This window comes from Papio anubis, chromosome 6 (assembly GCF_008728515.1).
Source record: "Papio anubis isolate 15944 chromosome 6, Panubis1.0, whole genome shotgun sequence".
Lineage (NCBI taxonomy): Eukaryota > Metazoa > Chordata > Mammalia > Primates > Cercopithecidae > Papio > Papio anubis.
The window spans coordinates 49,217,060-49,289,148 of NC_044981.1; the positions used below are offsets into that span (position 1 = coordinate 49,217,060).

The 72,089-nt window shown below is 36.6% G+C and overlaps 1 pseudogene; it reads right to left on the bottom strand.

The window, feature by feature from the left end:
* Window positions 1-20,168: 20,168 nt before the first annotated feature.
* Window positions 20,169-21,150, bottom strand: LOC116275417 (annotated as a pseudogene).
* Window positions 21,151-72,089: the final 50,939 nt, after the last annotated feature.

The window sequence follows — 72,089 nt, forward strand, 5'->3', positions numbered from 1 at the left end:
CCACATAGAAAATGTTACTTAGTGGTTGTGTGACCTTGGGTGAATTATTTAATTATGCTCATTTTTAAACTAGTGGTAATAATAGTACCCCCTTGGTAGGGTAAAATACTAGTACATGAAAGTGCTTAAAAAGGGCATGGCACATAGTAAGCGTTAGTTGTTTAATTTTTTAGTAAGTGCTAGCTGTTTCTGGCCTCTCTTCCCATCCCCTAGCCCCTCCACCCTCAGGGTATACTATCTGTATCTATATATCTATCTATATCTATATCCATAGCCAACTAGTCTAGTAAACTATGTTAAATTGATAGGGGTACAAATGGAAAAAAAGTTTTTTTTTTTCCCCTTCTAACTGTTGTTTTCAAACATGCTTTGATAAATCTTCTTTCTTTACACCTTGTCTATAACTTGAACAGACCCATTTCTTTCCCAGTCACTCATAGGCATTAAAGCATCTAATTTTCACGTATTTAAAAGTTCATTCCAATCTAAAACTTAAGTTCTATTCAATTTCCCTCTCTACTCCCCTCCCTTTTTTTCCTTCTTTTGTTCCTCCCTTCCCTTCTTCTCCCCTCCTCTTCCCTTCCCTCCTCCCTTCCTGTCCCCTTTTCTCTCCTCCTTTCCCCTCCCCTCCCCTTCTTGTACAGGTATTTTTTGAGTGCTTAGTCTGTGCTAAGCTCGCAGGGGGTTTTTAGAGGAGGATAAGGGTGGGGCTTCAGTGCCGGGAACACTGAAATAATGATAAGTACTTGCTGTCTATCAGGATACATAGGAAGTGTATGTAGATCAATACTGAGGCATCAGGGATGTCTTTCTGGATGAAGTAATGTCTAATATAAAACCCGAATCATAAACAGGCATTAGCTAAGTGGGTGAGGAGGGACAATAAGGGTACAGAGAGAATTTCTGGCAATGGGAATAGTAGATGAAACAATAAAAATTAGAACATGCTGATTTCTGGGAACTACGAGTATTTCACTATGGCTAGAAGAAAAGTGCAGGCAGTTAAATAAGGGAAATGAAAAAAATGCGGCATTATACATACTTTTTTTTTTTTTTTTAAAAGGAGGCTTAAAGTGTTTTATGTCACTTTCCTGTGGCCGAGTAGGCAGTATAGCTAGAACCAGGTTCTCCTTTGTCTCCTTCTCGCTTTACTGAGCTCACACCATGCCATACCCCAGGACCATCCTGCCTCCTCTTTATTAACACTAATGAGACAGAGAGAGGCAAATGAAGAGTGATTCCACTCATCCCTTCACTTAGAGAATCCATAGGAAAAGAGCATTTTCCTAAGTCATAGCTTTCAGAGGGAATGTTCTGCAGACAAAGCCATTCAGAGGGGAATATTCTGACTTGTGTGGACACAACCCACTTTTTTTTTTTTTAAATGTGATTTAATTCTTTTGATCATTAGATTCTTTTGTTTCTTTAAACTTTTAGGAGCTTCACTTTTTAGGCCTCCATTATTGTGAAACTGGCCTATCTGGGGCAGGGGGGCAAAATTCTTTTTCCTCACTACTTCCTTACTGGTAGCCTGTCAGGCATTTTTCAGGAGCCATTCTCATCCCTGACCTGGACTGTGTTTTATGGAGATTTTGCTGCATTTTAGCATTTTAATTTCCATTTCTGCAGTATAATACTATTGATTCATTCAAAAACTTGTTCTCTATATAATATTTTATATGTTGGTTATATACTTTTTAGAAGTTTAAAATATATGGTAACAACCTAGTAATATAAATAATGACATGCTCAATTTGGTCCAAATTGCCTTTATATACTAAATTAAAAAAAAGTTCTATTCACACACACAAATATATAGTTTGTTTGCTTGTTTTGAGACGAGGGCTTCCTCCATCGCCCAGGCTGGAGTGCAGTGGTGCGATCTCGGCTCACTGCAGCCTCTGCCTCCCAGGTTCAAGCAATTCTCCTGCCTCAGCCTCCTGAGTAGTTGGGATTACAGGCATGTGCCACCATGCCCCGCTAATTTTTGTATTTTTACTGGAGATGGGGTTTTACCATATTGGCCAGGCTGGTCTCGAACTCCTAATCTCAAGTGATCCACCCATCTTGGCCTCCCAAAGTGCTGGGATTACAGGTGTGAGCTTAAAAATAAGCCAGTTTCTTGTAATATAGGTGTGGTTTCAGCTGTAGAGTTTGCATATTGCAGAAAAGTTGGCTTTAGCAGTTTTTGGAGAGCTGTCATATTTGCAGAAGTATTTTAAATCAGAATATCCTATTATCTGCCTTGTATTTCCTATTTTACTCATAGGTAAAATCTAGAGACAACATCAGGGAAACTAGAGAAAAGATCAGGAAAAATGGAGTTTTATATAATTTATTTAGTTATTATAATTAAAAAAATCACCACAACTCTTCCATTAATGATCATAAATACATTGGTACACAAGCTCTGCACTCAGAATTATACTATCTGTATCTATATATCTATCTATCTATATCCTGGCCAATAGTCTAGTAAACTATGTTAAGAATTGATAGAGATTTACCAAATGGAAAAAAAGTTTTTTTTCCCCTTCCTAACTGTTGTTTTCAAACATGCTTTGATAAATCTTCTTTCTTTACACCTTGTCTATAACTTGAACAGACCATTTCTTTCCCAGTCCTCTCACATAGGCATTAAAGCATCTAATTTTCCACGTATTTAAAGTTCATTGTTCAATCTAAAACTTAAGTTCTATTCAATTTCCTCCCTCTCCCCTCCCTTTTTCCTTTGCACCCCGACCTCCTTCCCTTCTTCTCCCCTCCTCTTTTGCCCTCCTCCCTTCCTGTCCCCTTGCACCTCCTTTCCCCTCCCTCCTTTAACATGCAGAGTGTACCGTGCTTAGTCTGTGCTAAAAGCTCCTTGGGGGAGTTTTAGAGGATAAAGGTCAGGAGCTTCAGTGCAGGAACACTGGAAATAATAATCTGATACTTGCTGTCTATCAGGATACATAGGAGATGTATGTAGATCAATGCTGAGGCATCAGGATGTCTTTCTGGATGAAATGTGTGTCTAATATAAAACCCAGCGATCATAACAGGCGACCCAGCTGATGGGTGAGGAGGGACAATGGGGTTTGGGGAGTTTTGGCAATGGAGATAGTAGATGAAACAATAAAATTAGAACATGCTTTGATTTCTGGGAACTACGAGTATTTCACTATGGCTGAAGGTGGGCAGGTTAAATAAGGGAAATGAAAAAAATGTGGCATTATACATACTTTTTTTTTTTTTAAAGGCTTAAAGTGTTTTATGTCACTTTCCTGTGGCCAGTAGGCGGTGCTCTTCAGAACCAGGTTCTCCTTTGTCTCCTTCCGCTTTACTGAGCTCACACCATGCCACTTACTAGGACCATCCTGCCTCCTCTTTATTAACACTAATAGCAAAGGACAGAGAGGCCAAATAGAAAGTGATTCCCACTCATCCCTTCCTTAGAATCCATAGGAAAAACATTTTCCTAAGTCTGCTGCTTCAGAGAATGTTCTGCCCAGATAAAAGCCATTCAGAGGGAATATTCTGACTTGTGTGGACACAACCCACTTTTTTTTTAAATGTGATTTAATTCTTTTGATCCATTAGATTCTTTGTTTCTTTAAACTTTTTAAGACTTCCTTTTTGGCCTCCATTAGCCCAGCTTGAAACTGGCCTATCTAGGGCAGGGGGGCAAAATTCTTTCCTCACTACTTCCTTACTGGTAGCCTGTCAGGCATTTTTAGGAGCCATTCTCAAACCTGACCTGGTTTGTGTTTTATGGAATTTTGGCAGCATTTTAATTTCCATTTCTTGCGATATAATACTATTGATTCATTCAAAAACTTGTTATATACAATATTTTATATGTTGGTTATATGCTTTTTAGAGTTTAAAAATGCATTTTAACAACTAGTAATACAAATAATGACATGCTCCAATTTGGTCCAAATTGCCTTTATATACTAAATAAAAAAAAAGTTCTATTCACACACACAAATATATAGTTTGTTTGCTTGTTTTTGAGACAGGCTTCCTCCATACAGCCTGGGCTCAGGAGTGCAGTGGTGTGATCCGGCTCACTGCAGCCTCTGCCTCCTGGGTTCCTTAATTGCCCTCTGCCTCCCAGCCTCCTGAGTAGGACTTTGGGGATTACAGGCATGTGCCACCTGCTTTTAACTAATTTTGTATTTTTACTGGAGATGGGGTTTTTACCATATTGGCCAGGCTGGTCTCGAACTCCTAATCTCAAGTGATCCACCCATCTTGGCCTCCCCAAAGTGCTGGGATTACAGGTGTAGACTTAAAAATAAGCCAGTTTCTTGTAATATAGGGTGTGGTTTCAGCTGTAGAGTTTGCATGTGCAGAAAAGTTGGCTTTAGCAGTTTTGGAGAGCTGTCATATTTGCAAAAGTATTTTAAATCAGAATATCCTATTATCTGCGCGTTTCTTTTGCTCACAGAGTAAAATCTAGAGATCTTTATCAGGAAATAGAGAAAAGATCAGGGGAAAAATGGAGTTTTATATAATTTATTTAGTTATTATAATTAAAAAATCACCACAACTCTTCCATTCAATGATCCGTACGTGCAATTCTGTGATGAGTGAAGTACAGATATCTTTTCAAGATACTTGTTTCATTTCCTTTTGATATATACATCTAGAAGTGGATGACTGGATTATATGATAGTTCTGTTCTGATTTTTCTTCAACAGCATTCTTTTTTATTATTATTATTATACTTTGGTTCTAGGGTACATGTGCATAATGTGCAGGTTGTTACATATGTATACTTATTGCCATGTTGGTGTGCTGCAGCCATCAACTCCGCATCAGCACCCATCAGCTCATCATTTTACATCAGGTATAACTCCCAATGCGAGTCCTCCCACCCCCTCCCCATGATAGGCCCGGTGTGTGATGTTCCTTCTAAGTCAGAGTAGTCTCATTGTTCCAGTTTCCCACCTAGGTGAGAACATGTAGTTGTTTGCAGTTTTTCTGTTCTTGTGATAGTTTGCTAGAATGATGGTTTCCAGCTGCATCCCATGTCCCTACAAAGGACACAAACTCATCCTTTTTGCCAAGCTGCTTCGTATTCCTTAATTTGTATAGCTGTTGCTTTGACTTGTTGTCCAGTCTGTCTGATGGACATTTGGGTTGATTCAAGTCTTTGCTATTGTGAATAGTGCATAATAAACCTCGTGCATGTGTCTTTATAGCAGCATGATTTATAATCCTTTGGAGTATATACCCAGTAATGGGATGGCTAGGTCATATGGTACATCTAGTTCTAGATCCTTGAGGAATCGCCATGCTGTTTTCCATAATGGTTGAACTAGTTTATTCCCACCAACAGTGTAAGTGTTCCTGTTTCTCCATCCTGCTAAAACTTTCTTGTTTCCCCTGACGCTTTAATGATCGCCATTCTAACTGGTGTGAGATGAATTTATCTCATTATTGGTTTTGATTTGCATTTCTCTGATGGCCAGTGATGATGAGCATTTTTTCATGTGTCTGTTGGCTGTGTGAATGTCTTCTTTTGAGAAATGTGCGAACACAATATCCTTTGCTTACTTGCAGTGGGGTTGTTTGTTTTTCTTGTAAGAATTTGTTTGAGTTCTTTGTAGGTTCCTGGATATTAGCCCTTTGTCAGATAGCATTAGATTGCAGAAATTTTCTCCCACATTCAAGTAAGTTTGCCTATTCCTCAGTGGTGGATTTCTTTTAACACTGTGCAGAGAGCTCTTTGGATTTAATTAGATCCCTTTGTCAATTTTGGCTTTTGTTGCCGTTACTTTTGGTGTTTAGACCTTAGAAATCTTTGCCCATGCCTATGTCCTGAATGTTTCCCCAGGTTTCCTCTAGGATTTTTAGCAAATTAGGTCTAACATTTTAAGTCCTGAAATCCATCTTGAATTAATTTTCGGCGTATAAGGAGTAAAGGAAAGAATCAGTTTCAGCTTTCTACTTATGGCTGTGAATTTTCCCAGCACCATTTATTAAATAGGAATCCTCTTTCCCCATTTCTTGTTTCTCTCAGGTTTGTCAAAGATCAGATGGTAGCAGATGTGTGGTATTATTTCTGAGGACTCTGTTCTGTTCATTGGTCTATATCTCTGTTTTGGTACCAGTACCATGCTGTTTTGGTTACTGTAGCCTTGTGAAGTATAGTTTGAAGTCAGGTAGCATGATGCCTCCAGCTTTGTTCTTTTGACTTAGTTGTCTTTGGAGATCGCGGGCTCTTTTGGTTCCATATAGCACAAAGCAGTTTTCCAATTCTGTGGAAACTCCATTGGTAGCTTGATGGGATGGCATTGAATCTATAAATAACCTTGAGCTTAGTATGGCCATTTTCCGATATTGATTCTTCCTATCCATAGAGCATGAGTATGTTCTTCCATTTGTTGTGTCCTCTTTATTTCACTGAGCAGTGGTTTGTAGTTCTCCTTGAAAGAGGTCCTTTACATCCCTTGCCCAAAGGTTGGATTCCTAGGTATTTTATTCTTTGAAGCAATTGTGAATGGAAGTTCATTCTGATTTGGCTCTCTGTTTGTCTGTTACTGGTGTCTAAGAATGCTTTGTGATTTTTGCACATTAATTTTTGTATCCTGAGACTTTGCTGAAGTTGCTTATCAACAGGAGATTTTGGGCTGAGACAATGGGGTTTCCTAAATATACAATCTATGTCTGTCTGCAAAGGGGACAATTGACTCCTTCTTTTTCCTAACTGAATACCCTTGATTTCTTTCTCTTGCCTGATTTACTGTGAACTGCCTGTGTTGAATAAGGTGGTGAGAGAGGAGGCATCCCTGTCTTATTAGCAGTTTTCAAGGGAATTTTTCGGTTTTGCCCATTCGGTATGATATTGGCTGTGGGTTTTGTCATAAATGGCTCTTATTATTTTGAAGTGCGTTCCATCAATACCGAATTTATTGAGCGTTTTTAGCATGAAGGGCTGTTGAATTTTGTCCAAAGCCTTTTCTGCATCCTATTGAGATAATCATGTGGTTCTTGTCTTTGGTTCTGTTTATATGCTGGATTGTGTTTATTGATTTGCGAATGTTGAACCAGCCTTGCATCCCAGGGATGAAGCCCACTTGATCATGGTGGATAAGCTTTTTGATGTGTTGTTCAACAGCATTCTTAATGTATTAATGTTTATAGGATCCCACGCCAGACAGCAAGTAAAGGTATATATTGTGCCAGTCACAATGACTACTTGAATCTCCACATTCACTTGCAAATTGACCAACTCTTTTATCTGTAGAAATCTTTTAGTCCTATGGAGTTTAAATCTATAGAATGAGAATTTCTAGGGCTGAGCATAATTATTCATTAAATATTGGCTTAATTGAATTTACTTGAATTCAGAAGTGGTGTCAGGAACCAATATTTTCATTTTTGGAGAGAAGCAGCAGTAAAATGGTTATGAAACAGAGAACAAAAAGTAGGTTGATGAAAACTATGCCTGAATTGTTTTAATTTTATAAGTCTACGTTAACTATAAATAGTGAAAAATTCTTTAGAGAATGAAGTATGTTCATAGGGTAAATAAAAGAAGATAAATATACTTAAACATTCTAGAAATTTATAAACTGGGACAAGACTCATTCTCTTTGAGCCTTAGAACCTCTTCTGTAGGACTGATAATTTTTTAAAATTCTAGATAATTTTACGGGACCCTTTCTGCCTAAAAATCTTGGATTTTGTGATTTAAATTTTCTCTTCATCAAATAGACAACCAAAGATCATTTATTCGTGTGTGTGTGTGTGTGTGTGTGTGTGTGTGTGTGGTGTCTTCCTGTTAAGATCTTCTTATCCTAAAGTGAAATTGTACAGCCAAAGTATAACCCTCTAAGGAATCTGTGGAAATACTGACAGATTTAGCAGCAGGAATAAATTCTAGGGGTTCATCTTGGAGTTCAGATGAAGACATTGAAAACCCTGGGGCAACTCTGAGAGAGATTATATTATTAAAGGAATTTGGATAGAATATAAAGTATTGCAAAGCAGCATCTCCTGTGCAGAGGAGCTGTTAGGAAGATATAGTGAAGAGTGCTCAGTGTCACAGGGGAGTGCTCTTTGAGATCTCTGCTAGGGACTTTGGAGGAGGGCAGTGTAGAACCATGAATCAGGCAGCACACGTGTGCAATGGTTGTTAATTATGTACCCTCTTGAATAGTTAGGAGAAACTTAATCTAAGTTCTATATTCCAACCAGAATAAATGCTTTTGTTTGAGGCATAGTTGTAGTACACTCCCACGGTACTTAGCACGCAGCACATACTAGGTGCCCAATAGCTACTTGTGGAGTGATGATGTGAATGACTACTGGAAATCAATCAAGGGGGCCATATGTCTTGACCTGCAGCAGTGAGAATTAAGAGGGAAGTGGAAAGACAGTGAGGAGAAGGGCTGAGTTGTTAATGTTAGGCTCTGTGAACAGACGCAGTGGCTATGAACCAAACAAGTATGTTAGTGAAGAGCCAACCTGAGAAGAATTAAAGTGTGTCTTTGTGCCATACAGGTAGCTGATACAGGCAGTAGCTGCCTCCCACCTGATGGGCGAGTCAGAAAGCTAGAAGAAACCGTTAAAGTTTGAGGTCATTTGCTCTACTCTTCTTTTGGAGCTGAAAATTCATTAATATTTGTACCAGAGACTCAAGTAACAAACCTGGATAATTTTTTAAAAGAAGATACATGTTCTTGGATTTCTAGCAAAATAGACCAAACTTGAAAGGCACTGTCTTAATACCAATGATCCAATTAGACATTGATCATTGCAAAAGGGCTTGGATGTTGTAGATCACTAGGAACAGGCTTCCTCGAAATGACCAGAAATGGAATGGTATTGGTCTTCATGTAGCTTGTTGTTTCTGAATGCTTTGCGGTTGCTCCCTAAGACCAAGCGTCATATGCCTTTTCAAATGTGTGGTTATTCAGAAATGATTTTCCTACCAAGTCAAGTAATAGACAAAGTAATCACAGAATATTCTGTTCTTGTTGAACTAAATAGTGTGGTTTTTCAAAGGAACAACAATCAAAAGTGGTGGAAATCACTCATTTGCACATTTGCTTCTAATGAAATTAGAAACATTGAAACAAGTATCTGTGGGACTTTTCAGCCTTCTGGAATTCTAGTCTGTTGTGTTTGAAATAATAGTGCCTGGAACATAATAAGCACTTGAAAAATATTTGTTAAATGATTGAGTCAAAGTGTTTTCTCCAGCTGCATTTTTGAAAGCTTAATAATTCCCCCTCTATATTTAAAAACTGGAAAACCCTTATTTCTGCAGCAAGAGGAAAGGATTTGGGTATCTATGGAGGGCTTGTCTATGCCAGGAACTTTGCTAAGAACTCTATATTATTTCAATTAGTTCCTACAACAACCCTGTGAGGCAGGTATTTTCACCATATTTTACAAAAGAAAATTAAAACTGCATGGCCAAATAGCACAGAGTCCCAGAATGGTGGACTTAGGATTTCCTTTTGAGTTAAAGGATTTGTATCTCCAATGGCCTGGTTCTCTGGGAATCAAACCCAGGCAGTTCCTTATTTTTCTTTATTGCATCTATGTGAATTAAGATGAAAACAATAGGAATATCTCCTCCATTTTCTCTTTCTAGAACTTCCATCATTATTCTCATTTCCAAAAATCAGTCTGGTAAAAGTTGTACAAATATTTATCATAGATTTAGAGAAGCCTATGAAAATTATTTTTGAGAAACAATAGCACTTTTCTCAGAATGCTCTGTAAATATTTGAAAAAGTCATGAGAAAGCATGATTCCAGGACTGAGATCAGGTTCAGGAAATTAGGTGATGCTTCTAGTTTTCATTGGAAATGAAATGTTTTCCACTTTTCATATTATCTTATTGACATTTAAATCATCTTGTTGAGATGTGAGAATATAGACGCTAGAGTCATGTTGCTGGGATTTGCATCGCAACTCCTCCACTTATTGGCTGGTGACCTTCAGAGAGTTACTTAACCTCTGTTTCTTACTCTCCTTCCCTGTAAGATGGGGATAATCGTAGAAACACATGGGACTGTTATGAGTATTAAATAAGTTAAATTTCGTAAAGCACTTAGAATACCATCTGGCACACAGTAAGTTCTATATAATATTGGTTAAATAATTACATAAAATGATCTGTCCCTAAAAATATATTGAAAAATCTCCTTCATACAAACTAATCTCAAAATTTCATTTATTTTCTGTTCTTAGAGTGAAAGTAAGATAGAACCAGACTTCAAATGAAGACCCTGTATGCTTTCAACATAAAATAATTAAAATATTTGATTATCAGTATGTCTTACTGTTTCATTTGCCTGAGAAAAATTGGGGCAGAGAGTTTATTGTTTAGGTTTGTTTATCACCTGTCTACTTGTAGACAAGCATCACAGTGATGAGTACCAATCTTTAATTTTACTGAGTAAGGATTAGGAGGTAGGGATTTGGCAAGAGCAAAAGTACTGGACAACATTGAATCACAAAAGATAAAATAGTCTCTGAAGTTTGAACTATATACAAAATGGTTACATTGACATAATTGACATGATATCTCCACTGAAATATATGTTTTAAAAAACTTGAATTTCTATGTGTTAGGCAGTCACATTTTCTAGATGACTGAATTTCAACTCGGGAAAGAAGTGACTGAAAGGACTGAGTTAATACCTGGGCAAGATACCAAGAAATATATTATTTCCAACCTTCTTCTCGCACACACAGTCTAGCAATAGCATTTATTCAGAATCTCTTCCTGGTGCAGATTTAGATTGTATACATTTTAGAAAATGTGCAGAAGATAGACAAGATGGGGGCAAAGGACCTGGACATTGTCTGGGCTGAATTACCTATGTTACCTCTTTGGAATCCAGGCTCCTGTATTCTGTGGTCATCGTGTCATATCGTTTAAAATAGCCTGAGTTTTTTTTTCAGTGCATTGAGGGCTAGAGACACTCCAAGTTAAGAAGTACACATATTCACTTTTAGGAGATATGCTCTTAGTTTGCTAACCAGTCCAGGGAGACTTCCAGATATACAGATCAAATGGTAATGTCAGGATATTTAGCATTCAGAGGGGAAGAGAAGGAAGCTAATATTGAGATACTTCTGACCTAGATTTCCTGCCTGCCAGTGGTGACTATCACTATCAAATATAGAGACATTGGAGCATTAATCTGTGCTTTCTCTGTGGTCCATTTGGTGCTCCAATGAACACCTGATTCCTTTAAGTATGAATTTTGGCAATTTAAACTACTTTATCTGTCAGACAGCCAAATATATTTAATGTTTTACCAATTCATACTGGGGGTCAGATTATTAACTGAATCAGACACAATTATTAAAAATTGTCTCACAAGGTCAGGAAATCGAGACCATCCTGGCTAACATTGTGAAACCCCGTCGCTACTAAAAATACAAAAAACTAGCCGGGCGTGGTGGCGGGCGCCTATAGTCCCAGCTACTGGGGAGGCTGAGGCAGGAGAATGATGTGAACCTGGGAGGCGGAGCTTGCAGTGAGCCGAGATCATGCCACTGCACTGCAGCCTGGGTGACAGAGTGAGACTCTGTCTAGGGGAAAAAAAAAAAAATTGTCTTTTTCCTATGGAATATTTTGTGTTTTTTATGTAAATTTTGAAAAGATAGGGATTGGGTTCCATATTCCTCTGCTAAGCCACTGCATGCTATTGGAAAAATCTCTAAATCTCTCTTGGCTTCAGAATTTTTATTTCAGAATCGTGGAGAGTATGCCATTTCTTAGCCACTTGCGTATGTTAGAATGATGTAGGAAGTCTTATCTAAAAATGTTCTTTAAAGACTGGGTAGGTTAAAGGTTTGAACATTAAAATAACAAAAAATTTATCTAATTTATTTTAAAATTCACTTTTAGAATATTGGAGTTGACATTGATGTTAGGGATCTTGTAGTCTCTGCCTCTTTCAATTAAAGATGAGGAAACTCATGATTTGCCTTCTATATTTAACAGAAGCAAAGCTAGAACCCAGGGCTCCTGACAGAGCCACATACAGCCTCAGAAAGGGTGCTGCTTAAAATTCTGACTCAGAAAGGGCACTGCTTAAAATATTTGATTTGGGCTTTAAAAATGTCATGGTGGAATCTGGAAGCAAGCCAGTTGCTTTATGCTTTTTATCCTTTTTGGTTTGAATTATTAGCTCTAATTCTGCACAGGTCACCGTGTTATGGAAGGGGGCTATTGGAAGACAGCAAGATTCATGGATTTTAGACTTTATACTGCAATAAAGCAACGTAAGAAGAGGAGGGGCTTTGGGGGCACATGACGACAAATGTAATACATCACAACACAAACTTCTTTCAGCCCCAGAAGCAGTATGTGAGATGACCAAAGTCTGTAAAATTAAGCACAAGGGGAAGAATGTCTGATATGAAGTTTCCTCCAGAGTGATCTAGCTTTCACTAACTCCCAATTTATTTGCAATATTAACCCTCAGTGAATAAGAAAGGAGTAAACCATAATATATTATTATTGGTAAAACAATAATAAGGGCAACCTTCATGTGAACTGGACAATAAAACAATTTGCATGTTTGATAACAAGTTTAAAAGCTCTTCTAAGAAAATAATTTAATTATATATATATATATATTTTTGCATGCTCTACTTTACTCTCCTATAGAATCTCAGTTTATCATAGCATAATCACAGTGCATTGCAAATTGCTAGTTACTTGTCTATCTCCAGCATGGGGCTTTAAGTTCAGTGGCCCCTAATTTCATCTGGTGCCTGCTAAATATTTGCTGAAATAATAAATGAATGAATGACACTTCCTTCTCCCCAGTCTGTAGTTTAAAAATAGCCCGAAAGGTAAGATTAAGATAGAAAATACTGACATGATGATATATAAGATGAAGAATTATCTGTTTCAATTAATTAGTCAAACAACCAGTATTTTTGAGCATCTGATAAACTAATGTTAAGCAATTTTTATGTTACTTTTTCTGGTAGAATGTTTTGGAGGCTCCCACTCCATTAACTCCTTTTGCCAAGATTTACAGGTGCTTATAATACTACGGAGCAGATAGAAGCTGCTCTATAATCCTAACAGGGAATTGACATCTCCTAAGTCTGAGACACTGAATCATGCCCTCAAATGAAATTTCATCAAGGTGAGTTTGGTTAATCTCAGAAACTAAAATGATTACACACTATGAGGGCCTCCTTGTTGGGTGATGACAGAAAAGACTGAAATTATGGGAAAAAAAATGAAGGATGCCCAGCTTGCCAAAACATATAATCATGGGACTCTAGTACATCAGGAAGGTGAAGTGGGGGGAGGGTAGTGAAGAGTAGGGTAGGGTAAGGTCTTTGATCTACACAACTCAGGCTATGATCCCAAAGAAATAAAATTAAACACCCAAAACTTAATTTTCATGACAGTGTGTAACCCTCCATAATAGCTAATCATTCAAAGAATGAAGTCCTTTGAAGTATCCAAACAGGGCAATCCTTACCACCCTCCTACCCCATCCAAGGAATAGGCCAATAAACTGAAATCAATGGTTTGGAGCTTTCTTTCATTCTGAAACATTACAGCATCTTCACAGTAATTTGAATAGGAATTAAACACTAAGACAGTAGAAGAAAAGATAAGCTATATCCTATCAATTCTGTATTATTTTCAGCATTGCACAGGCTCTTTCATATCATGCTGTGATAAAACTTACAAGTTTTCAATTTTATTTTATTTTTACTGCCCTCCCCCTTTGGATTACATAAATATCAAAATGAATACATATTTTCTAGCCCTACTCTGTTTTTTCCACTTTAATACTGCAGCTAATGAGGCAAAAGGCAATCCTACTGATTCAAACACAGCAATTTGGCAACTTTTATTTCCCTAGTTCAGCCGATTTTGTTATTCTCATACATTTTTATAATTGCTATTTTTCAACTATCAAGTTAATATAGGTAGAAGGAAAGCTAGTTTGAATCTGAACCTGGTGCTAGAGGTCACAGGAAGATTATGTAACAGGACTGAGAACCTCTGCAAAGTATTTAATAGCAGAGCATTTCCAGGAGAGTTCAAAAACATAAAAGTGAAACCACAAGCCTAAAACATTTTGCAATTACTGACAAAACTGTGCCTTGTCAGATAATGCTGAGGAATAGCTCAAGCAGAGGAGAGAGTTGCTAAAATGGCAATAAAGAGTGTACATCTTGATTCTGAAACAACTGATTTCTCGTGTTTAATTTCTTGCCGTAATGGTTTTCCTTGAAAATATGTGAATAGGTAGGTAAGACAAAGAAGAAAAAAATTTCAACGCTTTGTGCAAAGGACATGATAGAGATTATGGGTTCTTTTCGAAGCAAACTCCAAAAATCTTAGTTCAGAAGCTTAAATGTGGACCGAGGGACTGTGTCCTGTTTCTCCCTGCTGGGTTCATTTAGGCTGAATCCCAGGCTGTCCTGCGTTTTAGTTGGAGACTCTCACAGTGGGGGTGATTGGACTTTCTCTGCCCTAGGCACAACATATGCTACTTCCCATCCCTTTTATAGGCATTAGTTCTGCAGACAGCACTGGTCAAATGTACATTATTCACAATCACTTTAATGCAAATATGCAAGGCTGAGGGAGAAAATATGTCACAAAGAGGCAGTCATCCATTTCTCTTCTTTTCTGATTTCTTTCTTTATAGGTTCCCTTCTATATGTTTGATTTTATAATTAATACATGATAAAAATAAATAAATATGTAACATCCACTGTGAGAACCATAAAAGAGCTCCCTAAAATTCCCTCAAATGCCTTTTGTTAAATGCTAGTAACTAGAACCCTATAAATTGTTTTGTTTTTATTGTTGTTCCTTTTTTTCTTCATGACTGTGCTTTTTTTAATTAAGTGGAATCCCTGTATATACTCGGACACTGTCACATTTGTAAGAAACAGAAGAGGAATCAAAGCAAAGGGTAGGACTATATTTAATCTGTTAAATGAAAATAAAACACACAATTAGTTTTGTACTGCAAAAATTAGCTTTTGCCGCATTTTCAACCTCTATTTAAAGAACTGTTTGATTTCTCAATAACAAAGCATCTGATCTGTGGCAGAACATTTCTAGGACAGATTTGCAAATGTATATTACACAGGCATGCATTTTAAATTTGAGCAGAGATTATGTGGTATTTGTCTGTCGAAACCATGAAGATATAACTTACTTTGCCAGTAGTGAACCCGAGTCTTACAAAATCATCTGCCAAATATAGAAAGACTCCTGGATTTCTGTTACCCTGTTTCGGAGAAGTTAAACAGTTCTGTTTTGTTTTAAAGTGTATCCAGTGAATTTATTTATATGGAACTATTTGTCACACAAGACAACCTGACATGCTAGGCCTGGCTTTACATTAAGCACATGAAAGTTCTTCTATGTGCAGAATGAAAAACTAAAATGTAAGCATCTGCACATGATATTTAGAGGTACATAAAATTGTGCCAGGGACTCTGAGAAGCCCATATGCATGAACAGCAATATAGAATTAAAAAAAATATGCAGATTAATAGAACATTTGGAAGACACTGTGCTACTTGAAATAATGCAATTAAAATGTTAAGCAAATCCTATGTTAGTCTAAGGTACAAGTGTAGCAAACATTTGTCATAAAGGAAACAACATGCTTTTATTGTGACTCAATTCTGTTAATTTAATGATCTATGTCAATGTGCTTAGATATCATGTAATGCACTCTTCTGTCTTTTCAAAAGCAGTCACTCTTATTCACCTTTATGTTTACTTTGTTATTGTTATGCTTATGATTAACTTAGGAAGTAGGGAAAATAAAAGTCAAATAAAGTGTCAGGTCACCCATTTTTTCTTACCACGTTGTTTTAATGTAGCCTTAACCTCAGACAATTATATTAATAATGTTACTTTTTCCCCTTGTCCCAAAATTATCTTTTAACTAAAATAGCCAATTACCCAATAGATGGAGGAGTTCTCTTCCTCTATTGGTGCCTAGTGATTTACATGCACCCTTATTAATGCTAATGGAAGATACATCCGTAAATCTCTTCACTCCAAAAGGATAATGGCCTTCTATTAGTCTCCCATAAAAGGAGAATAAGCAAACTCTGTCTTTATAAGTGATACAGGTAGTGAATTACTTAAGGGAGATTTACAGCACCTGTAATTAAGTAGTTTAAACTATTTTGTTAGCATTCTGTGTACATCGTTGTAAATTTTAAAAATGTCAGATATGTCTTCGACTCTACATAAACTGTCAAAATTAATCCAGAGGACTAGTATTATTAATTAAATACTTGTGTTTTCAGAGGCAAACACATTTGGTAGGGAAAATATATGTCTTGTTGTTTCTAAGAAAAAGAACACATAAAACCTTTTAAATTTAATTTAATTAATATTTTGTTTCAAAACATTATCATGTGCCTAATTTTGAAAAAAGAAGAAAAAGGGTTATTTTATTTCATTTTTAAAGAGAAGTGACATACACATTTATTAATGTGAATGAGGGGCTGGGGTGGGGAAAATCATAGAGTAATTATTTCACCTACATGATAGGGGTACAGATAGTAATATACCAACAAAGTTATTGTGGATTGGGTGTATCAATTTTCATTAAAATTAAAAAAGAATTTTTAAAAACCTAGATTTTGACATAAGAATGAAATGACTTAATTTAAGTAAATAACATGGCCAGCATTGGTATTGGGATTCTGCATTATTGAATTGTAAAAGAGGAGTAGGTGTGTGTGAAGTGTTATCCTAAAGAGTTACCTAATAGTCCCTTAATTCCTGGGCCCTAGGGAAGGTCATGGTGTTAGAGTAGTTTGCCAGACACCTACACAATGGTAACACTAACCTTTGTCAAACTGAAGTAAATTAAATTTGTTTCGGCATCAACTTCCCATGTATATACTGGATTCTCCTTTATTTGCTGTCCTTTTGCTTCTTCAGACATTTATATCTCACCCTTCCCAAAAGTTTGTTTGAAAAATGATACTTCAAATTCGTCATTTAAATCTTATCGAAACTTTATTAATGTATATACTACCACTAGGTCTATTTGCATTTTAAATCTCTTCTCTAGAAGTTCTCTTAGACTCCATAGTAAAGGACTCAGATACATAGGCAGATTTCTTGAAATTATATTAACATGGTACTGCCAGGATTGGCTTTGGTTTACAGCCTGGTCTGAACTTTGCTTGAGAGCGTAGGGAATAGGAAGGTTGGAGAGAATTTGGGAATCCTAGAAAAAGGTTGAATGGTTTGCTATTTGTGGATTTACAGGTCTACGTTTACATAGATGTGGTTGTATTAGCCTGAATCTAAATGTCCATGATTGCTTCCTTTTCAATTCACATAAACCCTTGTTGTCAATATTCAGAATTAGTGCTAGTTTCTTGATTTGGGGCCTAAAATTAAAATACATGAGATCAGATTAAGAGGTTCTGTTTACTATATACAATCTTTTACTCTTTCTCAAAAATAGGGCTATTCCCATTACCGATTTCTTCTTGAGTACATTTTGGTACTTTGTATTTTTCATTTAATTTGAATTGTTCATAGTTTGGCCTAAAATTATTCATAGTGATCATTTATTGTTATTTTAATGTCTATAGAACATTTAGTGGTATTTTATTTTTGATATTGATAATTTATTTTTCTTCTAGAAATATTATGAATCTGGCTAAAATTTTATAAAATTTATTTATTTTTTTGAAGAAACTGATTTTTGGTATATCAATTTTTTTCCTATTATTATCTTTTCTTTTTTTGTTTTCTCCTCTTATTTTTATCATTTTCTTTTTTCAATTATTTTAGATTAAATTTTCTCTTTTTAAAAAATTTCTAAAGATTGCTTTTGATAATGAATTTAGATATTAACTTGAGAACCCCTTTTTCTAATATAATCATTTTAAAGCTCTCAATTTCTCTCTAAGCTCTTCTTTGGCTGCATATAACAAAATTTTAAATGATGTTTTTATTTTCCTTGTCTTTAAAACATTTTCTAGTTCTTATTGTGTTTTCTTCTTTGATATAATTTCTTCTTGGAAATAATGTGGTTTTTTTTCTCTGATTGCTCTTAAGTTTTCTATTTGTCACTGATGTTCAGCAAATTGAACACAAAAGTCTTGGTGTGGTTTCCTTTTTGTTTATTCTACTTGGGGTTTGTTGAAATTCTTAGATTTATAGGTTTATAGATTTGGAAAATTTGGAAAATTATATGTATTTTTGTCTCTTCTCTGTCTTCTTTTTTGGAACCCTAATTACTTGTATGTTAGAAAACTTGTTGTCATGCGATAGGTCACTCATACTCTGTTCAGGTTGTCCAATTCTTCCAGTGTTTCATTTATTGTTTTTCACTCTTTATTTTTTGTCTTTGAAATTTCTAGTTCCATATTTTCAAGTTCATTGATTTATACTTCTGCAGTGTTTAATCAGCTGATGATTTCTTCCAGTGTATTTTTCCCTTCGGAGATTATATTTTTCAGTTCTGTAAGTGCCATTGGGTTTTTAAAAAACATTTTGCATTACTCTTTATACTTAATACTTAATACTTTTTAGAACATACATATTTTTAAAACATATATTTTAGAATATATATATACACGTATAACTTAATTATATATTTTTTATATATATATATTCACTGTAACATCTTTTCCTGATAATTCTACTATCTCTGTAATCTCTAAGTCTATTTCTCTTAATTGATTATTCTCTAATTTATGTTTCATCTTTTCCTGTTCCTTTGTTTGGTAACTTTTCATTGGATATTGTGTATTGTGCATTTCATATTTTGGTGTACTGTAATTTTTTGTATTCCTTTAAATAAAGTTGGACTTTTTTTCTGGCATGTGGCTATATTACTTGGAAATAGTTCATTCTGTTTGATGTTGGCCTTTACATTTTATTTTTATTTTTTATTTTTTTGAGACAGAGTTTCACTCTTGTCGCCTAGGCTGGAGTGCAGTGGTGCCAGCTCAGCTCACTGCAACCTTTGCTTTCTGGGTTCAAGCTATTCTCCTGCCTCAGCCTCCTGAGTAGCTTGGATTACAGGTGCGTGCCACCACACCTGGCTAATTTTTGCATTTTTAGTAGAGACAGGGTTTCGCCATGTTGACCCAGGTGGTCTAAAATGCCTGACCTCAGGTGAGCCACCTGCCTCGGCCTCCCAAAGTGTTGGAATTACAGGCATTGAGCCACCATGCCCAGCCGGCTTTCACATTTTATTAAGGTGAGTCTAGAAGAGCTTTTACTATAAGGTTAATATAGTTCTACTACTAAGATGATACCACTCTGAGGATTCTAATCAATGATGCATGATTTAGGAAATTTTATCTGGTGGAAAAATCAACATTTTTCAGTCCTACATTGGCTCCAAGGATATGCACAGCATTCTATTTTCTAGTGATTTGATTCCTGGTTTCTCATACATGCATAGATTGGTACACAGCCAAAGACTGGAATAGACCTCTGTAGATTTCCAGATTTGGGCTTCTGGCCTACAGACTTGTAAGAGAAAAAATTTGTGTTGGTATAAACTATCCAATTTGTGATAGTTTGTTACAGCAGTCGTAGGAAACTAATATAAATTTATAATTACAGTTCTTATACTTAGGCCTATCATCTGTTTTGAGTTCATTTTTTATATTGTGTATGAAACGGGTACAATTTTAATCTTTTGTCCATGAATATTAACTGTTCCAGTACCAATTGCTGAGAAGACATTTCTTTCCTCATTAAATTGGGGAAATCAACCTTGTTGAAAATTGATTAGCTATAAATGTTAAGAGTGTGTTTCTGAGCTCTCAATTCTATTACATTGATCAATATAGTTACTGTTAGGCCAATACTACATTGATTTGATTACTGTAGCAGTGTACTAAATTTTGAAATTGGAAAGTGTGAATTTTCCAACTTTGTTTTTCAAGACTATTTTTTTTCACATTTAGTTTTCTTTTTTTTAAAGTTTCCTTCCCTCCCTCAGTTCACTGCAACCTTTGCCTCCTGGGATCAAGCAATTCTCCTGCCTCAGCCTCCCAAGTAGCTGGGATCACAGGTGCATGACACCATGCCCACCTAATTTTTGTATTTTTAGTAGACATGGGGTTTCACCATGTTGGCCAGGCTGGTCTCGAACTCCTGACCTCAAGTGATCCACCTGCTTTGGCCTCCCAAAGTGCTTAGATTACAGGCATGAGCCTCTGTGCCAGGCCCTTTTAAAAAAAGTTTCTTAAAATTATTTTTCCTTTTAGAAACAACTTTACCAGGAAAACAGCTCTCCTCCTGCCACACTGGGCAGGCTGCAGTCATCTTTTTTTCAAACTGCCCTGATTTTCCCTCACACCCCCAAACAGGATCTCCTCAGGATGGCCTCAGAAAGCTGGAGTCTCTCTGTGACTGGTTGTACATCCTGCTGGTGGTGAAGCCCTCTCTGTCACATTGGAGGTTTCTGATTGTGGGACACAGTCTGGTTTTTTGTTTTCTTCCTGTCTTCTAATTTAAAAGACAGGAACAGTGCAGGAGTGTGAGCTGTTGAAACAACCTGGTGAAGTCTTGCAAGGTCCAGCAAATTGCTTACATTCCTTTGCACTAGTGACTTGCTCATGGAAGTCTGTAAGTTGTTTGTGTGTCATGGTGCTGGGATCCCATGGTTGTCTCCTTTGGGAATCCTTTCAAGGAATTATCTAACCATTGACAAAAATATTGGACTTTCAACCTGCATGACCTCCTAGAGCACTTTGGCCACATCTGGTAGGGTACGTTGGGGAGGAGACAAAAGCAGCATGTGTGGAGCAACTGGCTGACAAGTTACTGTCTAAGCTGGTTCATCACCTGCCCAATCAGATCTTGTGTAAATCAAAGTCTTTGCCATGATCATTGGTTACCCCTGTATGGATGGTGGGAAACTCATGACACTACAGTTGACATCTCAGTGGTCCAGGGTAGTAGAGGCAATGGCCCACTGTGAGATAAGGGTGATTACTTGGCTCTTCAGCAAGGTAACAGGGCTATACTAAATAAACCTGGTGGCTATCCAGGCTAAACATGTCATCTACAGTGTCAGGGTGATTCTGGAGACCATTCTGCTGTTCTAGGAGCTGAAAGGAGGGGATGCATATTGCCTGGACATGTCTAGTAGTCCGTGTGTTTTGGCTACTTTGGACCCCTACATTTCCACATGAATTTTATGATTAGACTGTCAATTGATGAAAAAGGTAACACATGATGTCGAACATCATTTTATGGGTTCATCTGCCACGTGTATATCTTTCATAAGTTGTCCGCTTCAGAAATTTGCCCATTTTAAAATTGGCTTGTTTCCATATTGGGATTTAAATTTTTTAAAAAATATGTTTTAGATACAACTCTTTTATCAGATACATGTTTTGCATTTAGGTCCTCTCAGTCTGTAGCCTCTGTTTCCATTTACTTTTTACTTAACTTTTCAGGGCCTTAGTTTTCTCGTTGGAAAAAAAAAAAGGTATAATAATATAATCCACAGGATTATATTGAAGTTTATGTCAATTAACATTCAATTCTTTAAAACCACTTCAGGTATTTTAAACAGTAAGATATTTAATACAGGTTAATTATGTGCTCATGAAATTGTTGGAAGAGCTAAAAAGCAAGCACCAGGCTGGACCGCGAGGCTATCCTCTGAAAACAAAACTATTCAATTGGCTTCCCAAGAGAGTTACTGCCTCTGCCACATATGAGAATGTGGGAGTCAAAAGGCTGCCACTGGAACCATGTGTTAATAGCTCACTAAAATTTAGGATTTGGGAGCTTGTCATAACCTCTGTTACCACCACTCCCACTGCTACATCTATAACTGCCTGAGGATTGGGAAACTGAGCCCAGGTGCTATTTCTCCAATTCCTTATCAATATCTATAAAGCTGCGGGCATTGACTTCTTCATAGCCTTGCTTGTCATCAGAAAATATGCTGAAAGCCATAGGTATGTGATCTCCATTTACTTCTGCTTTCCAGATTTCAGGGGAGTGCTTTTAATTGGTGAAATCTACTTTGTAAACCTAATGTGTTTTGTTAGTTGCAAAGAAATTCTGGGAATATACTTTTAAACTTTCCAGTGTCTGTAATAAAATGAGAAACCATAGAAGAAGGTGGGAAAAAGTACTGAGTGCCAATATATACATACCATATCTAACTCAACAATTAAATGAGGTAGGTTATCCTCATTTAATTGAAAATTGAAAATCAATCAATTTTCATGATTACTAATTTTAGCTCATTTTGTAGGCCATGAATTAAGTCATGAATTTTCCTACTACCATAAATTAAAAATCTAAAATTATTGATGTCAGATGCCGCGACTACACCTTTAAATGTTCCACAATTCCTTCAAGAAGGTGTATAATGTCTCTTTCATAATGTCCCCAATAGAGTAAGATTTGGTTTGGTGCTGTTGTAGAATAGCTATTTCCTCCTCATGTCATTTTTCGCTAACTTGTTCACCTTTGGAATTGTCTAAATTTGGTTCCTATTACTCCATTTTCTTGATTTTGAATTCTGAAATCCTTTTCACTCAGTTCTTTTTTTTTTTTTTTTTTAAATCCTGACCTTAATTCTAGACCTTCACTTTGCTTCTTTCCTCTTTCTTACAGGCCAGAATCTGACTTTTTCCACTGCTTTTCTGGTATTGATTTGTGATCTGATCCTGGTTTGGGTATTCCTATTGCATATCTGTGACCCACCTTTACCACCACAGTATGGCAGTGCCTTAATCCTTTTGTGTTTCTTTATGTAGACAAGTTTCTATTTCTAGATGCAACATATTAGAAATTTTGAGGCCAATTTTTCTTTTCTTTTCTTTTGAATTGTGTCTTGCTCTGTCACCCAGGCTGGAGTGCAGTGGCATGGTCTCAGCTCACTGCAGCCTCCACCTGCCGGGTTCAGGTGATTCTTGGGTCTCAGCCCCTTGAGTAGCTGGGATTCACAGGCACGCCACCATGCCCAGCTAATTTTTGTATTTTTAGTAGGTATGTGGTTTCATCATGTTGGCCAAGCTGGTCTCGAACTCCTGGCCTCAAGTGATCCACCTGCCTCGGCCTCCCAAAGTGTTGGGATTACAGGCATGAGCCACTGTGCCTGGATGAAGCCTATTTTAAGGTATCAAATAGTTTATATTTTGTCTACAAGTCAAAATCTTTTATCTTCCTAGGCAATTCTAAATCAATGTATATTTTATAAGATATTTAATTGATAACCCTTTGACTTACATATTTGAACCATTAGTATGCTTGGAAATGGCCATTTAGGAGTCTATAAACCTCCAGCATGTTATTTTTCTTAGAAGAAGTTTGCCCTAAGTGAATTAATTTATCTTTCCATGTTCAAAGCTTGGTTTCAAACTTGACACTTTGAATATAGAAAAGGTTTTGTTTGATTTTGGGAATTTTGCCACCTCTCATATCTAATTTAAGAAAAAGCATTTTTTTTTTTTTAGCTACCCATACTTACAAGTTTCCAAACAAATGATGGTTGTGGGAAAGCAACAGTCAGTAAGCATTTGAATAACGCATTTTTAAAATTTTTGTCCTCTTTTCCTGATCTTTAGAATGTTTGCTTCTGTATTTTGGATTAATATTTACTTTGTTTTAATTTATTTATTTTAATAGGAACCTTTTTACTGAAACAGAAGCTCCATAGGATTTCTGAATTTGGAAACTGAGAAATACATAACAGTGTTAGCCACTTGCTACAGGTGATTTCATTTTAGCTGTTGAAGGAAGGAAGGAAGGAAGGAAAGGAGGGAGGGAGGGAGGGAGGGAAGGAGGGAGGAAGAGAGGGAGGGAAGGAGGAAGGAAGAAAGTAAGGAAAGAAGGGAGGGAGGGAGGAAGAAATAGAGGAAGGAAGGAAGGAAGGAAAGAAGGGAGGGAGGAAGGAAGGAAGGGAGGAAGGAAGGAAGGAAAGAAAGAAGGGAGGAAGGAAGAGAGGAAGGGAGGAAGGAAGGAAAGAAGGGAGGGAGGAAGGAAGAGAGGAAGGAAGGAAGGGAGGGAGGAAGGAAGAGAGGAAGGAAGGAAGGAAGGACGGGAGGGAAGAAGGAAGAGAGGAAGGAAGGAAGGGAGGGAGGGAGGAAGGAAGGAAGGAACTTCAAAAATCCCATATAAGACATGATGAAACTTGATTATTTTTGGTTATATCTGATGTAAGCAATAAACTTACATTCTTTTAGAAATGGCAGATACTTTTGATAAACCTAGGGCTCCTCCAATTGTGTTCAAGCATTGCAGTACAACTTTTAGTGGGGAAAAATACTGAGTACTTTCTTTTCCATTGCTTTTCCAGTATTGCTTTGGGCTTTGAAGAGGGAAAGTATTTTGTATGCTGTTTTCAGCAAGAAAAGCTTTTGGAGACCTATAAGGGAGAGCATAGTGTGCTTCCCTATAAATTTGTCACCCTATTTTTAAGATTGAACAGAAAGAGTAAAAGATAGGAACAATTAAGCAATAGATTATTTATTCAAGTATAAGACTATTCCTGTTTATCTCTTGTATCTTGTGGTGTTGAATACGTCTTTTACTTCTAAGGCTTCTAAGTTTCTTAAATTTAAGACATAGGGATAATGCTAAGTCTTTAACTGTGGTATATATGTATGCGAAGTACATTTTGTCACTTTCATTCGTTAATTTTTGAAACATATGGAGGACCTATTGTGTATCTTTAGCATCAACAGGAACTAGGAATACACAGTTGGAGCCAGAGGAGACAGAGAAACTAGCCAGAATTGTTCTGTGTGATAGGTGCACTGATAAAGGTGTACCCCAGGAGCTTTGGAGGATGGAGAGAGAAGGTTTTCTAGAGCAGGTAACTACCGTTTCAGAGGACAAGAGGACCTAACCAAGAGGAACAATTGGAGAGAGGTGGGGGAAGGGAAAGGCAATGTCTCTTCAGGTAAAGGGAAGAGTATGGCAGATACTGCTAGAGGAAGTTCCACTTCCTTTTCCTTCTGATACGTGAGAGGAAACTACATTTCCTGCCAGGTTGCAGTTATATGGGGCCATGTGACTGTTCCGGCCAATGGAATGTGAGCAGAGTGATTTATACCATTTCCATGCTGAATCCACATGAAGACCTCCCGGATGATTTTCCATGCATTCTTTTTTACCCTCTTTCTCTTCCTTGTTTGGGATGCAGGCAGTTGATTTAACTAAAAATGCTGAGCTCTCAGATTAGTGGCTCTTAGCTTTAGCTTCTGGGTAATTCTAATATGCAGCCAGTGTTGAAGACCATGCCCTGGAGCAGCCTTCCTCAAAGGGTTCATAGAGAAATAAGCTCTATGGAAAATGATTTAATGACTATTTTCTCAATTCATGCAAGGCTAGTACTTAGCTAGCATCATTACAGATGTGTAGGAGATGGCTAATTCCTCACATGCAGTAAATTTCTATGGAAATTACAGGTTAAAAATCTTTCGTGGAATTCTGATTGAGGACTGTCCTAGAGGATACTGGAGATACTGAGTGGAAGGGGCTTGGATTCTTTTGATGACTGAGTAGAGGAGAGAGAACCACTGCTTACTTGAATTGGATAGTGACTTGAGTGAGAAATAAGCCTTAATGCATTAAGTGACAAAATGTTGAGGTTATTTGTTATGTCAGTTAGCCTATCATTACCAATACAAATGGCATGTGCAAATGTATTATGGCTACAGAAGGCACGGGGAATCAAAGAGGTCATATAATTTTTTCCAGATAGAATAATGATTATGTATTTATTTGAGGTTGGGATGAGTTTAGGGAGAAGAAGGTATGGTTAATGTTGAGGCTGAACAACTATTCAGTGGCCACAGTATTAAGAGCCTTGTATGACTTTTTTGGCAATTTCTCTTACTCTGAAAGTAATGAAATTCCATTTATTTCAAGACTTCTCGCTGGATAGGTAGCTTGACAAGTTCTACACTTTTGAATACTGCTTCAACTAAATCTTCCACAGTCAAAGTGAAGCCAATACTCTGATGGGAACTGAAGCCTGAAAAGGATGACAGCATTCCAGGGTTTACTCTGTAGTGATGAAAGCAGGATAAATGAAACTGGGAGAAGGCACCCCTCACCTTGCTGGAAATCAAATGATGTTTGCTACTTATTCCAACTGACTGCTAGCCTTGGTGATATTTAAAGAAGGCAGCCAGGATGCCACTGCTTAAACAAACATGTTTTTTATATTTTATTCTCTATGCCATTACACAATTAACGCATGAGCTAACTGAACCAAGCAGAACAGCAAAACAATACAATTAGAAATGGTAAGCCTAGGGCAATAACCACTACTCATGCTTTATGTGGATACCTCAGTGCAAAAATCTGAAGTGAAATCCTGAGTAAGCACCATTCTTTGGATGTTCATTCAGTTAGGGGTATTAGTATAAAGACGAGCAATCAGGAAGGACTGCTAAGCTTCACCTTCACCTCAGGGTGCAGTGGTATTTGAATGGAATCTTATGTGCTCCATTCTGGTTGGCTTTTGTTTTTAGTGGGTTTTTGATGTCTGAAAAGTAGGGGATCACTACACAAATCTGCAGGCATGCACACACAACATGGTTTCTCAAGCTTATATTGTTCTCTTGGGTAGAAAGAGAAAAAGGAAACCACATTGGGAAATGCTAGAGTATTTTCTTGTAGGAAGTTTAAAAATTATCCATTCAAAAACCTGACAAATTAGGAACCAAGCCTTCCTGGGTGTTTGTCTGAGTCATATTTTCCAATCTATTATGAAAAACTTGAATAGGGCAGTCATTTTGAAGATGACTTTGACCTTTATCAAGAAGAAGGAGCCAATTACATTCAGCACTATCTAGTCTACAATCAGTCATTGTGCTGTCTGGGCCTGCTTTCTTTAAGAAAGCTTATTTTTCTTCTTTCTTGTTGCTCATGGGCCTTGTCGTTTATGATTCCTCTACTGCAGGAAGTCTCGTTTGTGAAGAGTCATAGACTGTACCAGGTTTCCTTTTTCTGTAATAGGATAGATGAGGAGAAGACTTCACAGCTGCCACATAAGGTTATTCTGTGCTTATAGTACCTTGTGAAGGATCTGTCTCTAAAGAATCTGTGTGCCATGGAGTAGTCCCTGAATGGCTCCATGCCTCTGTTTTCACCTGAAAAGCAAGCATACCACCTGCCTCCCAGAAATGTTTATAAAATCGATGAGCTCACATACTTGTTTATCACCTCTCTCCCTCCTAAAGGGAGGTGTCCCCTTGAGCAGTCATTCTGAAGTGATTAGTAATTTTAAAAAAGACCCTTTTTTTTTTTTTTTTTTTTTTTTTTTTTTTGACATAGTCTCACTCTGTTGCCCAGGCTGGAGTGCAGTGGCATGATCTTGGCTCACTGTAACCTCCATCTACCAGGCTCAAGCAATTCTCCTGTCTCGGCCTCCAGAGTAGCAGGGATTACAGGCATGCACCACCATGCTAGGCTAATTTTTGTATTTTTAGTAGACATGGGGTTTCACCATGTTGGCTAGGCTGGTCTCAAACTCCTGACCTCAGGTGATCTGCCCGCCTTGGCCTCCTCAGGTGCTGGGATTATAGGTGTGAGCCACCACATCTGGCCTAAAAAGGCATTTTAAACTAGTTGCTAGGGAAATTTTCCCATAGGAATATTGATTTTGCATGTAGAATAGTCTCTACCGTATGAATAAAATTTCTTTTGGGGTTCTGTAGAACAGGCAGAAGTGTTCAAAGATTAAACTTTATTTCCAATCAGAAGCTCTTCTAAAGAAAAATAAGCAACAATGAAGTGATTACAAATACGGATTTTGCAGACAAATGGTCTGGGTTCAAAACTCAGTTCTGCCATTTAATAGCCATGTGAGCTTGGACAAGTTTTTTTTTTTTTTTTTTTCCCCAACCATTCTGTATCTTGGTTTTCTCATCTGTTAATTGGAGATAATAATGGAAACTTCATTTTAAGGTTGTCCAAAAGATTCATTTAAATGATAGTACTTGTAAAATGATTGTATGTGTTTCTGGTACAAATTAAATGCTATGTGTTGTTTAATAAAATACCGTTCTGGTTATCTCACCTCTTCTGTTTGGAATATACGTATTTATAAAAAGTGGAATGAAACCTGTATCTCTCTTACTTTTCAAGTCTTTACTGAAATAGATCCTGCGTTAAAGGGGTTATAGGAATTTTCTTCGCCCCACTAAATTTTTCAAGCTCTCAGCTTATCTGCCAATATGGAAAGTCCCAGAGGCATTTCTTAAACTTCCTGGATAGGATAAAAATCTGCATCTCTATCTCATCTATCTGTATAGGTGTTCCATGTTGGAAAAAAGAATGTCATTGGAAGCAAGGCCTTTGCTTATGTTTAGAACCCCATTCCTTGTTTTCTTGTGGAATATTCTAGGTTTTTAAAACCTAACCATGATAATCAGTTTGCTAGTTTATTAATGTACTTTCTTTTTACATGTTTGCCGGGCTCTCAATAACTCTAAATTTTCAAGCATTTTATCTACATCTATAAAATCTGTCATATTTAAGATCGAATGCTTCTGTTCATGAATTAAAAAGAATTTATGTCATTCATTGTTCTTATAAGAAAAAATTTGCTTGAGCAAGAACTACTGGTCTCTGGATGGGCACTCTTAGCATATTTGATCAACAATGTTTCCAGAGATCATATAGACTGGGGATAGAAATGCAAGGGTGGAACTGGGAGAGAAAAATTAAGGAAAATTAATATGGTTATGATAACTCCTAGTTTTGCAAACATGTAAATCTTAAACAGTATACCACTGCCTTACTAGTCATATAGTTAGTCTTAGAGCAAATAAATCTTGTTACTTTTTCTGATCTACTCAATCTCTTTCCCTTCAGGCTGGATTATACTTCATCATACCAGACACGTGAATGTCTATTCAGGTTTTTGTTGCGGCCATTCTTAACTTATGTTTAATTGTCAATGACACAACCGTTTTGAGAGTTATGGTGATCTTCTTTGCCTGAGACTCTTGTAAATGAAATCACAGTGTAGTATGCAGCAAGTTGCAAATGAGCTTTTATTTGTTTGTTGGTAGGTTTTATTCAAGGAATTTTTGTTTATTCTATTATTGGCCTAAAAATGTGATGCTGGAAAAGATGATCCTTTTAAGAAACATGATTCTATGAAACTTAAAGAAAAAGAATTATTTAGAATTATGCAGTTGTAAATTATGGTGAGATTATTATATATATTTTTTATAGCCAAAGACACACTAATAGAGGAAGAGATCCATAAGGTCTGTTTTATCTTTTCAACCCAAATGAGAAGGATTGAATTCTCAAGCATGAAATTGCCATCTGTGCTTCCCCTTCCCACCCCTCACATTAATACTTTTTTTTTCTTTTAGCAGACCAGGTGAAGTCAGAACTTTGTTTTAGAAAGAATGATGTCATTGTATAATTGAATGTATGCATTCATGAAGCTACTAGGGATAACAACTTGTCACTTTAAAAATATGCCCGAGATAAGTTTCTCTCTTCCTTTTTCTCCCTTGGATTCTAACCTCATGCTAATAATAACTGCTACTGGTTTTGTAAGCATTTGGTCTGTGCACAATGCTAAGTGGTTTAGGTTCATCACTTCTTCTTTAGGCCTTTTAAGAAACTCTTTAGGTAGATGTAATAGTGTAAATATTCCCACTTCATAGTTAAAGGCACTGGAAACTAAAGAGGTTAAATAATCCCCAAATGCCATGAGGCTAGTGCTAGTGTTGGGTGTCTATCTCATCTGATTAAACTATTCTTTAGCCTAAGAACATATGCTGACCTTTCTCACATTCATTTCTTTGTTTATGATGTTCTCTCTGCTCAGACTGTTCCTTCATCTCTGCCCATTGAAAATCTGCAGAACCTTCAAAACTCAATGGAAAGTTCTCTCTTCTCTGTAAACTAAGTTTCATAGAATCATGTTTCTCTGCACATTCCAGTACTCCCTCCTATAAAATTTGTACACATTTACATATTAAATGTATTACTATCTTCATGGTATTAACAAATCAAAACTTGCAGCATAATTATTAGTGTACATGTCTACTCTCTCCACTAGGATGCAAAGTACCTGAAGAGAAAGCCAGACTGTTCTTTGCTGCAGATTTATCAAGGACAAATCTCATGTTTTAGCCATTTGAATAATTACTTATATTTACTTATATCTCATCTTGTTTCAGAAATAATTCAAAGAGAATCCAAGAATATAGAAAATATAATCATATAGCATAAGAAAGAAACAAGGACAGAGGCATAAAGTGGAACCAGAAAAGGGATTTAGCAGTGCTTACCATTTTATCTACATATAAACTTATTTTTTTAAAATAGGCTTTCCAAAAGCTCACTTATTTTTCTTTGTATTCTTAATGCCAATTGCAGGATCTGGAACATAGTAGGGTCAATAAATACTCATTTAATTGAATACTTGCATGTCAGATGTGGGAGGACAGTGGAGAAAAGATTGGTATTTGAAGTCTGATTACTTTAAAAAAAAAGGTTTGTTGAGATATAACTGATACACAGTAAGCTGCATATATTTAAGTTATAAAATTTGATAGATTTTCAAACTTATAGACACTTGTAAAAACATCGCCATATGCAAAATAATGAAGATTATATAATCAAAAGTTGCCTTGTGTTCTTTTGTATTCTCCTCCTATCTAAGCAACCAGTCATTTACTCTTTCTCACTCTATATTAGTTTGCTTTTTTAGAAAGTTATGTAAATGGAATCATCCATATAGAGTGTGTACCAATATTGTTCATTCCATTTTATTGCTAAATAGTATTCCATTATATGGATGTGCCTTATCTTGTTTATCAATTTGTTGATGGGCATTTGGTCATTTAAAGTTTTGACTATTACAAATAAAGATGCTAGGAACCTTTATGTACAAGTATTTATGTGGACTTATGCTTTCATTTTTCTTGGATAAATACCTAGGAGAGGAATGGCTGGATTATATGATGGGTATGTGTTTAATTTTAAAGATATTGCTAATCTGTTTTCCAAAGTTTGTGGCATTTTCTATTTTCCTCAGTAGTGTATGAAAGTTCCAGATTTTTCACTACTTTTCCCTGTCTGGCATGGTCAATTAAAAAAAAATCAGTCACTCTAACAGATGTGTAATAGTACCTCATTGTGGTACATTTCTACAATGACTAATGAGATTCAACCTCTTTTTATGTGCTTATTTGCCATCATTTATCTTCTTTGGGGAAATGTCTGTTTAGGTCTTTTGTCTGTAATTTCATACTTCTGTTGGATTTTTTTTTCTTATTACTGAGTTTTGAGAGTTCTTTATATGTTCTGGGTATAAGTCTTTTAACAGATATGTGACTTGCAAATACTTTATCACAGCCTGTGGTTTTCCTTTTCGTTCCATTAACTATCTTCTGAAGGCACTGTGACAGAAAATTTTAATTTCAATGAAGTTCAGTTTATCAATTTTCTCTGTCATGGATTGTACTTAGGTATTGCAGCCAGTAAGTTTGTGCCGATACCTATTTTTCCTGGAAGTTTTGTAATTTTAGGTTTTGCATTTAGATCTATGATCTATTTTGGGGTAAATTTTGTATATAATGTTGAGGTATGGATTGATATTGGCTTTTTTTTTGCATATGGATATCTAATTATTTTCTGATTTTTTGAAAAGATTATTCTATTTCCACAGAAATGCCTTTGCAATTTTGTCAAAAACCAGTTTCCTATATATATATACACATACACACACACACACACATATACGTGTGTGTGTGTGTGTGTGTGCGCGTATTTTGGGGATCTATATTCTGTACCAATGATGAATTCATCTTTATGCCAACACCACACACGCAGATTCATAATGAGCTTTAACATCAAGTAATGTTAACTCTCTAAATTTGCTCTTTTTCAAAGGTGTTTTTGGCTATTCTAGGTCTTTTTATTTTTCTATAAATTAAGAATCAGTTTGTCATTTTCTACCAAAAAACCTTGCTGGGATTATAAATGAAAATTCATAATATTTGTAAATCGCTTTTTAGACTTGATATCTTAGCAATATTTAGTCATTTGACTCAAGAAGATGGTGTATCTATTTATTTAGGGCTTCTTTCAGTGACATTTTGACGTTTTCAGTGTACAGAACTTCCATGTTTTGTCAAATTTATCTCTCCTCACTTTATTGTTTCTGATGCTACTGCAAATAATGTTATTTTGAAGTTTTAAATCCTGATTGTTTATCAATAATATAGAGAAATACAATTGATTTTTGTATTTTGATTTTGTATCCTGAGACATTCCTAAATTCAGTGATAAATTCTGTAATTTTTTTCTCTTGGTAGATATTATCTGATTTCTAGTTATTCCTTTGGGAACCATGTTTTTTGCAAATACAGTTTTACTTGTTTCTTATGCCTTTTTCTGTCTTTCTCTCTCTCTGGATAGAAATTCCAGTTCAATGTTGAATAAAAGTGGTAGTAGCAGATATCTATCTCTGTCTTGTTTCCGATGTTTGGAGGAAAGTTTTCAGTCTTTCACTAATAAATATTATAAATATAATGTTTGTTGTAGGTTCTTTGTAAATGCCCTTTATCAAGTTGAAGTTTGTTGATACTTTATCAGAAATGGATATGGGATTTTGTCAAGTGCTTTGTTTGTATGTCTATTGAAATGATCATATGGTTTTTCTTTTTCTTTTTTTTTTTTTGATTGTTAGTATAGTGAATTACATCAATTATTTGAAAATGTTAAACCAATCTGACGTTCTTTGTATAAATGTCACTTTGTCATGATGCCTCATCTTTTTTATACATTATTGGATTTGATTTGCTAAAATATTGTTTAGAATTTTTACATCCGTGTTAATGAAGGATGTTGGCCAGTAGTTTCCTATTCTGATAATAACTTTGTCTGGATTTGGTAATAGCATGATAACGGCCTCCAATAATGAGATGGAACATTTTCCTCCGTTTTAAATTTTCTGGAAGAATTTGCATAGAATGGTATTTTTTTTCCTTAGATGTTTAGTAGAATTCATCAGTGAATCCATCTAGTTCCAAATTTTCTGAGAAAAATTTTAAGTAAATATCCAATCTAGCATAAAAGGTTAGTATCTTCACTCTTTTTTTCTTGATCAATCTGAACAAAGACTTTCAATTTTATTCATTTATTCAAATAATAACTTTTTTTTGTTGTTTTCTTTTCTACTTTGTTTTCATTGATTTCTGCTCTTTAAAAATTATATCATTTATTTTAGTGGCTTTGGATTTTATTTGCTCTTCTTTTTCTAGTTTCTTAAGTCTGAAGCTGAGATAACTGATTTAAGAAATTTCTTTTCCATTATAGGCATTTAGTGCTATAAATTTCTTCATCGATGCTACTTTAGTGGCATCACATACATTTAACTTGTTCTTTAAAAAATTTCATTCAGTTCCAAATGCTTTTCAGTAACTCTTCTTTATTTTCAGAAGTATGTTATTTAGTTTCCTATTATTTGGAGGAATTTTTCAGATATCTTTATGTTGTTGATTTATTTTTTAATAGAACTGTCAGATTTACTTATTTTTATTTTAAAAACTTGACAGATAAAATTGTATGTATGTGGAACCTAAAAATATTGATTTCTTAGAAGTAGAGAGTAGAATGGTAGTTATCAGATTTATTTTTTAAAATTTTTAGTTGATCTCTAATTTAATTCTTTTTATTCAGAGAATATACTTTGTGTGATCTGAATGCTTTCAAATTTGTTGATACTTACTTGTGATCCAGAGTATGTTCCATCTTGGTAAATGTTCAGTGTGCACTTCACAGGAAGCTGTTTTTCGGTGAAGGGTCTGGGTCAAACTGATTGATACTGTTCAAATTTTCTATACCCTTACTGATTCCTATCTAATTAGTCTGTCATTTATTGAGAAAGAGGATTGAAATCTCTGACTATAATTGGAGATCTGTTTATTTCTCCTTCCAGTTTTTGCTGCATTTATTTTGAACTGTGTAATTAGGTTTAGGATTATGTCTTTTTCATGAATTGACCCCTTTATCACTATGAAATAATCATCTTTATCACTGGTAATATTCTGTACTCTGAAATTTACTTTGTCTGATATGAATATAGCCACTATAGCTTATTTTTATTTGTATTCACATGTGCTATCTTTTGTCATTCTTTTACTTTTACCATATCTGTGACTTTATATTCTAAGTGTGTTTTTTGTAGTTAGGTCTTGAATTTTTTCATTATCTATTTGACAGTCTCTCCTTTTTAATGGGGGTATTTGGACCATTTACATTTAATATGATTATTGTGTGATTAGGTTTAAGTCTCTCAGCTTAGTGTTTGTTTTATAATTGTTTCATCTGTTCATTCTGTTTTACTATTATCCTGTCTTTTTGGAATTATTTGTATATTTCTTAAAATTACATTTTATCTCCTTTGTTGTCCTTTTTTAATTTTGCTATATTAATGGTTGCTTTAGTGTTTATAGTATATAGCTTTAAATTATTGCAGACTATCTTCAACTGATAATATACTAGTTTGTATGTTGTTTAAGAATCTTAAAATAATAAATTTAATTTCCTTCAAATTTTATGTTATTTTGTCAAATATTTAATTTCTACATATATTATAAGTCTGATACTACATTGGTTTATTTTTATTTTTGAGACAGATTCTTACTCTGTTGCCTAGGCTGGAGTGCAGTGGAGTAATTTCAGCTCACTGCAGCCTCTCCCTCCTGGATTCAAGTGATTCTCTTTCCTCAGCCTTGAGAGTAGCTGGGATTACAGGCACCTGCCACCACACCTGGCTAATTTTTGTATTTTTGAATAGAGACAAGGATTACCATGTTGGCCAGGCTGGTCTTGAACTCCTGACCTCAAGTGATCCACCCACCTCAGCCTCCCAAAGTGCTGGGATTATAGGTGTGAGCCACTGCACGCAGCCTACATTGATATTTTTATTTAAACAGTCAATTCTCTTTTAAAGCATTTAAATAACAAGAAAAAAGCAATATATTTACTGATGTAGTTACCTTTTCTTATGTTCTTTATTCTTTTGTGTAGATATATATTTCCATCTGGTATAATTTTCCTTCTGCCTGAAAGACTGCCTTCTATAGTTCTTTTAGTATGAGTCTGCTGGAGATGAATTTGTTCAGCTTTAATATTTCTAAAAAGTCTTGATTTTACTTTGATTTTTAAAAGCTGTTTTCAATGAGAATAGTTCTAGTTTGACCCTTTGCCCCCATTACTTTAAAGAGATTGCTTTTCTATCTTGCTTGCATTGTTTGATTGTTTATGATGTGCAATCTGCTGTCATCTTATTTTTGATTCTCTGCACATAAGGTGTTTTTCATTGTTGCTGCTTTTGAAACTTTTTTTCATGACTGGTTTAAAGTGTTTGGTTACAATGCACTTTAGTTTTCCTCAGATTTTTTAATGTTTTGTTCTCATTGGACTTCTTAAGTTTTTGGATTTATAATTTTCATCAAATAGGAATAATTTTAGCTCAATATTTCTTCAACTTTTCTGACTTACCTCATTCCCAGTTCAAGAACTCCAGTCACATGTATATTAGACTGCTAATGTCTCCCAGCTCACCATTGCTTTTTTCTTTTAAAATAAATTGTATTGTGTATATTTAAGGCATACAACATGGTATAATGGGATATGTGTAGATAGTAAAATGGTTACTATAGTAAAGCCAATTAACATATATTTCAGCTTGCATAACCATTTTCTTTATGTAGCAAGAGCAGCTAAAATTTACTCAATTAACAAAAATCCTGAATATTATATTATCAACTATAGTCCTTATATTATACATTAGATCTCTAGACCCTCATCTTACATATCTGCTACTTTGTATCCTTTGACCTACATCTCTCAATTTCTTCTCTAACCTGTGCCCCGATAACAGCTTTTTTATTCCCTATTTTTGTATATTTGACTTTTCTTTTTCTCTTCTTTTCTTAGATTCCACATGTAATGAGATCAAGCAATATTTATCTTTCTCTGTCTGCCTTATTTCACTTAGCACATGTCCTCCAGATTCAACCATGGTGAGGCAAATGGCAATATCTTCTTTTTAAAGGTTGAATAACATTCCATTTTACACACACGCGCGCACACACACACACACACACGCCCCACAGTTTCTTTACCCATTTTTCCATTGATGGACATGTAGATTGTTTGGCTATTTTGAATAGGTAATGAACATGGGAATACAGATATCTTCACAAGGTGATGATTTCATTTCCTTTGGATATGTACCCAGAAGAGGGATTGCTGGGTCATATCATGGTTCTATTTGTAATTTATGTAGGAACCTCTATACTGTTTCCAGTAATGGCTGAACCAATCTCCACTTCCACCAACAGTGTACAAGGATTCCATTTTTCTCTATACCCTCATCAACACTTGTTATTTCTTGTCTTTTTTAAATGGTAGTTTTATGCTATTGAGTTCTATGAGTTCTTTATACCTTCTGGATATTAACCCCTTTTCAGATATATGGCTTGCAAGTGTTTCTTTTTTTCTAATCCATAGGTTGCTTTTCATTTTACTGATTGCTTCCTTTGCACAGAGCACCACACCCAGCTTTCTTTCTCTTTCTTTTTTTTTTTTTTGGTAGATACAGGATTTTGCCATGTTGCCCAGGCTCATCTTGAACTCCTGAGCTCAAGCAATTTGCCTGGCTCCACCTCCCAAAGTTCTGGGATTACAGGCATCAGTGACTTCACCTGGCCAGGATAGCCTGAGCTTTTGATGTGTTATCCAAAAAAATCATTGCCAAGGTCAATGTCAAAGAGTTTTCTCCTGTGTTTTCTTCTAGGAGTCTTATGGTGTCAGGTCTTACATTTAGGCCTTTTGTCTATTTTGAGTTGAATTTGTGTATGATGTAAGATATGGGTCCAATTTTATTTTTTGCATGTGGGAATTCAGTTTTCCTATTGCCACTTATCAAAAAGACACTTTTTCTTATTGTGTCCTGTTGGTGACCATATATATTTGGATTTATTTTTGGGTTCTCTATTTCTATTCCACTGATTTATGTCTGCTTTAATGCCAGAACCATGCTGTTTTGATTCCTATAGCTTTGTAATATAATTTAAAATAAGGAAGTGTGATGCCTCCAATTTTTTTTGTTGTCGTTAGGGAGGGGGTGGATTGTTGTTTTGCCACCCAGGCTGGAGTACAGTGGGGTGATCTGGGCTCACTGCAACCTCCACCTCCTGGGTTCAAGCGATTCTCCTGCCTCAGCCTCTCAAGTAACTGGGATTACAAGCACTCACCACCACACCCTCCTAATTTTTATATTTTTAATATAGATGGGGTTTCATCATGTTGGCCAAAATGGTCCTGACCTCAAGCGATCCACCCACCTCAGACTCACAAAGTACTGGGATTATAGGTGTGAGCCACTGCACCTGGCTCAATGTTGTTTTTTCTTTCTTAGAACTGCTTTGGCTATTTGGGGTCTTTTGGGGTACCATTTGAATTTTAAGATTTTTTCCCCTATTTTTGTGAAGAATGCCATTGGGATTTTGATAAGGATTGCATGGAATCTGTAAATTTCTTTGGGTAGTATGGATATTTTAACAATATTAATTCTTTGCTTTTTTCTTGCTTTCTTTTTCTTTTCTTTATTTTCATTCTCTGCTTCCTCTGTGACTCATTTTGGATAGTTTCTATTGTTATGTCTTTAAGTTCACTTATCTTTCCTTCTGCAATGCCTAATCTGTCATTAATCTCAACTGGTATATTTTTCTTCTTGAATGTTGTAGTTTTTATCTCTGAAAGTTCAATTTGGGCCTTTAAAAAAAATCTTCCATGTCTCTACTTCATTTTTTGAACCTGTTTAATTTAGTTATCAACCATTTCAATGTGCTTGCCTACTAAATCTAAAAAATGTATCAGCTCTGGGTCAGTTTTGAATGATTGATCTTTCTTCTTCTTTTTCTTATTGTGAGTCCTGTTTTCCTGCTTAGTAATCTTTTATTGTTATGTCAGACAGTGAATTGTACCTTGTTGGTTACTGGAGAATTTTCTATTTCTATGGATATTCTTGAGCTTTGTTCTTGGGATGCAGTTAAGTTACGTGACATTATTTTGATCTTTTCAGGTCTTGCTTTAAAGATTTAATGAGTAGGAATGGATTCCCCATTACTGAGGCAAGAGCATCCTACGTACTCTACCTATGCCCCTTGAATTCTGAGGTTTGCTAGGTACTATAGCTGACCCTATGTGAGTGTCAGGCACTGATATTGCTAGATACTGCCTGTGATTCTTTCCCTGTCATTTCCTCACATACATGTGTTACTTGTACTCAGCTGAACACTGAAGGGCATCTTCTGTAGATCTTTAAGGAGTTCTCTCCATGTGCAGTTCTCTCCTCTTTAGGAATTTGTCCTGCAAATTCTGGCTGCCTTGATCCCTTCAGACTCTCAGCACTGTCTCCTCAACTTAGGGGGTCTTCTGGGCTTCACCTGGGTTCCATATTCTTGTGCGGGAGCTGGAAAACCCTCTCAATGACTGAATTGGGGGAAATTGCAGCGCTCACTTGTTTGTTTCCTGCTTCTCAGGAAACATTTTTTCTCGCTGTTCCTCATTGTATAATGTTAAGTGTTTTGAATATTTTGTTTTATATATTTTGAAAACCTATTTTACATATTTTATATTTTGGCTGTTTCAAGCAGGAGAGTAAAATTTTCTCCTGTTACTCCATAGAGGTATAAACGAAAGTTTAGGCACAATTGGTTTGAATGGCTCAGTCATTTAGTTGCTGTCAGACCTTAGATATATTTCTTTAGTACTTTGAACTTTAAATTTTTTATCATTAAAACTAGGAAAATACCAGAGCTTTCTTAATAGAAATAAAAGATAACATTTAAGTTGTGTCCAGCGTGGTGTTGAGTATATAGTTGGTATTTAATGTATCTATATTTTTGTGTCTCTTCTCGCTTCTCTTTGCTTATGATAGTGTGGAGAAAATACTCATTGAGTTTGTTAAATTAGTTCTGTGATTCCAAATTCAATTCACTCTGTTCTCAAAACATGAAGATTAAACAATGCCACACTGTTGAAAACTGCCCAAACATCTTTTTCTTCTGAGTGTCCAAGGGCAAATAAATCATCTGCTTCTATTGCTAAGATTTGTCTAATTGCTAAGAATTGCTTAATCTTATGCTGTTAATGTGAATAGTAGAGAAATACAAGTGAGGCTCATTGAATAGTACAGTTTTTGACCCCTAACATCTGCCTTCCTTTTCTCTTGTGCTAAATGATAGTTTGCAAGTGTTTAAAAATTATTTTATTATTCATGGCTTTAATATCATGTGGCGGGATTGGGATTATCCAGAAATTACAGGTTCTAATCTGTAAGATTTCACTTGATTCACACCATATTTATCTTTAAGGAGAGATATGTAGACAGAGCAATCATATTTAAATATATTATTTGCATGTACCATGTGGTACTTAATCTAAATACCTATGTGCATATACATACGCACACCTATATGTATTTAATTTTTAATTATGTCAAATGATTTACTAAATTCCTTACATACTACCTATGGTTAAAATTTGAATTTTAGCTGTAGACTAATAAAACTTGTTCTGAGGCAGCTATTGCAACCATTGCATTTTTTTTTCTCTGAGCATTAATAGTCAATTTTAGAAAGAGTAATTGGATCTGTTATCTATGTTCCTCCAATTCTCCTACATAACTTTATCAAATTAATCTTCCTTAATCACTGCTTTCACGCTGTCATTCCCCTTTCTCAGAAAAAGTTTAGGAAGTCTGAGTTTTTATCAGCTTACAAGGGAATCCGTTTACTTTCTTTCAAATCTCTACCCACATAGTTCTCATCCTTCATATAAAAGCCCACTTCCTTTTACTTTCTTATGTGAAGGCTTCAGATAGGTCAGAACATTGTCTTGTTGGTTCCCCTAGTCTGTCCCACCCCTTCTCAGTGTCTTCTCATACGTTTGTTTCTGACCCTGACCCCGCAAATTTATTTCTCACTTTTCCCTTAGGTAGATCACCTTAACTTCCTTAATGAAAACTTCCATGACTCCAGCCCTCACTGATACCCCCTATCTCTATTTATCTAATAATGTGTAATTATAGAATGATAGCCAGTGCCATAATATTGTGTTGAAACCATCTGGGCGAAATAAACCTTTATGTTTAGGTAGGGGAAATTAAAGTCCGGGAAGTTGATTACTAGCTCAGGCTCACACAAGGTGCTAGTCGTAGAGTCTGAATTAGAATTCGAATCCAGGCATGGTGTCTGGAGCCTGTAATCCCAGCTACTCATTTAGGGCTACAGTGAGCTATGATGGTGCCATGGCACGCCAGCCTGGGTATCAGGAACAGACCTTGTCTCAAAAAAAAAAAAAAAAAAAAGGATTCTTATATTTTGGACCACTGTACTTTATAACTGTGTGTAAAATTTTATTCATTTGTTCATGCAATTAAAAAATATAGACAGTGTACCTTCTTTGATCCAATCTTTTAATCTACACAACAAGAGATAGATACTGTTGTCATGTTGATTTGACAGACAGGGACTGATCTAAGGCATCAGAAGTAAATGTCAGAGTTGGGATTCAAACCCCAGTCATTGGGCACTAGGACCTGTGTGTTTAATCACCATGTGACGCTGCCTGTCTTTGCTGCAGATCTAGCTCCCTGGCTACTTTTTATGTACATGAAGGATGAGGTCATGCCACATACTTCTGGTTCCCTGTTGTCTTCCAGATAGGGAATAAGCATACAGTGTGCCTCAATATTTGTTGATTGACTGGTGTCTGATTCCACAAATTGCTCATTAAGACAGTCCCCAAATCTGAATCAACATTGCCCACAGTCATATTTTTTAAAGAAATTACTTGAATCTAGATAAAGGATTCTGTGTGTATATACGGAAATTAAAATATGAGGTAATCATGAAGATAATTGAGGCAATACCTCACTTTTTACTTCAATAATTTTCCTTTTTTTCTTTGTTTGACTTTGTCAGTGCAGCACTGTAGCTCAAACCACTTGACCTGCACCAGTCATTTAGTTTTTGTCACAAAGCCAGGCAACTATGTAGAGAATTTGGATGGCAGAGCCAAAGTCAGTTCTTTCAGCTGTTTGACTGAGTTTGATTCATCCTCACCACACAGTCCAGGGTTATCAGTGGATTTCTTTACACTCTGGTCTGTGTAGAATTTGTCTAGTGATCTCCATATTTCGTTGCTTCACATGAAATATGTATATTCCAGAAAGTAGACTATATCTATATCTTTATATTAATATCTGTATTTCCAGAAATATTTTCCCGGATAAATTACACAGCCAGCCACCATGCCTGGAATTAAGTGAAGGAAACAGGCCCACTAGAAAAAAAAATCCTTTTTGCACTCAGGTCATTCCAGGCCAAAAAACTCAAATCCTTATTGTCAGTAAGTATAATATATCATAACAAGATAGTGATTTGTGATGCAAGGCACCAATATAAAATATAGAAGATTATTATTATTCTTATATTTAACTCAAGAGCAATATAAGGTTGATCTGCTTTTACTCTTTAAGTAAATGCTGGTGAGCTTACTAGGTTTATATGATCAACTGCTAGGACTTACTGAAATGATAATCAATAGTATAAATTCTAGTTTTACTTGATATTGGTATAGATATATAGTGGTGAGAAGTTCTATAAGTTCACTGATTGTTATCTTTTTCTCTCACAGATAGATGAGTAATAAAGTTCTTCTTGAAATAGAAACAAACGACTGTGTTAGGAACAGGGTTGTTGATTTGAACCTGTAGTAGAGTCTGGAGAACCAGTCCAATTGTTGTTTTGATCTGAACCTGAATTTATTTTAAAAGATATAAAGTTTCATAACTCTTTTCTGTTCTAGGAAACAAAATGAAGAAGAGGGCTTTTTATATCTTCCTCCATTTATTTATTTTAGGATAATTATTTAGATGTCATGTTTACTATTAGCATTGCCATTTGGAGCTATTTCCAGTTTTAGTTCAATTTCCATCTATTAGAAGTAAAGACAGAACAGTTTTTACCCCCTGATGGAAATGAAAAATGGTGACTGTTAATGTCTTTTAGCACAATAACCATGCTTGTTATGATGATTTAGTTGAATTCACTGGAACAGATATAATGGCTAACTTTAGCTGTGTCTACAGAATGGCAGATGCAGATCATTTGCTGAAAAAAACTGTAATAGTGCTCTGTACATCTCTGTTGATTTTTATTGTAAACAATAAAATATTTCATTAAAGGAGGCTACTACTTGATTTTTATGAACATCATCTGATCAACTGGACCTGGGATTATAGAATGCAGATGTACACTTGGGTTTCAACAAATGAGTGCTCTCTCTCTCTTTTTTTTTTTCTAGTTGAATATTTCCATTTATGTTACTTGGGAAAAGATTGCCACCATAATATGAAGCATCATTACTAAATCTAAACGATGCCCAATTAGGAAGGAGCCATGAAAGGTAAAGGAGAATATTAACAAGAGAAACTCAGCAAGAAGCTTGGCAGGCAGTTTAGGAAGAGACTCTAATCAGTGCATTAGATCTATTTCATCATAATCAGAGATAGTAATTTACTTGAATGAGGCCTACTAAGTACTTGGCACAGATTTGGATAACATAATGTAAAACAAAGACATACTGAAAGTGGCTTCGAGGGCCCTAGACGAGGGATCACATTTCTCCCGTGAAAAAATAACACAAAAACCTGATACCTTTTTTCTTAGGCTACCTGGACACACTTCTCTCATTGTGAAAATGAATGCATGTGGATAGCTGTGGCATCCATTAGTGATTATTTTTGTGCTATGTAGATAGGTAGAAAAGGGTGGTTGCATAGTAGTTTAGTGATTAATACTATACAATATCACTGGATTCAAAATTCATCAATGGAGGCCACCCTGCTAACAAGTCAAAGTGCTAAAATTGGCTGTGCTGTGGCTGGGTTAGTTCAACCTTCTGACAAAGGAATGAGTTAGCAAATACGTTTTGGGTTCTGAGGTTGTGGTGGTCGGTGCCATACTGTGGCTTATTTCTAAACTGCTACTTCTGAGCTCGAGCAGAGAAGCTATGATGATGACACCATTTGAAGACACTTTTGGACCTTTTTTTCAAGTGTCCTTTGGTCTGTTTTGTGTGCTTTCATCTCTAAAGTGTCTGCTCCAGCCCTGCTGTCATTGCTGTTGCTACACATTTTTGAGACTTTATCAGAGGGGTTGGCAGCTGTTCCTATAATCACACGTTTCACTACCAGGCCAAGCATGATTCAGTTTTTCAGTCCACTAGAATCTACAATGTTTTGGGAATTCCACAGCTATGTATTTTAATGTAAGGCTTTATCTACTCTATTGCCAAGGTGACATAAGACAGATTTAGTAGTGTTTGAGCCCCTTTAACTCGTTTTTGTACGTTCTCTCATTGGTAGAACTTTGCCCCATTTGTATGTTCTCTTCCAGCTATTGGGTTAGGCCAAGGAACTTCCCGAGACTTCTTGAGTGATTGATAACTCCGTTGTGATTGGGAGAGTGGTGACTGAGCATTGATGCTGTCAAAACCCTTCTATCTGCTCTGTGGGCATCAGCATTTTGATGGTGCTGTTATGGATTTACTCCCACAGGGAGTTGAGAACCCAGTACTTGTTTCAGTTAACCTACTAATCTAAACTCAGTACTATAGCTTTTCTGCTCTAGAAAATCAGTTTTTCAGAAAAGTGGCTTTGACCCCTTCATTTAAAGATGTAGTTTCTGTGTGCATCAAACATTTAGGGAAAAAAATCATTGATATGAGATGTCTTATAATTATGGGGTTATTTGTTTAGCATCAGTCATGTGTCAGATACTGTTCTATCTCTGAAGATAAAAGAGTGAAAAACACAGGCAAAAATACATACCTTGAAAGAGCTTGCATTCTATTGGGATAGGATGGGACAAATAATAAAATAAAAGTAAAAAATAAATAAAATACATAGAAAAAGAACTATGTGATAAATTTAAGCAGCCAAGTTGGTAACAAGTTGTTATGGTGCCAATAGAAAACTACTACAATTGTGCGTATCCAACATTTCTTCATTTGTATTGCTCAGCAGTGTTCCAGGGGTCAGTGTCTTAGTGGACTTACCAGCTCTCCCATTTTTGAGCCTCTAAGTTGATTTTAGTTGTTTAGTTATTATAAATAAAGCTGTGGAACAAGAAAAAATGAAGTGTGTGGTATGTTGGATGGTAGTAAGTGTTATTGAGAAAAATAAAGAACAGAAGGCTTTCGTTGAGATGGTGGTATTTGAGCAGAGGCCAGAAGGAAGTATGGAGTGAAAAGTCTCCCTGGCACACAGACCCATTAAGAAACAGGTCCTGATTCCAGGAGTTTGCCTGGCAAAGTGAGAGCAAGGAGTGGAGTGGACAAGAGAGAGACCAGTAGGAGGTGAGGTCTGAGGGAGAATCGGGGAGGGCAGAGGTTGGAGACGGCTTCCTTGTTGTTTTTGTGGACTTAGTTTATGGATTTAAGTCTATTCACCCAGTTGTAATAATGTGGCAACTGTGAAGGATTGGTTGCCCAGGGAAATTCATAAGTGAAATTTTTCATATCTGTAAAATCAATCCACATACCAGTATCCCTGTAAAGGGCTATGCTGACAGATGTTTGGAAGGGAACAGAGAGCACGTGGATAGCAAGTGTCTTTATGGGGAGGCATGAAGGCAAGCCAGCCTGCGCCTCTCATTATGATGATTTGGTAGATAGTATTTTACTTTGTCTTCAAAAGACAGCGACTTGGCAACTGAGCAAGGACAGCTACTTTTGAATTTATCAATACAAAAATGTTTAATAAGGTTTTCTTTTAAACAGTTTCTGTTTTTTACCTTCATGCTTTGAGACATATCTAACAGTTGTTCTTTCAAATCTTGAAACAAGAAATAAAGCAAAACAAATAATTTTGGGTGACAATCTCAAAATAAATTGAGAAGAACAGTTTTTGGAACAAGGTGTTACATTTTTAGTGATAACATTGTGTGTATACATATAGTCAAATTGCTTTTTTCTGTGTTCCTGTTTGTTGTTCAGCACAATATCCAAATTTCATGGTAACAGACTGCATCCTTATAGTTTTATTGCAAGAAAACTCAGTGTTCCAGAAATTTCCTTTTTTAGTTTTCAAATGTGCTTATTTATCTGGACCCCTAGCACTGAATAATCAGTGTTACCACAGTAATTAAATGCTTTTTCCAACTTCCAGAAAAGTTGACTTTATTTGCCTATTTAAATAAATTTTTATATAGAAAATATATTACAATATTTTAACTTTAAAACATTCAAACAGAGTTATAAGACTAAAAAGTGAAATTTCTTTATTGTCTTTCCTTGTAATAACTACTTGACTCTCCAGGAGCACTAATCACGATTTGGTATGCATCTTTTTAGATCTCTGTTATTTTATAACCTACATATATCTGTACACTTACACATATAAAGTGACAGATCATACTGTGAGTCATGTCCTACAACTTGCCATTTTTTTTTTTTTTTTTTTTTTGAGACGGAGTCTCGCTCTGTAGCCCAGGCTGGAGTGCAGTGGCCGGATCTCAGCTCACTGCAAGCTCCGCCTCCCGGGTTCACGCCATTCTCCGGCCTCAGCCTCCCGAGTAGCTGGGACTACAGGCGCCCGCCATCTCGCCCGGCTATTTTTTTTATTTCTTAGTAGAGACGGGGTTTCACTGTGTTCGCCAGGATGGTCTCGATCTCCTGACCTCGTGATCCGCCCATCTCGGCCTCCCAAAGTGCTGGGATTTTTTTTGAGATGGAGTCTCACTGTCACCAGACTGGAGTGCAGTGGCGTGATCTCGGCTCACTGCCACCTCCACCTCCCAGGTTCAAGTGATTCTCCTGCCTCAGCCTCTCGAGTAGATGGGACTACAGGCATGCACCACCATGCCCAGCTAATTTTTGTATTTTTAGTAGACATGGGGTTTCACCATGTTGGCCAGGATGGTCTCGATCTCCTGACCTCATGATCCACCTGCCTTGGCCTCCCAAAGTGCTGGGATTACAGGCGTGAGCCACCATGCCTGACTTGTTTTTATTTATTGACAGGTCTTGGGGGGCTTTCCATGCCACTCTCCTACTTCTTTCTTTTTATTTGTTACATAGTATTCCATAGAGTATATCTATTCCATAAAATATTTTCATAGACACTTCTGTGGAATATTTTTAAAAATATATTTAATAGACCCATAATAATGCTATATGTTTACGGGATACAGTGTGGTATTTTGATATATGTATACAATGTATAATAATCAAATAAGGGTAATTGGGATTACCATCACCTCAAACATTTATCGTTTATTTGTGCTGGGAACATTCAAAACCATCTCCTCTAGCTATCTGAAAACATGCAGCAAATTGTTAGGTATCATCACCCTGCAGTGCTATAGAATAGTAGAGCTTATTCCTCCTATCTAGCTGCAATTTTGTATCCATTAACCCAACTCTACCTATCTACCCTACCCCTTCCCTTCTCAGCCTGTAGTAACCACTATTCTATCCTCTGCTTCTATGAGATTATCTTTTTTAGCTTTCTATGGAATATTTTTATATACTATTTATTTATAATCTACATTTCATAAAGGAAATGTATATTACAATAATATATAGTGTACAATAAAAAATAAATTTCATTCATTTATTTGTTTATTTTTAGAGATGGTTGCTCTGTCGCCCAGCTGGAGTGCAGTGATGAAATCATGGCTCACTGAAGCCTTGACTTTGTGGGCTTAAGTGATCTGTCCACTTCAGCCTCCAAAGTAGCTAGGACTACAGATGCATGGCACCATGTCCAGCTAATTGTTTTAATTTTGGTAGAGATGGGGGTCTCTCTATGTTATCTTCCCCAGGCTGGTCTCAAACTCCTGGCCTCAAACAATCCTCTTGCCTCAGTCTCCTAAAGCATTGAGATTACAGGCATGAGTTAGGAAACCCAGCCAAATTTTTGTTTTTAGATAATGGTGCTTCCTTATAGGTTGACCTTTTAATCAAGTGCACATATTTCTTGAAAACAGAAAGTTAAAAGGAAGAATTTATTAGTTGAAGGATATACTCGTTGTCTACTCCCTATTGTAGTCTAGTTTAAAAATGAATGCATTAGGCCGGGCATAGTGACTCACGCCTGTTATCCCAGCACTTTGGGAAGCCGAGGCGGGTGGATCACCTGAAGTCAGGAGTTCGAGACCAGCCTGGCCAACATGGAGAAACCCCATCTCTTCTAAAAATACAAAATTAGCCGGGCGTGGTGGCAGGTGCCTGTAATCCCAGCTACTCAAGAGGCTGAGGCAGGAGAATCGCTTGAACCAGGGAGGTGGAGGTTGAGGTGAGCCGAGATCATGCCATTACACTCTAGCTTGGGCAACAAGAGCGAAACTCCATCTCAAAAAACAAACAAACAAAAATTGCATTAACATCATAAACATAACATAATAAATTCCCATGGTACAAATTCAAATACTAAAGCAAGGCATAATGTGAAAGTTAGTGACTTCTTCATTCCCTAAACACTGTGTTTTACTTGCTGCAAAGGTAATTCCAATTAATATTATTTTGAGTATTTCAAGAACAATTTTAAGAATGCACATACACAAAGAACACACACCCAGAGACAGATATGCATATGTATATTCATGTTTACACAATGTAATTTTATATTATATATTTACACAGACTAAGGACAATCACTTTAGAAAACATTTAAAGTGATGTGGTTTAGAAGTTAAAGCTCTGGAGTTAATTTTGCAGGTTGTATACAATGTTTTTCTTACTTCAAATTCTCTTTGGTCTTCCAAGTTAATATATTAAAACAGCAGAACTATTTTAAGTAAATTTATTAATATTGCAATTTCATATTTGCACATGGGAATTTTACTACAAAATAATACACAATCTTAACATAGGTATCGTATTTGCATCTGATATCCCACTCTCACCATGATTGTGGATGGTTCAATTTTCTTGCTTACATGCTTACCTGCTTGCCCTATATCAGTGTAAATGAAACCATAACTCCTCAATGAAATATATTACATTTCCTTACCAAATGCCTCTCCTTGTGACAGCATTACACCCAGCCAACAGGTATTATTTTTAACATTATAAAGTAGCAGCTTTCTTTCTCTGCGTTGTTCATTTCCAAAAGTAAATTTTTGCATGCCTGTAATCCCAGCTACTGGGGAGGCTGATACAAAAGAATCACTTGAACCCAGGAGGCAGAGGTTGCAGTGAGCCAAGATTGTGCCACTGCACTTTAGCCTGGGAGACAGAGTGAAACTCCTCTCAAAAAAAAAAAAAAAAAAAAAGAATAAAATGTGAACATATAGAGAAAATTTCAGTTTAATGTTTATTAATGCAATTCTACAAATATGTGCTAGACACGAAGGAGAATATTAGACACCAAGGATAATATAAGGATGAGGAAGAAATACTTGTGTCTTCAAGGAACTTCCAATATAGTTACAGAGCTAAGAGAAAATATTACAGTACTATAGATTATAATATGTTTTACAGGAATGGCATGTACAGAACACTTGGCAAAAGGCTACAGGAGATACAGAGATGAATCCTCATCTTAAGAAGCCTAGTTTATGCCAGTGAGGGGACTTAAGGCATGTATACAAATAACTTTCAGTAAGCAAGAATGTATTAACTGTCACAAGAGACAATGTAATCAGTGTTCAAAGAAGGCAAACTCCTATTTGACCAAAAGAGGCAGGAAAAGGTTTCAGAGAGGAGGTGGAATTTACAGTGTGCTTTGAAGGATGCATAGAAATTTGACAGGCTACTAAAAGTGTTCAAAAGGAACAGATGCGTAAACATTGTAGGAATTATTTCATTTGATCAAAAAGTACTCGTATGTATGAATAGTTTTGAATAAAAAATAATCAGTGACATCTCCGCTGGTCTTTTAGAGAAAAATGCAGACAATTACCCTTTTAGAGGCATAGGCATGACTGAGGCAATGTCTAGATAAATTGAGACTATAATTCAGTGATTCTCTAAGCCTGAACCCAAATAAAGTAAATATCTACTTATTTAAAATAAAATTTATATCCATACCTAAAAGGAGTTGAAAAAAATCACATAAATGCCCATCTTAGTGGTACTTATAATAACTACAACCGTATTTTACTAAAATTTTTGAAGAAATTAATAAATTGTGGATTGCACATTCTCATTTTTCAGGTGAAGGAATGCTCAGTAGAGTTAAACAATTGTCTTGAGTTCACACAACCATTAAGTGGAAGAATTAGGATTCCAAACCATGTCCTACTGACTCCAAAGACTCTTTTCTTCACTGCTGCTTAACACCGTCTTCTTACCTGTTTACTGGAAGCATAGGATAGAGTCAATATGGTTGTACTAGAGTTCCTGTTTGCCAAAAACAAATGTCACTCTAGCTAAGATAAGTAGAAAAGTAAATTGTTAAAGGTGATTGACCATCTCACTGAATCTTTAGGAGAGCCAGGAGTCAAACTTGAAGGCTATGCATCCAGATAGGGTACCCAATCCCACTGCTGCACTGATTTGATAGAGACCCCATGATTGCCACTTTTGTACAAAGCTTTGCACAGGGTGCTGTTGACACTGATTCAAGGTGCCAGTAAGACCTGGGCCACTGCGGCTCCTGGCTGCTAGATAGCCCTATGCCTCTCTTGCCAGAAGGAAGGAGTTCTATGCGGTGTCTCCTTTCTCCTTTCACTTTCTTCCAAATTGAAGTTGGAAGTGGATGGGTCTAATTGGCAGAGCCTAAGTCACATGTCATAACAAATTACAAGAGGATGTGGGCAAGCAAATGCCCAGCTTCTAACTTCAGGAGGAGAGACTCAGAAATTGAAAGGATTTTCAAAAGGTCCTGAATAGGTTAAAAAAATCAGTGACCAGGGAAGTCTCATCTTGTATAGGATTCCAGCATTTGTCTAAATTTTTCTTCATCTGTCTGAAATTCCCATCTGCCCTTTACTTCCTTGTTTTCCGAAGGTGACCTCACCAGCATCTCAATTCTAACATTATGCTGGCAATGACCCAGGCAGTAAAAAATATATCACCAAATTAATTTAGTGGAAACACTAAAACATTCATGGTCTTAAAATTTTAACAGAAGCCTGTGTTTTCTCCATTAAAAAAATGAATCGTATAGGATGTCTTTAATCAAAAGACAAATCCAGTGGGTCGCAAAAAAGACTAAATAATGGCATTGTAACTGTACAAATCTGACTTTTGGCTGCTTTTTATAGGCCTGAAAAAAATATCAAAAGCAGTAAAAACTTATATTATTTCTGTCAGTAGTCCTTTTCATAAAATGTTGTGAAAACAATCTCTCTAAGAAGGAAGCAACATACTGAGCAACAAGCCTCAGTCACAGGAAGTTCATTTTTTCTTTGGCTTACAGCCCAATGCCATCAGAACTAATTAAAAACAGAGCCACGCTGGTATGGGGCTCAGTGTTTGGGTTTTACAATAACAGAGTCACAAAGCAGGGGGATGTCTAATGAGAATAGTTTCTGAGTTTGTTTTGTAGCATTGGGCAACTATGTCAATTACTGGAACTGCAGCTCAGGGCCAGCACCCATGCTGGGATGTGAGAAAGTCTTACTGCCTTACAGATTGAGCTTCCTCTCCGATACATGTGATATGCATGTCACTTGTATACTGGTGCCACTCCTTGGCTGCAGATTAGATCAGAAAAGGCTGATGCCACCTAGCTTCTCTCATCTGAGGCCAGATCAAATGTTACCAGGCCCAGATTTCATCTGCATTATTAGCTATGCTCCAGTTAAAAAATAAAGTATGTCTTTTGGTTGAAAATTATTAGAAATGAAGGCCCTGACTTATACAGCCATATGTATGAGCTGCTGGAGAATTAATGTGGGATGGGAGGGGAGCACAGAAAGACGTACATTCCAAGGTAAAAATAGAACACAGTAGTACGGCTAAAATATCTTCTTGCTTTCCTGCGTGTATAATAGGGATAAAAGCAAGATTTTTCACCCTTGCTTAAAGAATCAAAATTCACTCCACCCATACCCTAAAAGAACCTTTATTTCTTATATGTGTATATGGGGATTATGATATATGATATTCTGGTCATTTAAGAAATTGACTTGGAAAAAGAAGGTAGGAGAGTCATGGAAATAGCTGGTAAAACATGGATAAGTAGTTATCAGTAGAGTGCTTGCAACTCCATATTATCTTTTCAAATTTACCAATTTAACCTTGTGTTCAAGGAGATTTTTCTTCTCCTTCATGCAAATCATAATGACAGAGCAATTCAGTGCCAAACGTAAGTACCATCGATGTACTTAAATATAACTACAGGGCTGAGCATGGTGGCTCCCTCCTGTAATCCCAGAGTTTTGGGAGGCTAAGACTGGAGGACTGCTTGAGACCAGGAGTTCCAGATATTTTGGACAACATTGCAGCACTGTACCCCAGTCTGGGCAACAGAGTGAGACGCTGTGTCTAAAAGTAAAAATAAAATAGAACTGCAATAAGAGCTTAACAAATTTTGTATCCACTTCTTTTGGTGTAATTTAGTGCATTTAAGACAGATGTGTTTATTTGTATTTCTGTTTCATTTACATTTCTTTTCATATTATAAGAACATATGTAAAGAAAAGTCAATAAATATGTAGTTCTAGTAGAGGAATTAAAATAAATATTGAGACATTAACTAATTAACTTATGTAATCAAGCAATTGGTCATTTCAATTATTAATGTCTCATGAAACATGTACCTAGTTATATAAGATCTTACTTTATACTTTTAAAAGTTGTGAGCAGATAAGTTTATGGCAGATGAACATGCTATAAGAGCAAGATTCTAAGAAGGCTGACATACACATACTAGTCCAGCAATATTTATACAAATTAACTGAAAACATTTAATAATTTATATATTAATTATCAATCTCAGTGGTGATTAAGCAAAAAGAATAAGATTTTTTAAGTATGTGCAATTAATATTACTTTGCAAAGTAGAATATAACTTTATGCTTTTTCTTTTCTTACTTTGTTCACTCGCTGGACTTTCAATCTATGTTAGTATTGGATATTCCCCCTATATCACGTATAGTGCACATCACGGAAACATATATCTGCCTTGAGAGTTATACATAACAAAACCTAATTGGCTGGGATTCCTTATTGTCTCTCTCTCCAGCATCTCCTCCCTCTCCTCAAAAAGTATTTCATCCCATGCCCCAGGAAGTCTTTGATAGTACACTGAGCTAGATATCCCATACCTGTGCTCCCAAGTATACTGGTTTTCAGGGGGCTCAGATAGCAAAGCTCTAAGTCAGGCCTGGTGGCTCATGCCTGTAGTCTCACCTACTTGGGAGATTGAGGCTGGAGGATCATTTGAGCCCAGGAGTTTGAGACCAGCCTGGGCAACATAATAAGACACTGTCTCTTACAAAAACCAAAAAACCAAAAACAAAACTCTGGACAGAAGGTTCCAAGCAGTTTGTTTGGAGAATGGCAACATTAGCACCCTGGAAGTGTCATGTTGGAACACTTGGTGATGTTATGGCCTAGAGAATGATTAAGAAGTGGGACTTGTCACTCCAGAGTCTATTAATTGTGGACCAGAGAAAGGGAAGGTAGGGAAGGAGGGAAGGAGAGAAGGAGGAAAAGAGATGGGAACTGAAAGAAAGTGTGACAAGCAGAGACCTCTTCAAGTTGAATTCAGGTCCTGTGACTGGACCTGAAAATGATGGGACAGTCTCTAAAACTCTACTCTGTTCAATAGAAAGGGGCAACATCAAATCTATTGTCACAGCAGGATTTACCAGGGGGTGGAGTTTGCAGTCTAAATCCTGCAGAAGTGGAACACTGAAAGTCACCGGTGGTAATTTAGAACATCAACAGCATGAGTGAAGAAGACTTGATTTTTTTCCTTTTCTTTCACTACAAAATATGACGAGAGAACGTGATGTGTTTGGGGAAGGTGTGAAGAGTTTGGGTGATTTTGGAGTTTTTGCTTTGGTTCCTGTTTATGCTCAACTTCATGTATAAACTTATGTAAGTGACTTTGTAGAGCAGCCCCAGTCCCTTGTATAATCCTCTTAATGCAAACATTGATTTTATGATCTATGGCTTATAGTGTTGTAACCAATGAATGGTGAGGGAAGAGAAACTATATTTAATTTGGTATCTGTTACATGCCAGATCCTTTATGACATATCTTATTTATTTCTCAATACCACCCCCCAAAATGGGAAGTGATAATTATTTTTCACAACTAAAGGAACTGAGTCTAAGATGGAATTAAAATTAAGACCACATAATTTGATTTAAAGAAAACCATTTTCTTTGCTTCAGAGGCAATTTTTTTACATTCCACCACATATTATTTATATGTTTATTATATTTCTTACGGATTTTGAAAATCATTGCAATCCAGTGGCAGTCCAAAATGATGTATTAATATCTTCGAAGTATCTACTACTTAAATAGGAAATTTATCTCCCTAACAAAAATAAAAATAACATCTTTGGCTAAAGCACACAGGATGTTGACTACACTAATGTGTATTTGTGAAGTGCTTTCCCATATACATGGCAGGTTCACCAGCATAACTCATCTGATCTTGACAACAACTCTGTAACCCGGATATTAGGTAAAATTGATTGAGGTAAAAATCTAAAAACAAGCTGAATGATATTAAGTAATTCATTGAGGATCCCAGTAGATAAACTGGAATTAGAATTCAAAACTTCACATGCCTAGTCTTGTCCTTGTAGGATGAGATTCATGTTAAAAAGTATACTGAAGACATGTGCAAAGACTTCTTCTGAAATTAATTTGGAATATCACAGGATTGAGTTTGATCTCTCAGTGCTCTGCATTGTTCAAGGATTTGGGGGATTAGAGAGAATGTGCTTCAAGTGGCACTTCATGGTAAGCTAAGACATTATGAAAAGTAATTCTGTGGTTTCTTTTTATCCAACTGATGTAAGAGGATTCCCGCTGGGGGAAAAAAACTGATTTTTTAACATTCTGGGCCACTGAAACTTTCCCACAAATTTTGACATATAAGTATGTTGGTATCTAGAAGCTGAACAAATAAGTGGAATTTTTTTTCAAGGCACCCGAATTCATCTCCTACCAATTCAGTGGCATCAAATATTCCTTATTTCCTGTTCAACCACTATACTTGGCAATTACATGTAGCACTGGCCTGTTGTTCTGTGAATGTGTCATCATTTCAGAGGTGCCAGCTAGGCTTTTGGCAGAAGCAGGATTAGTGTGCATTACTGATAATAACTACCAACTGGGCAGCAGTGTTGCCCCTGGTGCAAATTATAGATGACCTGTGTTTTTAGTCTTATCATATTCCTCTTTATCTTATTAATGCCTTTTAGAAAACACTTATGAAACTCTCAATGGATGCGAGTCATTATGGGGATGCTACAAGAAGAGAAAACAAAGTGCTGTTCTCAAGGAGCTTCAGTGTGATAGGGGAGTTAGGCAGATGTAAACAGGTGCATCTATAAGGTTACCTCAACAGTGTTCTATGGGGGTCCATGAGGACATTTTTACTGTTTAGCAATTTTACTGTTCTCTAAACCAATCATTCACTTTGGTTCTATAATATTTGAAAGAAGAAAATATTAATAGGTGCATTTGGCTCCCTTTCCTCCCTAAAATAAAAGCCATTTCTTCTTTTCCATAGACTCTTTTGGAATATTTTGGTGATTTGTGCATAAATTCTTTCCATGAACAATTGCTGATAGTGGTACATAAACATGTAGAGGTGAATAATTGGATGGACTGGAAAGATAATGTAAGATGCTGCTGCTTCAATGTAATGTGTAGTCATTAGTGCAGTGGTCACTTTTTCCAAAACAGAAGGGGAGAATATTGACGTATCAAAGTCTTTCTTTTGTTTAATGTGAGTTTTGGTTTGTTGAGCCATCTCTTACAGTATGACTTTCTCAAATTCACTCACTGAAAATGGATCCAGAAGAGACTAACATTATGCAAGTTTAATTGACTGTAATCCTGTAAAAAATTAGAACCACATTTTTTTTGTGTCCTCTACATGTGGGTGTTGAGGAAGAAACCTTCTAAATAAGGCCTCTTGACCTGGCTACAGCCATTGTGTTTGAGTTTGTCTTAGTAACACCAAACCTTACGTTAATTACCACCACCGAATTTTCCTTCATTAAAATTTAAGATAAAAACTGCTTTAAAATGTTGGGTGTTTTGAAAAGAAAGCCAACAGCGTTAGAATAGAATAGTCATGTTAGTAGTCGTCGACTTGTCTATATAGTGAGCAGCTATTGAATTAAAATAAATGGGCAGAATAAAGGAAAGAAAATATTAATTGACTGGATTGTTGGGGTTTTAAGTGGGATTCCATAGTTTCCCTAGGTATTTTGGCTGAATAAGAATGCCACCTGTGGTGGGAATGTAATGGTGCAGTTGCTTTAGAAAACAATCTGGCAGTTCCGCAAATGGCTAAACCTAGAGCTACGCAGCAACTCTACTCCTAGGTATATACCCAAGAGAGATGAAAACATATGTTCATGCAAAAACGTGTACATAATATTCTTAACAGTATTATGCATAGCAGACAAAAAGTAAAAACAACAAAAATGCCCACAGGTTGATGAATGGATAAACAAAATGTGGTATATCCATATAATAGAATATTATTTGGCAATATAAAGAAATGTAATACTATAACATGGATGAACATTGAAAACATTATGCTAAGTGAAAGAAGCCAGTCACAATGTACCCCATATGATATGACTCCATTTATATAAAATGTCCAAAATAGGAAAACTTATACTTAGAGGCAGAAAGTAGAATAGTGGTTGCCTAGGGCTGGTGGGGGAAGGAGGAATTGAAGAGATTGGAGGGTGATGGCTAAGGGGTATAAGGTTTTCTTGGGGGAATGAAAATATTATAAAATTGATTGTGGTGATGGTGCACAACTGTGTAAATATACTCAAAGTCATTGAATTCTACATTTTAAATGAATGAAATATATGGTACGTGAACTACATCTCAATAAAACTGTTTTTAAATAAGAAGAATGTTGCCTGCATTCACAGTACCAGTATATAAAACTGAACCACTTTATATTATCAGTTTTAAAACCTTTACTTGTATTATGTTAGTTAATCTTTGGTCTCTTTTAATAAAGATTTAGTATGACTTATATTCCATTTTACAAGGTGGGTATATAGAGCTAGGGGAACTATCTTATTATCACATATAATATACCTGCAATGCTTTTGGTCACTATGTAAAAGAGACCCCTTTTAACCATGAAAAATCCGACTGGAGCCAATCGCGAAAGAACCACATTCATTTCAGAAGGATTTGTAAAAGCAAAAGTAATTGGCAATAATATATATAGGACTTGTAAATATTATATATACTTGATGAATTAGGTCTGAAACTTCTGGACTCTTGTCATGTGGCACTTCACTTGTACTCCACTCTTCCAGACCTCTCAAATTCATAAAGAGACGTTAAAAAATTGTTGTTAAGCTGTTGGGACTGCATATGGAACATGGGATGTGGTTGGCGATATACTCTGCATCTCATCACACAGCAAACTACAGAACTGGGATGTTGGTTTTTGCTCACAACATGTTAAAGTACTGCTTGGCAAGTTTGAACAGGTGTATATTTTCTCTCTCCTATTCATCTTATTAATTGTGCAATAAGGTGTCAGTAATAGAAAAAGACCTTGCTTCTTTCCTTCTTATATTTAAAGAAAAATGATTCTCAGTTTCAATGTTTATAAGAACAAGTGAAACACTTAAAGTATCAACAGTACAAAATTACAGATAATGTTATTTACCCTGTATGTATTCAATAATCTGAATGTATTTTTTAAAGCTGTATTTTTTTTTCAAGAAACATGTGTATGTGGTAATACACCTTATCAGACGGTATGCTGGTAAATGTTTAGCAATCAGATCTCCTGAAAAAAAAGTCTCAATTTGTTGAGACTCTTTGGCCAACTTTGGTCATGTAAATATTCCCACCATGGCTGATTTCAAACTATCTGTGAGATGTCTCTAATGTGGTGTTAAGCAAAGATATACAAAATGGCTCTTAAGAGGTTGTATGAGTTGACTGCAGCACACCATTGGGTGCTTCTTAACATATATACACACACAAACATAGAGACACATGTACATGTGCACAGACATGCACACACTGTCATTTATAATTTATACAACTTTATTGAGAGATGATATGTTCAACAATATGTTTTTATTGATACATCCAGAGATACTTAAAATTTTTACCACACTGGAGTCTTCTCTTGCTAAAATAGATGATCAAATTCCTTGCTGACAATATAGAGCAGGGGTGTCTAATCTTTTGGCTTCCCTGGACCACATTGGAAGAAGAATTGTCTTGGGCCACACATAAAATACACTAACACTAACGATAGTTGATGAACTCAAAAAAACAGCCAAAAAAATCTCATAACGATTTAAGGAAGTTTATGAATTTATGTTGGGCCACATTCAAACCACATTCAAAGGCAGCCCTCAGTCATGTGTTGGACAAGACTGATATAGAGTATACCTTAAGAAATGTAATCTTTGCTTAATTCAAAATCAATTGTTAGAGTAATAAAGTAGGACTAAGATTCTTATTTCAACTCAATGATTAAGTAGGGGTGTGTATGGGTGTGTGTGTGTGTGTGTGTATGGGGAGATTACCTTAATTGAGAGATCCCCTCAATCATCTCCCTAGGCTTTGGCTTGATTTACTTCATTACATTTAGCAAGTTTCATTGGATAAATTCCAAATCCCTTCCATTTCCAAACCTATAGATTTAGTCATCATGAATTGATATATGCCACAGTACTAGTTTCAGTAGAGTATGATTGGGAGTGATTATATCTGTTATTGAGGTTTGTTCTCTTCAGTTGTTTGTGATATTATCCTTATTTTTGTTCTTGAACTTCAGATCGCCTTCCTCTACCTTTAGTTTGCTGCTTCTAATCTAATGGACTTGGGAGAAGCAACTTACGAGAATGGTATGTAAGCCAAGAGCAAATGAACTAATGTCTGAGGGGCTGGCTTTCCAAAGAACAAAAGATGGAGCGTTAGATCATTCATTGAGGAGTTTCTTGCTCTTACAAGGTCTTTGCAATGATTTGAGAGAGGAAGTTGCTAGATAATGCTATCTGGATGAGTTCTTTGTATTTTTACTCTGCATTTTATTATTTAGTATTTATTCTGTGTTTTGGTTATATCACAATATTCTGGTAGTTTGTAACAGAACTTCAAAAATTCAGGTTTATTTAGAAGGCATATTTTAAGACATCTAATTTTCACATGTGGAGAATTTGAAGAAGATATTTGCTCAAAGCCACACATCATATTTCAAGCACAGACAAGACTAGAATTCAGACTTCCTGAACTTTAGGACTATTCAAACATTCATAATCCACCATCCATCTAGGAGTTTCAGTAAATAGGCTGTAGTCTTTAAGCTGTAGAAAATTTTATGTCTAAGTCCTTCAAAATAGATTCATGAGGTACAAAATGTTGCATTCCATTCTTTATAAAGTAATTTGATTTGGCCATACTCCCTGGTGAAATATTCTAGCTTTATCATTCTTGTAGGCCCCTGTTGGGTCTTGAGTAATCAAAGGTAGTTACAATGCCTCGGCTGGTGGTCCTCTCTGATCATTAGCTTGTTTTTCAAGCAGGCTGCATCTCATTGTGTATTTGTTCTTTTTCCATTGTGACTTTAGGTTTGAGGGTCATTGTTGTTTTCATACCACAGTTGAGACATAACAATCTTTACAAGGTTTCCAATAGTGCCATCTGTAAATTTCCAAAGATACTATTTTTCTCAAAGGTCTTACACCCCTTGTTCTTTGCTCCTCTAGGACTTAGAGACCTGTCTCCCCTCTCTAATTCAGTGGGAAATGCTTTTTCTTGTTTATAAAGACAACCTTCTCCTTTGCTTCTTTCTAGACGCTCTGCTTGTTTCTGTAATTCCCCTTTGCACTTTTCCTTTCTTTGACAACTCGGTTTGTTCTCCCAAGGGACAGATTTTAGAAACAGGGACAGAAAGTCTGGCAGGCTAATTCTGCTTTTTCTTCTTTTACTGAGCACATCGCACCTCTCCTCCGCCACAGATTTTGGAAAGTTAACTGGATACCTGCTTGAATGTGGGAATGTAAGAAATGTGTATAAAGACTGGTTGCTTCAAGGAGGAGGGATTAAGGATGAGACAGAAAAAAGTCATTAATATTTTCTTTATTCACTTTTCTAATCCTTGATCTTTCATAATTAGCTTATATTATCTTTTAAATCCAAAACTCTAATAAATAATTGGTTGAGTTTGGAAAATAGAGTAGAGCTTTGCTAAAATAACTTTTTAGTTCCAATAGCGTTTTTTGTAGGCCGCAGTCTGTTTTCTAAACCGCAGTCTTACTTGCATATATTAGCAACAAACAAATGGAAATCGAATTGGATAGTTCATTTACAATAGCATAAAAATAAAATATTTAGAAATAAGAAAACTGAGGGAAGGGCAGTCTTTTCAACAAATGACAATTGGCTATTTGTATATAAAAAAAAAACTCAACCATTACCTTACATGTTCATAAATATTAACTTACAACAGAATATATAATTAAATGTAAGAGCTAAAACTTTAAAGTACCTAGAACAAGATATCAGAGACAATCTTTGTGACTCTGAGTTAAACAAAGCATTCTTAGATAGGATACAAAAATATGAAAGAAAAAAATTGACGTTACACTTCCTCAAACTTATAAAAATTTTACCCTTTGAACAACACTGTTAAAAACATGAAAAGATAAGCTATAGAATGGGAAGAACTATTTATAAAATGCATATTTAATAAAGGACTTATATCCAGAATATATAGAGAACTCTTACAACTCAGTAGTAAGAAGACAAATCCTTGATAAAAAAATCAATAGACAATTCAATAGACAAAATGTATGAATGGTCAGAAAACACACACAAAAAAATGCTTAACATTATTAGTCATCAGGGAAATGCAAATTAAAACCCTTAACATTGAGATATGCCTACACACCCACTAAAAAAGCTGAAATTAGAAGGATAGAGAGTTCCAGGTACTGACAAGGATGTAAAGCAACTAGAAGTCTCACACATTGCTGGTAGGAATGCAAAATGGTACAGTGACTTTGAAAAATAGTTTATCAGTTTCTTATGGACTTAAACATAGTATTGACTTGCTGTAAGACCCAGCAACCTCACTCTTAGGTTAGGTAGGTTGGTGCAAAACTAATTGCGGTTTTTTCCATTACTTTTAATGGCATTACTTTCAATACAATACTTTTTTTTTCTTTTTTTTTTTGAGACGGAGTCTTGCTCTGTTGCGCCCAGGCTGGAGTGCAGTGGTGTGATCTCGGCTCACTGCAACCTCTTCCTCCCGAGTTCAAGCAATTCTCCTGTCTCAGACTTCCAGGTAGCTGGGATTACAAGCACATGCCACACTTTTAATGGCAAAGACCACAATTACTTTTGCATCAAACTATTATTTAGGTAAGATAAATTCAAACATATGTTCACAAAAAGCTACATATGTGAATGTTGATGATAGCAGCATCATTCACAGTAACTCCACACTGGAAACAACCCAGATGTCCATCAGCTGGTGAATAGCTAAACAGGTTGTAGTAAATCCACGCAATGGAACACTACTCAGCAACATGAAAAAATAAGCAATCAATAAATGCAACAACCTTGATAAACCTCAAAAGCACTATGCTAAGTGAAAGAAGTCAGACACAAAATATTACATACTGTGTGACTTCATCTATGTAAAATTCTAGAAAAAGCAAGAGTAGAGGAACAGAGTACAGATCAGTGGTTTCCAGAGTCTAGGGTGGGAGAGAGATTGACTACAAAGAGCCCAAAAGGAATTTTTTTCAGGGGATAAGATAATAGTCTATATCTTTGTGGTAGTAGTTATAGGACTATATACATGTATGCGTTTCAAAATTTATTTAACTGTGTACTGAAAAAGAGTAGTCTTTATGTAATTGTACTCAATAAACCTATCTTAAAATATACTGGGGGCAGCGAGAGGAGGGAATTATATCTCCCTGCTTCAGTTTCCTCATCTGTAATATAGACCTGATAATAAAACACTGCAAGCTCCACCTCCCGAGTTTACACCATTCTCCTGCCTCAGCCTCCCAAGTAGCTGGGACTACAGGCACCCACCACCATGCCAGGCTAATTTTTTGTATTTTTAGTAGAGATGGGGTTTCACTGTGTTAGCCAGGATGGTCTCAATCTTCTGACCTCGTGATCCGCCCACCTCAGCCTCCCAAAGTGCTGGGATTACAGGCGTGAGCCATTATTATTATATTAATAATCATATTAGTTATTGTATCAGTCAGGGTTCTCTACAGGGACAGAATAGAATAGGTGTATATATGTAGAGGAGTTTATTAGAGAAGTTGACTCACATGATCACAAGGTGAAGTCCCACAATAGGCCGTCTGCAAGCTGAACATCCAGGAAGCCAGTCCGAGCCCCAAAAGCTCAAAAGTAGTGAAGCTGATAGGGCAGCCTTCAGTCTGTAACTGAAGATCTGAGAGCCCCTGGCAAATCACTAGTGTAAGTCCAAGAATCCAAAAACGGAAGAACCTGGAGTCTGATGTTCTAAGGCAGGAAGAATACAGCACAGGAGAAAGACGGAGGCCAGGAGACTCAGCAGGTCGGCTCTTGCCATGACTGCTTTTATGCTGGCAGCTGATTAGATGTTGCCCACCCAGACTGAGGGTGGGTCTGCCTCTCCCAATACACTGACTCAAATGTTAATCTCTTTAGGCAACACCCTCACAGACACACCCAGGATCAATACTTTACATCCTTCAATCCAATCAAGTTGACAATATTAACCATCATAATAATTGTTATTATTTATGGCTTTTCTGTGTTTTACTTATTTTACTTAGTAAAGATTAGTTAACTTATTGTAGTTCCCCATAAGATTTCACTGGAAACAAAGTTTGCTGCTAATAAGCACAAAATATAAGTTTGTAACTACATCTAAAAACTATGATCATGGACAGGTGTTTTTCTGTGTTTTGGCATTTGTGAAATGCTGGCTGGGCAAAATGTGGGAGGCTGTGCTTATCTAAAGCCTTCAGGGTCCTAGAACCCTAGTTCACTGGGCATTAAGGCTCATGGAGTTGTAGCAAACATCTGCTTGGATTTGGAGAAAGAGTATCTCAGTGTGTTGTGTTTCACTCTTTGAAATAACATAAAAAATCCCTGGTTCTTTCTGGTTCAGAAGTAAATTTTTTCATCAGTCTAAGTTCCCTTACTTCTTACTCCACCATGCTCTGAATAAGACCCATTCTTCATACTTACTCTATGTGTGTATGTATTACATACATACATACTCTTACTTGCATACATGCTCTTCCAAATTTCTAACTCTGTAGAAGGACCAACTGATTCCTTTATATCCCTGCATTAATTAAGCACTAATGAGGGCAGTTTTCTGCCTATTTATTTTAAACATTTTATTTTAAAATACTTTCATACAATTATACTTAATTTTATTGTGCTTTGTAGTTATTGTATTATTTACACCTGAAGGTTTGTGGCAATCCTGGGTTGCCACAAACATGTACCAAGAGAGTACATGTTGTTTTTCCAGCATGTACTCTCTTCCTGGCTCTGCATCACATTTGGTAATTCTTGTACTCCTTCAAATTTTTTCATTGTCATTATATCTGCTGTGGTGATCTGTGATTGCTGATTTTTGATGTTACTATTGTAATTGTTTTGGGGTGCCAAGAACCATTCCCATGTAAGACAGCAACATCATCAGTGAATGCTGTGTGTGTTCTGACTGTTCCACCAACCAGTCATTCTGCATCTTTCTCCCTCTTATGGGGCTTCCCTTTCCCTGAGACACAACAATATTGAAATTAGGCCAATTAATAACCCTACAATGACCTCTAAGTGTTCAAGTTAAAGGGAGGGTTGCATGTCTCTCACTTTAAATCAAAAGTGAGAAATGATTAATCTTAGTGAGGAAGGCATGTCCAAAGCTGAGACAGCCCAAAAGTTAGGCTTACATTTACATAGCTAAGCTGTAAATGCAAAGGTAAGGTTCTTTAAGGAGACTAAATGCGCTACTCTAGTGACCACACAAATGACAAGACAGCAAAATAGCCTTATTGCTAACATAGAGGAAGTTTGAGTGGTCTGGATAGAAGATCAAACCAGCTGCAACACTCCCTTAAGCCAAAGCCTAATCCACAGCAAGGCCCCAACTCTCTTCAGTTCTATGAAGGCTGACAAATGTGAGGAAACTGTAGAAAAAACAGTTTGAAGCTAGCAGAGGTTGGTTAATGGAGTTTATGGAAGCAATCCATCTTTACAACACAAAAGTGCAGGGTGAAGCAGCAAGTGCTAATGTAGAAGCATCAGCAAGTTCTCCAGCCAAGATCATTGATTAATGTGGCTACACTAAACAACAGATTTTCAGTGCAGATGAAACAGCCTTCTATTGGAAGAAGACGCCATCTAGGATTTTCATAGCTAGAGAAGAGAAGTCAGTAGCTGGCTTCAAAGCTTCAAAGGACAGGTTGACTCTCTTGGGGTCTGGTGACTTGAAGTTGAAGCCAATGCTTATTTACTATTCCAAAAATTCTAATGTCCAGGCCGGGCGCAGTGGCTCACGCCTGTAATCTCAGCACTTTGGGAGGCCAAGGTGGGTGGATCGCGAGGTCAGGAGATCGAGATCATCTTGGCCAACATGGTGAAACCCCGCCTGTACTAAAAATACAAAAATTAGCTGGGTAAGGTGGTGCGTGCCTGTAATCCCAGATACTCAGGAGGCTGAGGCAGGAGAATGGCTTGAATCAGGGAGTCGGAGGTTGCAGTGAGCCACGATTGCGCCACTGCACTCCAGCCTGGTGACAGAACAAGACTCTGTCAAAAAAAAAAAAAAAAAGAAAAAAAAATTCTAGGGCCCTTAAGAATTACACTAAGTCTACTCTGCTTGTGCTCTCTATATGGAACAACAAAGCCTACAGGACAGCATAACTGTTTACAGCATGGTTTACTGAATATTTTAAGCCCACTACTGATACCTACTGCTTAGAAGAAAAGATCCCTTTTGAAGTATTGTTGCTGTCTGACAATGTACTTGGTCACTCAAAATCCCTGATGGAGATGTACAAGGAGATTCATGTTACTTTTATGCCTGCTAACACAACATCCATTCTGTAGCCCATGGATTAAAGAGTAATTTTGATTTTTTAAGTTTTATTATTTCAGAAATTCATTTTATAAGACTATAGCTGCCCTAGCTAGTGATTCCTCTGATGGATCTTGGCAAAATAAATTGAAAATATTCTGGAAAGAATTCACCATTCTAGATGCCATCAAGAACATTTATGATTCATGAGACAAGGTTAAAAGATCAGTCTTAACAGGAGTTTGATGGAAGTTGATTCCAACCTTATGGATGACTTGGTGTGGTTCAAGACGTTAGCGAAGGAAGTAACTACACATGTGCTGAAAATAGCAAGAGAACTAGAATTAGAAGTGGAGCCTGAAGATGTGACTGAATTGCTGCCATCTAATCATCAAATTTGAACTACGAGGAGTTGCTTCTTGTGGATGAAAATACGTAAGTTTCTTGAGATGAAGAATCTACTGATAAAGATGCAGCAAACATTGTTGAAATGACAACAAAAGATTTAGAATATTACATAAACTTAGTTAATAAGCAGTGGTAGGATTTGAGAAGATAGACTTAAGTTTTGGAAGAAGTTCAACTGTGGGTAAAATGCTATAAAACAGCATTGCATGCTACAGAGAAATCTTTCATGATAGGAAAAGGCCATCCATGTGGCTGGCAAACTTCGTTGTCTTATTTTAAGAAATTGCTATAGCCACCCCAAGCATCTGTAGCCATCACCTTGATCGGTTGGCAGCCATCAACATTGAGGCAGGACCCTCTACCAGCAAAAAGATTATGACTTGCTGAAGGCTCAGATAATTGTGAGTACTTTTAAGCAATATTTGAAAATTAAGATATGTACGTTGTTTTTACAGACATAATGTTATTGCATACTTTAATAGACTACAGTATAGTGTAAACTTAATTTTATATGCACTGGGAAAATAAAAAATTTGTGTGACTTGCTTTATTGCAATTTGTTTTATTTCAGTGGCCTGGAACTGAACCTGCCATATTCTCTGAGGTTTACCTTCAGTTAGATAAAATTTGCAAAATAGTACAGGAAATGTTTACCATTCATGGAGCTTTCCCTAACATTAATATTATTACAATATAATCATAGAAGTTAAGAAGACCAGGAAATTAACACTGGCACAATGGAATACTGTTAATTTGTCTAAAAGCCTCATTTACATTTCACTTTTTCCCCACTAATGCCTTCTCTTTTTGATCCATGATTCTGTCCAGGATCGTGCTTAGCTATTATGTGTCCTTAGTCTGCTCTAATCTGTGACAGTTTCTCAGTCTTCCCTGTCTTTCATGACTCTGACACCTTTGAAGATTCTGGTTAGTTGTTTGGTATAATGTCCCTCAATTTGAGTTTGCCTGATGTTTTATTCATGCTAAGATTGAGGTTATATATTTTTGTGTGTGTGTGTTTAATTTTTATTTTTTTGAGACAGAGCCTCACTCTGTCACCTAGGTCGCAGTGCAGTGGTGCTACCTCGGATCACTGCAACCCCCGCCTCCTGGGTTCAAGCGATTCTCATGCCTCAGCCTCCCAGATAACTGGGATTACAGGTGCCTACTGCCATGCCCTGCTATTTTTTGTATTTTTATTTGAGATGGGGTTTTACCATGTTGGCCAGGCTGGTCTCAAACTCCTGATCTCAAGTGATCCATCCGCCTTGGCCTCCCAAAGTGCTGGGATTGCAGGCGTGAGCCACTGCGCCCAGACTGGGGTTATATATTTTTGGACCAGAATAACATAGAAATGATGTTGTGTCCTCAGTTCATCATAGGAATGGTATAAGATATTGGTATATCTTATTACAACATCTTATTACTAATGATGTTGACGTTGATCACTTGTTTAAGATAATGTCTGCTTAAGTTATCCATTATAAAGTTACTATTTTTTTTTCTTTTTCTTTTTTTTTTTTTTGAGATGGAGTCTTGCTCAGTCGCCCAGGCTGGAGTGCGGTGGTGCGATCTTGGCTCACTGCAAGCTCCGCCTCTCGGGTTTAGGCCATTCTCCTGCCTCAGCCTCCCGAGTAGCTGGGACTACAGGCACCCGCCACTACGCCCGGCTAATTTTTTTGTATTTTTGGTAGAGACGGGGTTTCACCTGGTTAGCCAGGATAGTCTCGATCTCCTGACCTCGTGATCCGCCCGTCTCGGCCTCCCAAAGTGCTGGGGTTACAGGCGTGAGCCACCGTGCCCGGCCAAAGTTACTGTTTTTTAAGTTGCTTTTTTCACTTTTATAATCAATAACTATATTTGGGAGAGATACTTTGAGGATTTGCAAATATCTTGTCGTTATTATATTTTTTCCTACTAGTTTCAATACAGAAAAACATTGGTTTACCCTGATCCTTAGCCAAGTGGCTCAGAAGTAAAGAAAGCATTTAGGGACTTCAAAATGTGAGTCCCCAATAATTGGATGTATAAATGTACTTTAGCAGTGATTCCTTCTGAATATGCACAAGATTACTTAAGGTCAAGTGAGGAGAGGGAGTAGACTGAAAATGTGCATTGCAGGTTTCTGAAACAGCTGACTCACTCAGTCACATTCATGGCATATTTTTGAGTCTTATTTCATATAGTCCCTGCTGCCACTCTGACTTACTCCACCTCCAGGCCATTTCACACTGAAGTTTGTGAGGATTTCGGCTCAGTGTCCCCAGGGTGTTTATTTCCTAGTTTCTCAGAGGGAAGGCTCAGTGTGCCTACCCTGGCCTCCCACTCCAATCACAGATTCAGCTACTTCCACAGATGCCCATGTAAATCATCTTTAGTAGAACAATGAGAATCTGGGGAAAACCCCTCCTAGGGAAACGAGTGTCATTTCATTAAAAGAAAAAAAACCACAATCCTTCAAATCTGGTTCATCTCACAGTCTAAATGCAAGTTCTTAATTAAAAGCCAACAGAGATTTCTAAAGTTGGAGAAAAACTGGAGCAACAACTTTTAAAATTATCCTGTGGGCTTTTTTTTCCTTCTTAGTCTCTTAAAGGGAAAAAGGCTAATAACCATTCAGTGGCAAATTGCTGTTCCTTCAGAACAAGGAAGTGAATGAGAATGAAAAGTGGCATCCCAGGGGAATAGGGAGTCATCCTGTAATTAGACGGGGCACCATGTCGAGAGGCAGCAAAAAATTACTGGAATGGATCAATGAGGAATTGTCCTATTAGGCCTGAATTGTTTATTCTAATTTCAAGTTTCTGGAAGAAATTGTGTTTTCCACGGTACCTAAAACAGTGCTGAGCATAAAGTAAGAACTCAGTGAATCCTTGTTTATTGATTTGAGGATTCCATAGTTCAAAGTCCCTGGTGTTTTGGTAGACTGTGAGTTTTGTTTGAGCATGTCAGTGCTGAATGATGGTGATGATAATAGGCTCTTTATGTATGGGGTTGATCTTCCTCAGCACTACTGACATTTGGGACCAGATGATTCTTTGTTGTGGGGTGTTCATTGTGGGATATTTAGCAGTGTTCCTGGCTTCTATGCACTAGATGTCAGCAGCATTGCTTCAACTCATGACAATCAAATATGTCTCCAGACATTGCCAAATGTTTTTATTTCTTTATCCCAAGGTTATCCCACAGATAAACGGTAGAATTGAGGATAAGACCCAGAGAGTCTGAATCCTGGCCTTTAGTAATTGCCATACTATAACCCTACTAATTGCATCATTGACTACACTGATATGAATGAAATGTTAGAAGCATTGACATACAGCAGCACAGTTTTTAAAAAAATTGTTTAGCATGAACTCCATACACACATCAGTTATGCAACTTAGTGGCATGGTGACCACCTTGAAGAATCAAGAAATTTTGTCCATTTTGCAGGAGAACCCACTGACCATGGAGACATGAAACAAACTGAGCAGAGGAGATTTGCTTTTGCTTCTTTCTGAGTACCAGCCGAGGTCTGGGCAGTACTGAATCCGAGTCTCTTTCCTTAATTTACATATTGCCTCCATTTTAGCAATACAGAAGGGAAATGAATAAAAACAATTATCCTCAAAGACATTCAGTCTGGTCTTGACTTGTTAAGAACGATAAAAGTCAGCAGTTAGAAGCATTTAATACAGCTGAACAAACCATAGAGTCTCAAACAGCTTCATCTGGTGCATTTCCTCTCAATGGCAAATAAAAAGGAAGACTATAATTAGGGCATGATTCTGCACAAGCTATCCAATAAAAGCTTTTAAAAATGATTGCCCTTATAGACAGCAATGTAAAGAACAAAGGAATCGTGAATGGTTCGTTTGCTTATTGGTATTACTATATGATAATCTATTTTTTGCATTTTAAACCAAAATGAAATACTAAAATGCTCACATGATTTCTTAAGGATATTTTTGACACCTCATTCAAAGTATGCTGGTTTGTTGTTTTCTGAAAGTCAATTCCTCAGATTTTCAGTTAATCAATAAATGTTTATTAAACCTTATGCTGTTCGCCAGATCAAGGGTACTGCACAAAATTTGGTTGGAAGATCTGAGTCTTCTCTTTCAATCTAGAAATTGAAAGTTAAGTAAGAAAAAGAGGAATCAGTGACCCTGATTCTTTAATGTGCCCATAACTCACCTGGGATCTCTCTTTTTTTTTTTTTTAACTTTGCTAGTAGGTACTTTTATTATTATTATTACTATTATTATTATTATTATTATACTTTAAGTTCTAGGGTACATGTGCACAACGTGCAGGTTTGTTACATATGTATACTTGTGCCATGTTGGTGTGCTGCACCCATCAACTCGTCAGCACCCATCAACTCGTCATTTACATCAGGTATAACTCCCAATGCAATCCCTCCCCCCTCCTCCCTCCCCATGATAGGCCCCGGTGTGTGATGTTCCCCTTCCCGAGTCCAAGTGATCTCATTGTTCAGTTCCCACCTATGAGTGAGAACACGCGGTGTTTGGTTTTCTGTTCTTGTGATAGTTTGCTAAGAATGATGGTTTGAGTTCCTGACTCCGCAGGTCTAGGGTAGAGCATGAGATTCTGCATTGCTAAGTTTCCAGGTGATGCTGATGTTGCTGGTTCAAGGATCACATATTGTGTGGCAAGAATGGAAATGACAGTCCAAGGATACATGATATAAAATAAGCTGAGCTCTAATTACTAAGTACAAAGTATGTCTCCTGTATGCTCAAAGAGTGATTCTCTTCTCATCTCTGTGGTATAGCAATCACTGAGGATGTTTATGTGCCTTGTGCTTTTGCCCATTGCTGGTACTGCATGTTTTTCTTTGTGCATGAAAACTTCCCTGCATTTTACTACATGGAGATGGGATTGGGCTTCCACTGTTGTGCACTGCTAAGACGTATCTAAGCTGTTTGGAAAGCCACTTATAATTTGACATTGGCAGATGGTCTGGATTTCCACCGGAACCTCTGTGACTCCTGTATTTTCTATTTAGGTTTTATAGTTGCCCAGAGACTCTTCAAATTGAAGTCTATGGCCTAACCCTGTGTACTAAGCACATGGTCCCTTGAGTACACTTCTAGTCACTGTCTCTTGATGCAGTGTGAGAAAGAAACAGGTATAAGTAGAGTCATGCTTTCTATTTCAAATAAATGTGTAGAGGCCTTCCCTTTCAAGAGCTGCTCATGGCTGATTGTAACATTGTGCTCAGCTAGCAGCTTAGCGCCTAGACCAGCAGTGTCCAATAAATCTTACTGCAATGATGTGATTTTATGTTTCTGTGCTGTCCATTTGGTAGCCATTAGTCACATGTAGCTATTGAGAACTTAAGATATAGCCTGTGAGACTGAAGAACTAAATTTTGAATTTTTGTTATGTTTAAATTTGATTAAATAAAATTTAAATACAATTTGTGGCTAGTCGTTACCATATTGGACAGCACAGCCAGATGAAATTCTCAAAGACACATGCACTCACAGGAAGGCAGCAGAAAATGATTGGATTCAACCAAAACTAGACTACTTTTGACCTGGCTTTCTAATTTATCAAGGTCATGGAGTACCCTGGGAAAATGTCTTAGTTTCTCTGTTCAGTTTTGTATCTTTCTTAGAAGTATGAGAAACAGTAGGTATTTAATTTTTAGTTTTAAATACCTTTCCGTTTACTTCATAAGAAATATGTAATCATTATAGAAGGCTTAGAAAATATTATTATATAAAATGAAGAAAAACACTGATAATCCCACCATTTAAAAATAACCAGAGTGAACATTTTGGTGAATAGCCTTTCAATGCTCTGTGTGTATGTATCATAATGATCTATAAATAAGCCCATATATTTATAAATCTATACATATTACATGAATACATTTATTATTATTATTATTTTGAGACAAGTTTCATTCTTGTTGCCCAGGCTGGAGTGCAATGGCACGATATCGGCTCACTGCAACCTCTGCCTCCTGCGTTCAAGCAATTATCCTGCCTCAGCCTCCCGAGTAGCTGGGATTACAGGTGCCTGCCACCATAGCCAGCTAATTTTTTGTATTTTTAGTAGAGATGGGGTTTCACCATGTTGGCCCAGCTGGTCTGAAGCTCCTGACCTCAGGTGATCCACTTGCCTTGGCCTCCCGAAGTGCTAGGATTACAGGCATGAGCCACCGCGCCTGGCCTTAATTTTTTTTTTTTTTTTTTTTAGACAGAGTCTCGCTCTGTTAACTGGGATGGAGTACAGTGGTGTAATCATGGCTCGCTGCAGCCTTGACCTCTTGGGCTCAAGCAATCCTCCCACCTCAGCCTCCTGAGTAGCAAGGACTACAGGCATGCACCACCACACCTGGCTAATTTTTAAAATTATTTGTAGAGACAGGGTCTCACTTTTTTGTCCAGGCTTGTCTCGAACTCCTGGCCTCAAGCAATCCTCCCACTTTGGTGTCCCCAAATGCTAGGATTACAGGCATGAGCCACTCTGCCTGGTTAAAGACACTTACTTTAGATAGAATACTTTTGGAAGGGGTCGTAGTGACTTAGTGGTGGTAAACATGAACCCCTAGATGTCACTGGAAAAGGAGAGATATGGTAATTTTCTTCCTTTTTCTTAGAAAAAGGAATGCTTTGTTTTGTTAACTATGTCCAACCTAAGAAACTTTTTTGTAGGCATCAAAGAAATGGAGTCTATGAGTGACTGATCAAAACTCATGGGTTAACAGACGGACCCTAATCTAGAAGCCCTGGATGAGCACTTAGCCATCTGAGTTGCTGGCGGTATCACAGCCAAATAACAGATGGAAATGGTGGGAGAAAGTAGACCTAGCAAACTCCAGGATGAAGTTTTTCTTCATCATGTAGCGTTAAGTACTAAACAAGATGTTCTCTAGTTAGTAGAGTTGTTTTTGTAAATGCCCTTATGTTACTGCCTAAGCAGCCCCTGCCTTTGTTCAGGCCCACAAAGGGAAAAAATAAATTGCTTCAAGAATCAAGATGGTGATGTTTTGGGTTAGTTGAGTGGAGGGGAAAGTTCCTTTGCAAACTGCACGTGGACATGTGAAATTTAAATTTTTATATCTGGTGAAATGCAAATCATCTTTAAAAAAATCAAGATGATTTTCTGTGGGACAGAGAAAGGAAGAAACAGAGGAGGCTGCCCAAGTCAAAGTATCAACCAGCGATTCACCCAGAAAGTTTCTGCAAGAGAAGCTTTCAAAATGTAGCTTCGTTTTCACTTTAGATCAGGTGCAGTGTTAAGTGCTTAATCAATCTGGAAGCACTGTCATAATAACAGCTGGCAGTACTGCTTTTATTCTTTTTCTGTCTGTTTCTCAGACTCACACAGAATGACAGGTTCAAAGTTTATGAAGCCTAGCAAGATGTACTCAGACTTTTCTCTTGTATTCTGTGA